The 72,089-nt window shown below is 35.6% G+C and overlaps 1 protein-coding gene across 1 annotated transcript; it reads right to left on the bottom strand.

Annotated features, from left to right (window-relative positions):
* Nucleotides 1–26,696: 26,696 nt before the first annotated feature.
* LOC138323033 (enolase-phosphatase E1-like) lies at nt 26,697–45,344 on the bottom strand. The gene is made up of 7 exons (XM_069267354.1): nt 45,004–45,344; nt 43,051–43,802; nt 33,838–34,733; nt 33,214–33,629; nt 32,620–33,058; nt 29,780–30,470; nt 26,697–28,732 (listed from the first exon to the last, which is right to left on the bottom strand). The coding sequence occupies exons 2-7, from the start codon at nt 43,498–43,500 to the stop codon at nt 28,535–28,537; spliced, it is 3,090 nt and encodes a 1,029-aa protein (XP_069123455.1). The 5' UTR covers nt 43,501–43,802; nt 45,004–45,344; the 3' UTR covers nt 26,697–28,534.
* Between the last annotated feature and the right edge of the window lie 26,745 nt (nt 45,345–72,089).

The raw sequence follows: 72,089 nt of genomic DNA, 5'->3' as shown, positions 1-72,089 counted from the left end.
ACGACATCTCAGTTACAAACTTTATCATGTTTTACTACAGTACGACATCTCAGTTACAAACTTTATCATGTTTTACTACAGTACGACATCTCAGTTACAAACTTTATCATGTTTTACTACAGTACGACATCTCAGTTACAAACTTTATCATGTTTTACTACAGTACGACATCTCAGTTACAAACTTTATCATGTTTTACTACAGTACGACATCTCAGTTACAAACTTTATCATGTTTTACTACAGTACGACATCTCAGTTACAAACTTTATCATGTTTTACTACAGTACGACATCTCAGTTACAAACTTTATCATGTTTTACTACAGTACGACATCTCAGTTACAAACTTTATCATGTTTTACTACTACAGTACGACATCTCAGTTACAAACTTTATCATGTTTTACTACAGTACGACATCACAGTTACAAACTTTATCATGTTTTACTACAGTACGACATCTCAGTTACAAACTTTATCATGTTTTACTACAGTACGACATCACAGTTACAAACTTTATATCATGTTTTACTACAGTACGACATCTCAGTTACAAACTTTATCATGTTTTACTACAGTACGACATCTCAGTTACAAACTTTATCATGTTTTACTACAGTACGACATCTCAGTTACAAACTTTATCATGTTTTACTACAGTACGACATCTCAGTTACAAACTTTATCATGTTTTACTACAGTACGACATCTCAGTTACAAACTTTATCATGTTTTACTACAGTACGACATCTCAGTTACAAACTTTATCATGTTTTTACTACAGTACGACATCTCAGTTACAAACTTTATCATGTTTTACTACAGTACGACATCTCAGTTACAAACTTTATCATGTTTTTACTACAGTACGACATCTCAGTTTACAAACTTTATCATGTTTTACTACAGTACGACATCTCAGTTACAAACTTTATCATGTTTTACTACAGTACGACATCTCAGTTACAAACTTTATCATGTTTTACTACAGTACGACATCTCAGTTACAAACTTTATCATGTTTTACTACAGTACGACATCTCAGTTACAAATTTTATCATGTTTTAACTACAGTACGACATCTCAGTTACAAAAACTTTATTATGTTTTTTACTACAGTACGACATCTCAGTTACACAAACTTTATCATGTTTTACTACAGTACGACATCTCAGTTACAAACTTTATCATGTTTTACTACAGTACGACATCTCAGTTACAAACTTTATATCATGTTTTACTACAGTACGACATCTCAGTTACAAACTTTATATCATGTTTTACTACAGTACGACATCTCAGTTACAAACTTTATCATGTTTTATAACAGTACGACATCTCAGTTACAAACTTTATCATGTTTTACTACAATTGTACGACATCTTCAGTTACAAACTTTATCATGTTTTACTACAGTACGACATCTCAGTTACAAACTTTATCATGTTTTACTACAGTACGACATCTCAGTTACAAACTTTATCATGTTTTACTACAGTACGACATCTCAGTTACAAACTTTATCATGTTTTACTACAGTACGACATCTCAGTTACAAACTTTATCATGTTTTACTACAGTACGACATCACAGTTACAAACTTTATCATGTTTTACTACAGTACGACATCTCAGTTACAAACTTTATCATGTTTTACTACAGTACGACATCTCAGTTACAAACTTTATCATGTTTTACTACACATACGACATCTCAGTTACAAACTTTACAAATTATCATGTTTTACTACAGTACGACATCTCAGTTACAAACTTTATCATGTTTTACTACAGTACGACATCTCAGTTTACAAACTTTATCATGTTTTACTACAGTACGACATCTCAGTTACAAACTTTATCATGTTTTACTACAGTACGACATCTCAGTTACAAACTTTATCATGTTTTACTACAGTACGACATCTCAGTTACAAACTTTATCATGTTTTACTACAGTACGACATCTCAGTTACAAACTTTATCATGTTTTACTACAGTACGACATCTCAGTTACAAACTTTATCATGTTTTACTACAGTACGACATCTCAGTTACAAACTTTATCATGTTTTACTACAGTACGACATCTCAATCACAGTTACAAACTTTATCATGTTTTACTACAGTACGACATCTCAGTTACAAACTTTATCATGTTTTACTACAGTACGACATCACAGTTACAAACTTTATCATGTTTTACTACAGTACGACATCTCAGTTACAAACTTTATCATGTTTTACTACAGTACGACATCACAGTTACAAACTTTATCATGTTTTACTACAGTACGACATCTCAGTTACAAACTTTATCATGTTTTTATTACTACAGTACGACATCTCAGTTACAAACTTTATCATGTTTTACTACAGTACGACATCTCAGTTACAAACTTTATCATGTTTTACTACAGTACGACATCTCAGTTACAAACTTTATCATGTTTTACTACAGTACGACATCTCAGTTACAAACTTTATCATGTTTTACTACAGTACGACATCTCAGTTACAAACTTTATCATGTTTTACTACAGTACGACATCTCAGTTACAAACTTTTATCATGTTTTACTACAGTACGACATCTCAGTTACAAACTTTATCATGTTTTACTACAGTACGACATCTCAGTTACAAACTTTTATCATGTTTTACTACAGTACGACATCTCAGTTACAAACTTTATCATGTTTTACTACAGTACGACATCACAGTTACAAACTTTATCATGTTTTACTACAGTACGACATCTCAGTTACAAACTTTATCATGTTTTACTACAGTACGACATCACAGTTACAAACTTTATCATGTTTTACTACAGTACGACATCTCAGTTACAAACTTTATCATGTTTTACTACAGTACGACATCTCAGTTACAAACTTTATCATGTTTTACTACAGTACGACATCTCAGTTACAAACTTTATCATGTTTTACTACAGTACGACATCTCAGTTACAAACTTTATCATGTTTTACTACAGTACGACATCTCAGTTACAAACTTTATCATGTTTTACTACAGTACGACATCTCAGTTACAAACTTTATCATGTTTTACTACAGTACGACATCACAGTTACAAACTTTATCATGTTTTACTACAGTACGACATCTCAGTTACAAACTTTATCATGTTTTACTACAGTACGACATCTCAGTTACAAACATTATCATGTTTTACTACAGTACGACATCTCAGTTACAAACTTTATCATGTTTTACTACAGTACGACATCTCAGTTACAAACTTTATCATGTTTTACTACAGTACGACATCTCAGTTACAAACTTTATCATGTTTTACTACAGTACGACATCTCAGTTACAAACTTTATCATGTTTTACTACAGTACGACATCTCAGTTACAAACTTTATCATGTTTTACTACAGTACGACATCTCAGTTACAAACTTTATCATGTTTTACTACAGTACGACATCTCAGTTACAAACTTTATCATGTTTTACTACAGTACGACATCTCAGTTACAAACTTTATCATGTTTTACTACAGTACGACATCTCAGTTACAAACTTTATCATGTTTTACTACAGTACGACATCTCAGTTACAAACTTTATCATGTTTTACTACAGTACGACATCTCAGTTACAAACTTTATCATGTTTTACTACAGTACGACATCTCAGTTACAAACTTTATCATGTTTTACTACAGTACGACATCTCAGTTACAAACTTTATCATGTTTTACTACAGTACGACATCACAGTTACAAACTTTATCATGTTTTACTACAGTACGACATCTCAGTTACAAACTTTATCATGTTTTACTACAGTACGACATCACAGTTACAAACTTTATCATGTTTTACTACAGTACGACACCTCAGTTACAAACTTTATCATGTTTTACTACAGTACGACATCTCAGTTACAAACTTTATCATGTTTTACTACAGTACGACATCTCAGTTACAAACTTTATCATGTTTTACTACAGTACGACATCTCAGTTACAAACTTTATCATGTTTTACTACAGTACGACATCTCAGTTACAAACTTTATCATGTTTTACTACAGTACGACATCTCAGTTACAAACTTTATCATGTTTTACTACAGTACGACATCACAGTTACAAACTTTATCATGTTTTACTACAGTACGACATCTCAGTTACAAACTTTATCATGTTTTACTACAGTACGACATCTCAGTTATACAAACTTTATCATGTTTTACTACAGTACGACATCTCAGTTACAAACTTTATCATGTTTTACTACAGTACGACATCTCAGTTACAAACTTTATCATGTTTTACTACAGTACGACATCTCAGTTACAAACTTTATCATGTTTTACTACAGTACGACATCTCAGTTACAAACTTTATATCATGTTTTACTACAGTACGACATCTCAGTTACAAACTTTATCATGTTTTACTACAGTACGACATCTCAGTTACAAACTTTATCATGTTTTACTACAGTACGACATCTCAGTTACAAACTTTATCATGTTTTACTACAGTACGACATCTCAGTTACAAACTTTATCATGTTTTACTACAGTACGACATCTCAGTTACAAACTTTATCATGTTTTACTACAGTACGACATCTCAGTTACAAACTTTATCATGTTTTACTACAGTACGACATCTCAGTTACAAACTTTATCATGTTTTACTACAGTACGACATCTCAGTTACAAACTTTATCATGTTTTACTACAGGACGACATCTCAGTCAAAACCTTATCATGTTTGACTACAGTACGACATCTCAGTTACAAACTTTATCATGATTAATAATTGTACGACATCTCAGTTACAAACTTTATCATGTTTTACTACAGTACGACATCTCAGTTACAAACTTTTTTCATGTTTTACTACAGTACGACATCTCAGTTACAAACTTTATCATGTTTTATTACAGTACGACATCTCAGTTACAAACTTTATCATGTTTTACTACAGTACGACATCTCAGTTACAAACTTTATCATGTTTTACTACAGTACGACATCTCAGTTACAAACTTTATCATGTTTTACTACAGTACGACATCTCAGTTACAAACTTTATCATGTTTTACTACAGTACGACATCACAGTTACAAACTTTATCATGTTTTACTACAGTACGACATCTCAGTTACAAACTTTATCATGTTTTACTACAGTACGACATCTCAGTTACAAACTTTATCATGTTTTACTACAGTACGACATCTCAGTTACAAACTTTATATCATGTTTTACTACAGTACGACATCTCAGTTACAAACTTTATCATGTTTTACTACAGTACGACATCTCAGTTACAAACTTTATCATGTTTTACTACAGTACGACATCTCAGTTACAAACTTTATCATGTTTTACTACAGTACGACATCTCAGTTACAAACTTTATCATGTTTTACTACAGTACGACATCTCAGTTACAAACTTTATCATGTTTTACTACAGTACGACATCTCAGTTACAAACTTTATCATGTTTTACTACAGTACGACATCTCAGTTACAAACTTTATCATGTTTTACTACAGTACGACATCTCAGTTACAAACTTTATATCATGTTTTACTACAGTACGACATCTCAGTTACAAACTTTATCATGTTTTACTACAGTACGACATCTCAGTTACAAACTTTATATCATGTTTTACTACAGTACGACATCTCAGTTACAAACTTTATCATGTTTTACTACAGTACGACATCTCAGTTACAAACTTTATCATGTTTTACTACAGTACGACATCTCAGTTACAAACTTTATCATGTTTTACTACTACAGTACGACATCTCAGTTACAAACTTTATCATGTTTTACTACAGTACGACATCTCAGTTACAAACTTTATCATGTTTTACTACAGTACGACATCTCAGTTACAAACTTTATCATGTTTTACTACAGTACGACATCTCAGTTACAAACTTTATCATGTTTTACTACAGTACGACATCTCAGTTACAAACTTTATCATGTTTTACTACAGTACGACATCTCAGTTACAAACTTTATCATGTTTTACTACAGTACGACATCTCAGTTACAAACTTTATCATGTTTTACTACAGTACGACATCTCAGTTACAAACTTTATCATGTTTTACTACAGTACGACATCTCAGTTACAAACTTTATCATGTTTTACTACAGTACGACATCTCAGTTACAAACTTTATCATGTTTTACTACAGTACGACATCTCAGTTACACACTTTATCATGTTTTACTACAGTACGACATGTCAGTTACAAACTTTATCATGTTTTACTACAGTACGACATGTCAGTTACAAACTTTATCATGTTTTACTACAGTACGACATCTCAGTTACAAACTTTATCATGTTTTACTACAGTACGACATCTCAGTTACAAACTTTATCATGTTTTACTACAGTACGACATCTCAGTTACAAACTTTATCATGTTTTACTACAGTACGACATCTCAGTTACAAACTTTATCATGTTTTACTACAGTACGACATCTCAGTTACAAACTTTATCATGTTTTACTACAGTACGACATCTCAGTTACAAACTTTATCATGTTTTACTACAGTACGACATCTCAGTTACAAACTTTATCATGTTTTACTACAGTACGACATCTCAGTTACAAACTTTATCATGTTTTACTACAGTACGACATCTCAGTTACAAACTTTATCATGTTTTTACTACAGTACGACATCTCAGTTACAAACTTTATCATGTTTTACTACAGTACGACATCTCAGTTACAAACTTTATCATGTTTTTATACAGTACGACATCTCAGTTTACAAACTTTATCATGTTTTACTACAGTACGACATCTCAGTTACAAACTTTATCATGTTTTACTACAGTACGACATCTCAGTTACAAACTTTATCATGTTTTACTACAGTACGACATCACAGTTACAAACTTTATTTTACATGTTTTTACAAACTTATCATACAGACAGTACGACATCTCAGTTACAAACTTTATCATGTTTTACTACAGTACGACATCTCAGTTACAAACTTTATCATGTTTTACTACAGTACGACATCTCAGTTACAAACTTTATCATGTTTTACTACAGTACGACATCTCAGTTACAAACTTTATCATGTTTTACTACAGTACGACATCTCAGTTACAAATTTTATTCAGTTTTACTACAGTACGACATCTCAGTTACAAACTTTATCATGTTTTACTACAGTACGACATCTCAGTTACAAACTTTATCATGTTTTACTACAGTACGACATCTCAGTTACAAACTTTATCATGTTTTAACTACAGTACGACATCTCAGTTACAAACTTTATCATGTTTTACTACAGTACGACATCTCAGTTACAAACTTTATCATGTTTTACTACAGTACGACATCTCAGTTACAAACTTTATCATGTTTTACTACAGTACGACATCTCAGTTACAAACTTTATCATGTTTTACTACAGTACGACATCTCAGTTACAAACTTTATCATGTTTTACTACAGTACGACATCTCAGTTACAAACTTTATCATGTTTTACTACAGTACGACATCTCAGTTACAAACTTTATCATGTTTTACTACAGTACGACATCTCAGTTACAAACTTTATCATGTTTTACTACAGTACGACATCACAGTTACAAACTTTATCATGTTTTACTACAGTACGACATCTCAGTTACAAACTTATCATGTTTTACTACAGTACGACATCTCAGTTACAAACTTTATCATGTTTTACTACAGTACGACATCACAGTTACAAACTTTATCATGTTTTACTACAGTACGACATCTCAGTTACAAACTTTATCATGTTTTACTACAGTACGACATCTCAGTTACAAACTTTATCATGTTTTACTACAGTACGACATCTCAGTTACAAACTTTATCATGTTTTACTACAGTACGACATCTCAGTTACAAACTTTATCATGTTTTACTACAGTACGACATCTCAGTTACAAACTTTATCATGTTTTACTACAGTACGACATCTCAGTTACAAACTTTATCATGTTTTACTACAGTACGACATCTCAGTTACAAACTTTATCATGTTTTACTACAGTACGACATCTCAGTTACAAACTTTATCATGTTTTACTACAGTACGACATCTCAGTTACAAACTTTATCATGTTTTACTACAGTACGACATCTCAGTTACAAACTTTATCATGTTTTACTACAGTACGACATCTCAGTTACAAACTTTATCATGTTTTACTACAGTACGACATCACAGTTACAAACTTTATCATGTTTTACTACAGTACGACATCTCAGTTACAAACTTTATCATGTTTTACTACAGTACGACATCTCAGTTACAAACTTTATCATGTTTTACTACAGTACGACATCTCAGTTACAAACTTTATCATGTTTTACTACAGTACGACATCTCAGTTACAAACTTTATCATGTTTTACTACAGTACGACATCTCAGTTACAAACTTTATCATGTTTTACTACAGTACGACATCTCAGTTACAAACTTTATCATGTTTTACTACAGTACGACATCTCAGTTACAAACTTTATCATCATGTTTTACTACAGTACGACATCTCAGTTACAAACTTTTATCATGTTTTACTACAGTACGACATCTCAGTTACAAACTTTATCATGTTTTACTACAGTACGACATCTCAGTTACAAACTTTATCATGTTTTACTACAGTACGACATCTCAGTTACAAACTTTATCATGTTTTACTACAGTACGACATCACAGTTACAAACTTTATCATGTTTTACTACAGTACGACATCTCAGTTACAAACTTTATCATGTTTTACTACAGTACGACATCTCAGTTACAAACTTTATCATGTTTTACTACAGTACGACATCTCAGTTACAAACTTTATCATGTTTTACTACAGTACGACATCTCAGTTACAAACTTTATCATGTTTTACTACAGTACGACATCTCAGTTACAAACTTTATCATGTTTTACTACAGTACGACATCTCAGTTACAAACTTTATCATGTTTTACTACAGTACGACATCTCAGTTACAAACTTTATCATGTTTTACTACAGTACGACATCTCAGTTACAAACTTTATCATGTTTTACTACAGTACGACATCTCAGTTACAAACTTTATCATGTTTTACTACAGTACGACATCTCAGTTACAAACTTATCATGTTTTACTACAGTACGACATCTCAGTTACAAACTTTATCATGTTTTACTACAGTACGACATCTCAGTTACAAACTTTATCATGTTTTACTACAGTACGACATCTCAGTTACAAACTTTATCATGTTTTACTACAGTACGACATCTCAGTCACAAACTTTATCATGTTTTACTACAGTACGACATCTCAGTTACAAACTTTATCATGTTTTACTACAGTACGACATCTCAGTTACAAAACATGTACGACATCTCATATCATGAACTGTAAAACATGTTGTCGTAAATAAAACATGATAAAGTTTGTAACTGAGATGTCGTACTGTAGTAAAACATTATAAAGTTTGTAACTGTGATGTCGTACTGTAGTAAAACATGATAAAGTTTGTAACTGGGGTGTCGTACTGTAGTAAAACATGATAAAGTTTGTAACTGAGATGTCGTACTGTAGTAAAACATGATATAAAGTTTGTAACTGAGATGTCGTACTGTAGTAAAACATGATAAAGTTTGTAACTGAGATGTCGTACTGTAGTAAAACATGATAAAAAGTTTGTAACTGAGATGTCGTACTGTAGTAAAACATGATAAAGTTTGTAACTGAGATGTCGTACTGTAGTAAAACATGATAAAGTTTGTAACTGAGATGTCGTACTGTAGTAAAACATGATAAAAGTTTGTAACTGAGATGTCGTACTGTAGTAAAACATGATAAAGTTTGTAACTGAGATGTCGTACTGTAGTAAAACATGATAAAGTTTGTAACTGAGATGTCGTACTGTAGTAAAACATGATAAAGTTTGTAACTGAGATGTCGTACTGTAGTAAAAACATGATAAAGTTTGTAACTGAGATGTCGTACTGTAGTAAAACATGATAAAGTTTGTAACTGAGATGTCGTCCATTTAGTAAAACATGATAAAGTTTGTAACTGAGATGTCGTACTGTAGTAAAACATGATTAAAGTTTGTAACTGAGATGTCGTACTGTAGTAAAACATGATGAAGTTTGTAACTGTGATGTCGTACTGTAGTAAAACATGATAAAGTTTGTAACTGAGATGTCGTACTGTAGTAAAACATGATAAAGTTTGTAACTGAGATGTCGTACTGTAGTAAAACATGATAAAGTTTGTAACTGAGATGTCGTACTGTAGTAAAACATGATAAAGTTTGTAACTGAGATGTCGTACTGTAGTAAAACATGATAAAGTTTGTAACTGAGATGTCGTACTGTAGTAAAACATGATAAAGTTTGTAACTGAGATGTCGTACTGTAGTAAAACATGATAAAGTTTGTAACTGAGATGTCGTACTGTAGTAAAACATGATAAAGTTTGTAACTGAGATGTCGTACTGTAGTAAAACATGATAAAGTTTGTAACTGAGATGTCGTACTGTAGTAAAACATAATAAAGTTTGTAACTGAGATGTCGTACTGTAGTAAAACATGATAAAGTTTGTAACTGAGATGTCGTACTGTAGTAAAACATGATAAAGTTTGTAACTGTGATGTCGTACTGTAGTAAAACATGATAAAGTTTGTAACTGAGATGTCGTACTGTAGTAAAACATGATAAAAGTTTGTAACTGAGATGTCGTACTGTAGTAAAACATGATTAAGTTTGTAACTGAGATGTCGTACTGTTATAAATTATGATAAAGTTTGTAACTGAGATGTCGTACTGTAGTAAAACATGATAAAGTTTGTAACTGAGATGTCGTACTGTAGTAAAACATGATAAAGTTTGTAACTGAGATGTCGTACTGTAGTAAAACATGATAAAGTTTGTAACTGAGATGTCGTACTGTAGTAAAACATGATAAAGTTTGTAACTGAGATGTCGTACTGTAGTAAAACATATGATAAAGTTTGTAACTGAGATGTCGTACTGTAGTAAAACATGATAAAGTTTGTAACTGAGATGTCGTACTGTAGTAAAACATGATAAAGTTTGTAACTGAGATGTCGTACTGTAGTAAAACATGATAAAGTTTGTAACTGAGATGTCGTACTGTAGTAAAACATGATAAAGTTTGTAACTGAGATGTCGTACTGTAGTAAAACATGATAAAGTTTGTAACTGAGATGTCGTACTGTAGTAAAACATGATTAAGTTTGTAACTGAGATGTCGTACTGTAGTAAAACATGATAAAGTTTGTAACTGAGATGTCGTACTGTAGTAAAACATGATAAAGTTTGTAACTGAGATGTCGTACTGTAGTAAAACATGATAAAGTTTGTAACTGAGATGTCGTACTGTAGTAAAACATGATAAAGTTTGTAACTGTTTTAGTACATGATCTAAATGTCGTATTGTAGTAAAACATGATAAAGTTTGTAACTGTGATGTCGTACTGTAGTAAAACATGATAAAGTTTGTAACTGAGATGTCGTACTGTAGTAAAACATGATAAAGTTTGTAACTGTGATGTCGTACTGTAGTAAAACATGATAAAAGTTTGTAACTGAGATGTCGTACTGTAGTAAAACATGATAAAGTTTGTAACTGAGATGTCGTACTGTAGTAAAACATGATAAAGTTTGTAACTGAGATGTCGTACTGTAGTAAAACATGATAAAGTTTGTAACTGAGATGTCGTACTGTAGTAAAAATATGATAAAGTTTGTAACTGAGATGTCGTACTGTAGTAAAACATGATAAAGTTTGTAACTGAGATGTCGTACTGTAGTAAAACATGATAAAGTTTGTAACTGAGATGTCGTACTGTAGTAAAACATGATAAAGTTTTTAACTGAGATGTCGTTCTGTAGTAAAACATGATAAAGTTTGTAATTGAGATGTCGTAATGTAGTAAAACATGATAAAGTTTGTAACTGAGATGTCGTACTGTAGTAAAACATGATAAAGTTTGTAACTGAGATGTCGTACAATTATTATAAAACATGATAAAGTTTGTAACTGTGATGTCGTACTGTAGTAAAACATGATAAAGTTTGTAACTGAGATGTCGTACTGTAGTAAAACATGATAAAGTTTGTAACTGAGATGTCGTACTGTAGTAAAACATGATAAAGTTTGTAACTGAGTTGTCGTACTGTAGTAAAACATGATAAAGTTTGTAACTGAGATGTCGTACTGTAGTAAAACATGATAAAGTTTGTAACTGAGATGTCGTACTGTAGTAAAACATGATAAAGTTTGTAACTGAGATGTCGTACTGTAGTAAAACATGATAAAGTTTGTAACTGAGATGTCGTACTGTAGTAAAAACATGATTTATAACGTTTGTGAACTGAGATGTCGTACTGTAGTAAAACATGATAAAGTTTGTAACTGAGATGTCGTACTGTAGTAAAACATGATAAAGTTTGTAACTGAGATGTCGTACTGTAGTAAAACAATGATAAAGTTTTGTAACTGAGATGTCGTACTGTAGTAAAACATGATAAAGTTTGTAACTGAGATGTCGTACTGTAGTAAAACATGATAAAGTTTGTAACTGAGATGTCGTACTGTAGTAAAACATGATAAAATTTGTAACTGAGATGTCGTACTGTAGTAAAACATGATAAAGTTTGTAACTGAGATGTCGTACTGTAGTAAAACATGATAAAGTTTGTAACTGTGATGTCGTACTGTAGTAAAACATGATAAAGTTTGTAACTGAGATGTCGTACTGTAGTAAAACATGATAAAGTTTGTAACTGAGATGTCGTACTGTAGTAAAACATGATAAAGTTTGTAACTGAGATGTCGTACTGTAGTAAAACATGATAAAAATTGTAACTGTGATGTCGTACTGTAGTAAAACATGATAAAGTTTGTAACTGAGATGTCGTACTGTAGTAAAACATGATAAAGTTTGTAACTGAGATGTCGTACTGTAGTAAAACATGATAAAGTTTGTAACTGAGATGTCGTACTGTAGTAAAACATGATAAAGTTTGTAACTGAGATGTCGTACTGTAGTAAAATATGATAAAGTTTGTAACTGAGATGTCGTACTGTAGTAAAACATGATAAAGTTTGTAACTGAGATGTCGTACTGTAGTAAAACATGATAAAGTTTGTAACTGAGATGTCGTAAAATTATAAATCATGATAAAGTTTGTAACTGAGATGTCGTACTGTAGTAAAACATGATATACAGTTTGTAACTGAGATGTCGTACTGTAGTAAAACATGATAAAGTTTGTGACTGAGATGTCGTACTGTAGTAAAACATGATAAAGTTTGTAACTGAGATGTCGTACTGTAGTAAAACATGATAAAGTTTGTAACTGAGATGTCGTACTGTAGTAAAAACATGATAAAGTTTGTAACTGGATGTCGTACTGTAGTAAAACATGATAAAGTTTGTAACTGAGATGTCGTACTGTAGTAAAACATGATAAAGTTTGTAACTGAGATGTCGTACTGTAGTAAAACATGATAAAGTTTGTAACTGAGATGTCGTACTGTAGTAAAACATGATAAAGTTTGTAACTGAGATGTCGTACTGTAGTAAAACATGATAAAGTTTGTAACTGAGATGTCGTACTGTAGTAAAACATGATAAAGTTTGTAACTGAGATGTCGTACTGTAGTAAAACATGATAAAGTTTGTAACTGTGATGTCGTACTGTAGTAAAACATGATAAAGTTTGTAACTGAGATGTCGTACTGTAGTAAAACATGATATAAAGTTTGTAACTGAGATGTCGTACTGTAGTAAAACATGATAAAGTTTGTAACTGTGATGTCGTACTGTAGTAAAACATGATAAAGTTTGTGACTGAGATGTCGTACTGTAGTAAAACATGATAAAGTTTGTAACTGAGATGTCGTACTGTAGTAAAACATGATAAAGTTTGTAACTGAGATGTCGTACTGTAGTAAAACATGATAAAGTTTGTAACTGAGATGTCGTACTGTAGTAAAACATGATAAAGTTTGTAACTGAGATGTCGTACTGTAGTAAAAACATGATAAAGTTTGTAACTGAGATGTCGTACTGTAGTAAAACATGATAAAGTTTGTAACTGGATGTCGTACTGTAGTAAAACATGATAAAGTTTGTAACTGAGATGTCGTACTGTAGTAAAACATGATAAAGTTTGTAACTGAGATGTCGTACTGTAGTAAAACATGATAAAGTTTGTAACTGAGATGTCGTACTGTAGTAAAACATGATAAAGTTTGTAACTGAGATGTCGTTACTGTAGTAAAACACGATAAAGTTTGTAACTGAGATGTCGTACTGTAGTTAAAAAAACATGATAAAGTTTGTAACTGAGATGTCGTACTGTAGTAAAACATGATAAAGTTTGTAACTGAGATGTCGTACTGTAGTAAAACATGATAAAGTTTGTAACTGAGATGTCGTACTGTAGTAAAACATGATAAAGTTTGTAACTGAGATGTCGTACTGTAGTAAAACATGATAAAGTTTGTAACTGAGATGTCGTACTGTAGTAAAACATGATAAAGTTTGTAACTGAGATGTCGTACTGTAGTAAAACATGATAAAGTTTGTAACTGAGATGTCGTACTGTAGTAAAACATGATAAAGTTTGTAACTGAGATGTCGTACTGTAGTAAAACATGATAAAGTTTGTAACTGTGATGTCGTACTGTAGTAAAACATGATAAAGTTTGTAACTGAGATGTCGTACTGTAGTAAAACATGATAAAGTTTGTAACTGTGATGTCGTACTGTAGTAAAACATGATAAAGTTTGTAACTGAGATGTCGTACTGTAGTAAAACATGATAAAGTTTGTAACTGAGATGTCGTACTGTAGTAAAACATGATAAAGTTTGTAACTGAGATGTCGTACTGTAGTAAAACATGATAAAGTTTGTAACTGAGATGTCGTACTGTAGTAAAATATGATAAAGTTTGTAACTGAGATGTCGTATTGTAGTAAAACATGATAAAGTTTGTAACTGAGATGTCGTACTGTAGTAAAACATGATAAAGTTTGTAACTGAGATGTCGTACTGTAGTAAAACATGATAAAGTTTGTAACTGAGATGTCGTACTGTAGTAAAACATGATAAAGTTTGTAACTGAGATGTCGTACTGTAGTAAAACATGATAAAGTTTGTAACTGTGATGTCGTACTGTAGTAAAACATGATAAAGTTTGTAACTGATATGTCGTACTGTAGTAAAACATGATAAAAAGTTTGTAACTGAGATGTCGTACTGTAGTAAAACATGATAAAGTTTGTAACTGAGATGTCGTACTGTAGTAAAACATGATAAAGTTTGTAACTGAGATGTCGTACTGTAGTAAAACATGATAAAGTTTGTAACTGAGATGTCGTACTGTAGTAAAACATGATAAAGTTTGTGACTGAGATGTCGTACTGTAGTAAAACATGATAAAGTTTGTAACTGAGATGTCGTACTGTAGTAAAACATGATAAAGTTTGTAACTGAGATGTCGTACTGTAGTAAAACATGATAAAATTTGTAACTGAGATGTCGTACTGTAGTAAAACATGATAAAGTTTGTAACTGAGATGTCGTACTGTAGTAAAACATGATAAAGTTTGTAACTGTGATGTCGTACTGTAGTAAAACATGATAAAGTTTGTAACTGAGATGTCGTACTGTAGTAAAACATGATAAAGTTTGTAACTGAGATGTCGTACTGTAGTAAAACATGATAAAGTTTGTAACTGAGATGTCGTACTGTAGTAAAACATGATAAAGTTTGTAACTGAGATGTCGTACTGTAGTAAAACATGATAAAGTTTGTAACTGAGATGTCGTACTGTAGTAAAACATGATAAAGTTTGTAACTGAGATGTCGTACTGTAGTAAAACATGATAAAGTTTGTAACTGAGATGTCGTACTGTAGTAAAACATGATAAAGTTTGTAACTGAGATGTCGTACTGTAGTAAAACATGATAAAGTTTGTAACTGAGATGTCGTACTGTAGTAAAACATGATAAAGTTTGTAACTGAGATGTCGTACTGTAGTAAAACATGATAAAGTTTGTAACTGAGATGTCGTACTGTAGTAAAACATGATAAAGTTTGTAACTGAGATGTCGTTCTGTAGTAAAACATGATAAAGTTTGTAACTGTGATGTCGTACTGTAGTAAAACATGATAAAGTTTGTAACTGAGATGTCGTACTGTAGTAAAACATGATAAAGTTTGTAACTGAGATGTCGTACTGTAGTAAAACATGATAAAGTTTGTAACTGAGATGTCGTACTGTAGTAAAACATGATAAAGTTTGTAACTGAGATGTCGTACTGTAGTAAAACATGATAAAGTTTGTGTAACTGAGATGTCGTACTGTAGTAAAACATGATAAAGTTTGTAACTGAGATGTCGTACTGTAGTAAAACATGATAAAGTTTGTAACTGAGATGTCGTACTGTAGTAAAACATGATAAAGTTTGTAACTGAGATGTCGTACTGTAGTAAAACATGATAAAGTTTGTAACTGAGATGTCGTACTGTAGTAAAACATGATAAAGTTTGTAACTGAGATGTCGTACTGTAGTAAAACATGATAAAGTTTGTAACTGTGATGTCGTACTGTAGTAAAACATGATAAAGTTTGTAACTGAGATGTCGTACTGTAGTAAAACATGATAAAGTTTGTAACTGAGATGTCGTACTGTAGTCAAACATGATAAGGTTTTGACTGAGATGTCGTCCTGTAGTAAAACATGATTAAGTTTGTAACTGAGATGTCTTACTGTAGTAAAACATGATAAAGTTTGTAACTGAGATGTCGTACTGTAGTAAAACATGATAAAGTTTGTAACTGTGATGTCGTACTGTAGTAAAACATGATAAAGTTTGTAACTGAGATGTCGTACTGTAGTAAAACATGATAAAGTTTGTAACTGAGATGTCGTACTGTAGTAAAACATGATAAAAGTTTGTAACTGATGATGTCGTACTGTAGTAAAACATGATAAAGTTTGTAACTGAGATGTCGTACTGTAGTAAAACATGATAAAGTTTGTAACTGAGATGTCGTACTGTAGTAAAACATGATAAAGTTTGTAACTGAGATGTCGTACTGTAGTAAAACATGATAAAGTTTGTAACTGAGATGTCGTACTGTAGTAAAACATGATAAAGTTTGTAACTGAGATGTCGTACTGTAGTAAAACATGATAAAGTTTGTAACTGAGATGTCGTACTGTAGTAAAACATGATAAAGTTTGTAACTGAGATGTCGTACTGTAGTAAAACATGATAAAGTTTGTAACTGAGATGTCGTACTGTAGTAAAACATGATAAAGTTTGTAACTGAGATGTCGTACTGTAGTAAAACATGATAAAGTTTGTAACTGAGATGTCGTACTGTAGTAAAACATGATAAAAAGTTTGTAACTGTGATGTCGTACTGTAGTAAAACATGATAAAGTTTGTAACTGAGATGTCGTATTGTAGTAAAACATGATAAAGTTTGTAACTGAGATGTCGTACTGTAGTAAAACATGATAAAGTTTGTAACTGAGATGTCGTACTGTAGTAAAACATGATAAAGTTTGTAACTGAGATGTCGTACTGTAGTAAAACATGATAAAGTTTGTAACTGAGATGTCGTACTGTAGTAAAACATGATAAAAGTTTGTAACTGTGATGTCGTATTGTAGTAAAACATGATAAAGTTTGTAACTGAGATGTCGTACTGTAGTAAAACATGATAAAGTTTGTAACTGAGATGTCGTACTGTAGTAAAACATGATAAAGTTTGTAACTGGATGTCGTACTAGTAGTAAAAATGATAAAGTTTGTAACTGAGGATGTCGTACTGTAGTAAAACATGATAAAGTTTGTAACTGAGATGTCGTACTGTAGTAAAACATGATAAAGTTTGTAACTGAGATGTCGTACTGTAGTAAAACATGATAAAGTTTGTAACTGAGATGTCGTACTGTAGTAAAACATGATAAAGTTTGTAACTGAGATGTCGTACTGTAGTAAAACATGATAAAGTTTGTAACTGAGATGTCGTACTGTAGTAAAACATGATAAAGTTTGTAACTGAGATGTCGTACTGTAGTAAAACATGATAAAGTTTGTAACTGAGATGTCGTACTGTAGTAAAACATGATAAAGTTTGTAACTGAGATGTCGTACTGTAGTAAAACATGATAAAGTTTGTAACTGAGATGTCGTACTGTAGTAAAACATGATAAAGTTTGTAACTGAGATGTCGTACTGTAGTAAAACATGATAAAGTTTGTAACTGAGATGTCGTACTGTAGTAAAACATGATAAAGTTTGTAACTGAGATGTCGTACTGTAGTAAAACATGATAAAGTTTGTAACTGAGATGTCGTACTGTAGTAAAACATGATAAAGTTTGTAACTGAGATGTCGTACTGTAGTAAAACATGATAAAGTTTGTAACTGAGATGTCGTACTGTAGTAAAACATGATAAAGTTTGTAACTGAGATGTCGTACTGTAGTAAAACATGATAAAGTTTGTAACTGAGATGTCGTACTGTAGTAAAACATGATAAAGTTTGTAACTGAGATGTCGTACTGTAGTAAAACATGATAAAGTTTGTAACTGAGATGTCGTACTGTAGTAAAACATGATAAAGTTTGTAACTGAGATGTCGTACTGTAGTAAAACATGATAAAGTTTGTAACTGAGATGTCGTACTGTAGTAAAACATGATAAAGTTTGTAACTGAGATGTCGTATAGTAGTAAAACATGATAAAGTTTGTAACTGAGATGTCGTACTGTAGTAAAACATGATAAAGTTTGTAACTGAGATGTCGTACTGTAGTAAAACATGATAAAGTTTGTAACTGAGATGTCGTACTGTAGTAAAACATGATAAAGTTTGTAACTGAGATGTCGTACTGTAGTAAAACATGATAAAGTTTGTAACTGAGATGTCGTACTGTAGTAAAACATGATAAAGTTTGTGACTGAGATGTCGTACTGTAGTAAAACATGATTAAGTTTGTAACTGAGATGTCGTACTGTAGTAAAACATGATAAAGTTTGTAACTGAGATGTCGTACTGTAGTAAAACATGATAAAGTTTGTAACTGAGATGTCGTACTGTAGTAAAACATGATAAAGTTTGTAACTGAGATGTCGTACTGTAGTAAAACATGATAAAGTTTGTAACTGAGATGTCGTACTGTAGTAAAACATGATAAAGTTTGTAACTGAGATGTCGTACTGTAGTAAAACATGATAAAGTTTGTAACTGAGATGTCGTACTGTAGTAAATTATGATAAAGTTTGTAACTGAGATGTCGTACTGTAGTAAAACATGATAAAGTTTGTAACTGAGATGTCGTACTGTAGTAAAACATGATAAAGTTTGTAACTGAGATGTCGTACTGTAGTAAAACATGATAAAGTTTGTAACTGAGATGTCGTACTGTAGTAAAACATGATAAAGTTTGTAACTGAGATGTCGTACTGTAAAAAACATGATATGTTTGTAACTGAGATGTCGTACTGTAGTAAAACATGATAAAGTTTGTAACTGAGATGTCGTACTGTAGTAAAACATGATAAAGTTTGTAACTGAGATGTCGTACTGTAGTAAAACATGATAAAGTTTGTAACTGAGATGTCGTACTGTAGTAAAAATGATGAAAATTTGTAACTGAGATGTCGTACTGTAATAAAACATGATAAAGTTTGTAACTGAGGTGTCGTACTGTAGTAAAACATGATAAAGTTTGTAACTGAGATGTCGTACTGTAGTAAAACATGATAAAGTTTGTAACTGAGATGTCGTACTGTAGTAAAACATGATAAAGTTTGTAACTGAGATGTCGTACTGTAGTAAAACATGATAAAGTTTGTAACTGAGATGTCGTACTGTAGTAAAACATGATAAAGTTTGTAACTGAGATGTCGTACTGTAGTAAAACATGATAAAGTTTGTAACTGAGATGTCGTACTGTAGTAAAACATGATAAAGTTTGTAACTGAGATGTCGTACTGTAGTAAAACATGATAAAGTTTGTAACTGTGATGTCGTACTGTAGTAAAACATGATAAAGTTTGTAACTGAGATGTCGTACTGTAGTAAAACATGATAAAGTTTGTAACTGAGATGTCGTACTGTAGTAAAACATGATAAAGTTTGTAACTGAGATGTTTTGTAAATAAGATGTCGTACTATAGTAAACATGATAAAGTTTGTAACTGAGATGTCGTACTGTAGTAAAACATGATAAAGTTTGTAACTGAGATGTCGTACTGTAGTAAAACATGATAAGTTTGTAACTGAGATGTCGTACTGTAGTAAAACATGATAAAGTTTGTAACTGAGATGTCGTACTGTAGTAAAACATGATAAAGTTTGTAACTGAGATGTCGTACTGTAGTAAAACATGATAAAGTTTGTAACTGAGATGTCGTACAATTATTAATCATGATAAAGTTTGTAACTGAGATGTCGTACTGTAGTAAAACATGATAAAGTTTGTAACTGAGATGTCGTACTGTAGTAAAACATGATAAAGTTTGTAACTGAGATGTCGTACTGTAGTAAAACATGATAAAGTTTGTAACTGAGATGTCGTACTGTAGTAAAACATGATAAAGTTTGTAACTGAGATGTCGTACTGTAGTAAAACATGATAAAGTTTGTAACTGAGATGTCGTACAATTATAAATCATGATAAAGTTTGTAACTGAGATGTCGTACTGTAGTAAAACATGATAAAGTTTGTAACTGAGATGTCGTACTGTAGTAAAACATGATAAAGTTTGTAACTGAGATGTCGTACTGTAGTAAAACATGATAAAGTTTGTAACTGAGATGTCGTACTGTAGTAAAACATGATAAAGTTTGTAACTGAGATGTCGTACTGTAGTAAAACATGATAAAGTTTGTAACTGAGATGTCGTAATGTAGTAAAACATGATAAAGTTTGTAACTGAGATGTCGTACTGTAGTAAAACATGATAAAGTTTGTAACTGAGATGTCGTACTGTAGTAAAACATGATAAAGTTTGTAACTGAGATGTCGTACTGTAGTAAAACATGATAAAGTTTGTAACTGAGATGTCGTACTGTAGTAAAACATGATAAAGTTTGTAACTGAGATGTCGTACTGTAGTAAAACATGATAAAGTTTGTAACTGAGATGTCGTACTGTAGGTAAACATCGTACATGCTGTACAGGTATGTAGTATTTGTAGATACGCATAAAATGCTGTGATAGATATGTGTGTATTGTAGATAAACATCGTACATGCTGTACTTCAGATGTAGTACTGTAGCAGAAAAAATCGTACATTCTGTAACTGATGTGTCGTATTGTAGATAAATATCGTACATTTTGTAACTGATATATCGTATTGTATATAAACATCGAATATTTTATAACTGGTGTGTCGTATTGTAGATAAATATCGTACACTACATTTCGAAAACTGATGTGTCGTATTGTAGATAAACATCGTACATGTTGTAACTGAGATGTCGTACTGAAGGTAAACATCGCACATTTTGTAACTGATGTGTCGTTCTGCAAACATCGCACATGTTGTTAACTGAGATGTCGTATTGTAAGAAAACGTCGCACATGTTGTAACTGAGATGTGTCGTATTGTAAGAAAACATCGTGATGTTGTAACGGATGTGTCGTACTTTAAGCTAAACATCATTTAGTAGGTTTACAAAAGTCATAATATTTCTTAGTTATTCTGAAGCATCTTTTAATGTGTTCCTAAACGTTAAAACATTCCCGACGAGAGTTTTGTCATTTTTTTTTCAAGATGTTTTACACGTGCGCATGTCTTCATAGAAATGTTTCTGTATGTGTACGTGTTTGCTAAATTACATCAATATCTGAAGATACAAACTGTTCTGTGGTGTATAACACCGTATATCTGCTTTGTTACACACGTGCGTCGGTTCGATTGTGTTTATCGAGTCATCAATCCGGTTTCTTCATTAGGTCGGCAAGTGCTTGTCGATGACGTCATCGCACTACTCGTGCATGTCTTACTCCCGGGAAACGCTGTTGATTGATATGAAATCGTGTTGTATATTTCATCTGATCTGATAGATCATATACAAACCCTATTTATATACTGTAGTAAAACAAATAGAAACCATATCCCCCAGTACTCCCACTCCTACAGCAGGAGGAATGTTTAGTGATGTTTGTTTCAATAGTATATAAGTACTAACAACGAAAGCGTTTCAGTCACGGATTTTTACGAGTAATAAAATGATTATATAAACACGAGGCGACAAACAATTAATCATGGTAGAATATGATATCAAAATCGATACTTTACGACATAGATCAAAACAAAAAAGGATAGGCGTCACAGCGACCAGGAATCCTCCAGCAATTTTATAAAACCAATATTTGCTTTCAACATAAGCAAATGAATGTTTTATTTTGTAAACTATTGTTTCCAAAAATAGTAAACAAAATACCGGGTATTGTTTCCAGAATCGATAAATCTATGAGGACATAGATATGACGTCAAGATAGTATATTGAACCATTCTATTCGAGCTCTCTTTTGTTATAATACTACAGTACAGCTTTAAATTGTTAAATCGTGAAATTGAATCGTCGTGAAAAAGTCAATTTGCATAAAAACGCGAAATTAGATTGCCGAGGAAATAAGTCGCCTTTCAGTTTATAATTTGCGGCTGCATTCTACGGCTGGTAGTATTTTTAAGAGTTTATTTCGAGAAGCTGGTTTTAGAGAATTCTGTAGTGCATGTTACATGAAAGCTTTTCATGATACTTTATTGTATTTTGCGACATGCTCTTACGATATCCGTCTGAATTTCAGAGACTTTTTACGATATTTAGTTGTGTTTTGAGGGATGGTTTTACGACATTTGAAATGAAATTGTATATCGAGAAACAGTTTTACAATATCTGATTGTATTTTGATAAAAGGTTTAACGATTATTTATTCGTATTTTGATGTACCTTTACGGCTTTTAGTTATTGATGAACGGCTCCACGCTTTGCTTGTATTTCGTGACATGCTTTGACATCAATTTTGTATTTAGAGGAACTATTCTACGGTAATTATTTTAATTGTGAAAGATGGACTAACGATAATTGTTCGTATTTAGAGGAATTAATATACGATATAGGCTTTGCGTAAATGTCAACGTTTCCCCCGCGTTATCATATACATGAACCTTTTCCATAATGGTTCTACCGCGAGACAGTTTGATAAGTATGGAATTACATTTTACTGGCTCCTATGAGGTTTAACGAGACAGTTCGTATCCATGCCTATTCCGCCAAGGCCAAGCGTAAACGTACGCCATTCTCCTTTCAGTGTACAAATAAAACATTAACTCTTGCCAATCGACATTGGAAATCGATCACATTTTCTCTGTCGTCGCGTTTCGGGCACGTTCGCCACCAAGCGAATATATTACTAGCAATGAAAACGGTTTATACCTAATCGAAAATGTAACATGGTTAATCCGAAGCTCGCTAGAGCAGTCCCTAACGTCAATAACAGCAATATTAACGGCACACTGGAGGACCCGCAATACTGCATTTACAGCTATTTGTAAAAGAATCAAAAGTATTTAAAGACATATTGACGCATATGGTACTGTGTCGTTTGTTGTATATTGCCACAGCATAATCATGACGTCTTCAACTCCAATGTTTGCTAGTCGATACAGCGGATACCGTGCTGACGGCTACGCCAATTAGCGCGAAATAGGATCTGTTAAACGACTCCAATAGTCTTCTCTATACTAACGCTAAGGTCATCGTGTTTTACTTTTACGTAAGCACGGAAATAAATAATTGAATAGCTCCATTTATGTAAAAGTAACTTTCATTTCATTAACGCGAAATAAAATAGATATGTTCATGGAAACAACCTTTTATCATTATAGATACCTCAAAATAATTTTAGAATAATTCACCGACAACTTCGCATATCATGGCTTTATCTACCAAAGTATCGTCGATTTTAGCCCAATCAATATATAACATCAAATTCGAGTTACAGCAATATACTTGTGTCCACGCGACGTACGGCGCGAGACCTCATTGTAATCAATAGATTGCGATCTGACCCCTATACGGAGCCGTCGAGTTACATCCGGTTACGCTGGGTAGCAGATTGATCCGTCAGACATGACCTATTGTGTGTAATTGGTTGTAACAGGACAGATTTATTTATATCCAAAGTTTCCGTGCTCACATCGCAGAGTTTTACCAAGTTTAATAAACACATGTACTTCACTGACGTGATTGTTGGTGTGTAGTACAATGAAGTAGATACTTGTACCCGAGTATAATATTGTTATACTTGTACCCGAGTATAATATTGTTAGTGTGTAGTACAAAGAAGTAGATACTTGTACCCGAGTATAATATTGTTGGAATGTAGTACAATGTAGTAGATACTTGTACCCGAGTATAATATTGTTAGTTTGTAGTAAAATGTAGTAGATACTTGTACCCGAGTATAATATTGTTAGTTTGTAGTAAAATGTAGTAGATACTTGTACCCGAGTATAATATTGTTGGTGTGTAGTACAATGAAGTAGATACTTGTACCCGAGTATAATATTGTTATACTTGTACCCGAGTATAATATTGTTAGTTTGTAGTACAATGTAGTAGATACTTGTACCCGAGTATAATATTGTTGGTGTGTAGTACAATGAAGTAGATACTTGTACCCGAGTATAATATTGTTAGTGTGTAGTACAATGAAGTAGACACTTGTACCCGAGTATAATATTGTTAGTGTGTAGTACAATGAAGAAGATACTTGTACCCGAGTATAATATTGTTATACTTGTACCCGAGTATAATATTGTTAGTTTGTAGTACAATGAAGTAGATACTTGTACCCGAGTATAATATTGTTGGTGTGTAGTACAATGAAGTAGATACTTGTACCCGAGTATAATATTGTTAGTGTGTAGTACAATGAAGTAGACACTTGTACCCGAGTATAATATTGTTAGTTTGTAGTACAATGAAGTAGATACTTGTACCCGAGTATTATATTGTTATACTTGTACCCGAGTATAATATTGTTGGTGTGTAGTACAATGAAGTAGATACTTGTACCCGAGTATAATATTGTTAGTTTGTAGTACAATGAAGTAGATACTTGTACCCGAGTATAATATTGTTATACTTGTACCCGAGTATAATATTGTTGGTGTGTAGTACAATGAAGTAGATACTTGTACCCGAGTATAATATTGTTGGTGTGTAGTACAATGAAGTAGATACTTGTACCCGAGTATATATTGTTGGTGTGTAGTACAATGAAGTAGATACTTGTACCCGAGTATAATATTGTTATACTTGTACCCGAGTATAATATTGTTGGTGTGTAGTACAATGTAGTAGATACTTGTACCCGAGTATAATATTGTTATACTTGTACCCGAGTATATATTGTTATACTTGTACCCGAGTATAATATTGTTGGTGTGTAGTACAACGAAGTAGATACTTGTACCCGAGTATAATATTGTTTATTTGTAGTACAATAATAGATACTTGTACCCGAGTATAATATTGTTATACTTGTACCCGAGTATAATATTGTTAGTTTGTAGTACAACGAAGTAGATACGTGTAACCGAGTATAATATTGTTGGTGTGTAGTACAACGAAGTAGATACTTGTACCCAAGTATAATATTGTTATACTTGTACACGAGTATAATATTGTTAGTTTGTAGTACAACGAAGTAGATACTTGTAACCGAGTATAATATTGTTGGTGTGTAGTACAATGTAGTAGATACTTGTACCCGAGTATAATATTGTTATACTTGTACCCGAGTATAATATTGTTAGTTTGTAGTACAATGTAGTAGATACTTGTAACCGAGTATAATATTGTTGGTGTTGGTGTGTAGTACAACGAAGTAGATACTTGTACCCGAGTATAATATTGTTGGTGTGTAGTACAATGAAGTAGACACTTGTACCCGAGTATAATATTGTTAGTGTGTAGTACAATGAAGAAGATACTTGTAACCGAGTATAATATTGTTATACTTGTACCCGAGTATAATATTGTTAGTTTGTAGTACAATGAAGTAGATACTTGTACCCGAGTATAATATTGTTGGTGTGTAGTACAATGTAGTAGATACTTGTACCCGAGTATAATATTGTTAGTTTGTAGTACAATGTAGTAGATACTTGTACCCGAGTATAATATTGTTAGTTTGTAGTACAATGTAGTAGATACTTGTACCCGAGTAATATTGTTAGTTTGTAGTACAATGTAGTAGATACTTGTACCCGAGTATAATATTGTTAGTTTGTAGTACAATGAAGTAGATACTTGTACCCGAGTATTATATTGTTAGTTTGTAGTACAATGAAGTAGATACTTGTACCCGAGTATAATATTGTTAGTTTGTAGTACAACGAAGTAGATACTTGTACCCAAGTTTTTTTCATATTTGTGTTCCAGCTCCATATTCTGTTTGTCGTACTTTGATGGCGAAATGCTTGCGTGAGGTAAGTCTGCCTACGCCACATTCACGGGAAATGGAACTTTTTGAATTGCTGCAATTAACTTGAATCGATCGAAAGACAACTAACAGACACGCAAGTATATTTAATATTTCTTTAATCGATAGACGTACACCAAAAATTGGTACACAAACATCATATATACAGCTCCAATACCTTTGTCCAGGTGAAACCGTGCTTGCGTGGAGCACGCGAAACATCAAAATTGGATTTCCTTCCACTGTTAATAGGATTTCTACATACATTGTAAGCCAGAACGTAGTTCTGTAGTATCACGATGTTATATAATGTCGTCAACGAGTGACATTTCTGTTAACGCCATTTGACACAACATAAGATCCAGTAATACTATCTAAAATCCATCAGAAATCAGTCCCTTAAAAGGCTATTTTCTATGGTCGTTAGCGACATTATAGACAAAGGACACGTGATACGAGACCGTTTTGTCGCCAATGGTATACATGTACATAACCAAAGTCCCGTCTTTTCGTTAGCGACATTAATAATTATCTCGTCCTTCTAATGACATTACATACACCAATGAGATGTGACATCACAAGATCTCGTTCTGTCGTTAGCAACATTACAGATACCCAATGTCACGTGGTACAAGATGGCGTCTTGTCGTTGGCGACATTGTCGTGACAGTATTACAATGTTCTAGCCAACCAACATTAGCCATGAATACTATTTCCGGTACAATAAAAACATAGACAAAATTTATTCACTAAGTCTACCAGCTGCTTTCTTCATTACAAAAAAAAATCTCCTAATTTGTTTGACATTTTCAAATTTCGACACTTGAAAATTGCATAATCCTACGCTAGGATTTCTACAGCACAAAAATTCTGCATAGTAAGACAACACTTGACGTATAATATGTATCACACAAAACATTTGATTTAGTTTGCGTCTACGAACATGTTAACACTGGCGGTATTCATACTAAAACTGTTCTCAAGACAATTGAAACATGAGTGATATTGCAAAAAACGACATCCCGTGTAGACTAGCTGAGGAATGTAGAGATGACGTCACGAAGTAGTCACGTGATATCAGTATTTCGTTCTAAATGGCCGAAGTCCTCATCACCCACTCACAAGTTCCGCAGGCACTGCGTGACATGCCAAGTACAAACAATGGCCGTCGTTCAATAGTCACACGACTTTATTGCAATTAATTTCTGACACATTTAATGCGCAGATGAAGTACTATTCCGCTAAGTTAAAAGATTACAGGAGATACATTTATTCTGTAATACATTGATCACAGATATCACGAATCTTCCTGTCAATGTCAGAAATTAATCAAATAACCGACTTCTACATAGCATTGTCCAATATTCATCATTAAGTGTCAAGATTTGGCGTGACGACATGGCCGTAATCAGAACGAGGCTTTTCAGCCTCAATACCGGGGAAAGTGACTAGTGTCACCTCATCGATGAGGTGAATGTTCAGGCGACCAAGTTCCGACATAGCTGTCACATATTTTACAATCAACGTATTTTAAAACATGCGCACATTAAACTGACGTAGCACCAATCAACATAATTACATTTTACATTGTTTGCCAGTTTCGACATTACATTTCAAACAAACATTTCACCACAACCTACATTTTCTATCGGTGTATTTGTACAACGTCACCAAAAGATGTGTTGTACGTCACATAGAAAAGTTAACATTAATAAAAATGAAAGTAGGATTTCCCTGATTTTACACCGTAGATGCTGTGTAAGCTATAGTGATTGGTCATTGTCTGTCACCTCGTACAACACAAAGAGGTGCGGGACTACTATCGTGGATAGCCAGCAAGCCAACTTCCCGAGCTGCGTGAAATATATAGTCACAAATAAATAACAGTATTTCATGTAATAAAAGATAATGGAAACATATTGGCGCGTGCGATGACGTCATCACGCGGATAGGCGCTGCGACGTCTTTAATTTGCAGTAACTACATGGGTGAAAGAATCGGCTCATGTCCTGCACGTGCCTCGTAACAGCCTCGCTGAGAATAATGGCGGGCCCAACCTTCATCCCTAGGTTCCGGATAAGTGCGTCTGTTGTTAGAAGAGGCAGGAGTTTCCCTTCTATTCTGTGGGCCAGGAAAGTCTGCAAACAAAGACGATAATTAATACTCACAGTTAATGACGTTCGCCCATTAGGTTTTAAAATATATGGCCAGGCCAGCAATGGGTTCCAGCGTGCTGTTCTTTACAAATTTCGTATGCAATATTTGGTCATAAAATGTGTGTATTATTTCAGTATGCGAATTTTAATTATATACATTTTATGCACTATATATATATATTCCTGTTCGAGATGATAATGAAGAAACCAATACAATAACGAAGCGTGTATGCGTAAACGCCTTGGAGACATAAATAGTTATAGATGTATATTAAATGACGGTATATAGCTAGCGACCCACGTGAGCATCCTTATACAGTATGTACACTATATACAAAAAAAGCTTTTAGACACGGGGGATAAAATACATAAAAATTCACAATCCGGAACGACTTTACGTCTAGTCAGTCCGGAAACCACTCTACACGACTGGTTCCGCAATTATAAGTCACTGGCTGGGAGGAAATCATGCGGAAAGATATGAATATTTAAAACTGATGGTTAATATTTATTCTTGTGAACCAGCATTGCATTTGCAAATACATACACGTAACGTTATAAAACACCTATCATTAGGCATCCGGCGAAATCTATAGCAATAACTATCTATTGCTGATATAGCGAACACTGTATAGGTAAAGGGCACTGGCCCGTGTTTATATTTGTATCTATCGCTACTTATCTGTGACTGTATCCTGAATAAATACGGACAGTAATAACATTTAAATCGATTTATGACCGATGATCACTTTACCCGCTTTGATAAGGTCTAGCCCCAGGAACATGTACAAGTACTAACATTGCCCTTCGGATATATGTAGCGGCGTCGGGCTTCCGGTTTTACTAATCAACATTACACTTTTATTTACATATGTGTCATAATTCTTAACTAAACATGAAGATGATTCTATCTTGTTTTCTTCAGACACTTAAATTAACTCGGAGACGGTCCTTCTTAACTACCCTTTCCGCTCTAAATTAAGATGGAGACGACCCCTTAAGAGGAAATACGGTGTCATAGATGCTTACCTTTGCGTACGAACTGCAGCCCTCTAATTTGGAGACGAAGTCAAACACTTTCTCTGCTGACCAGTTCATGATATTTTCCGGGTTGTCCGCACCACATTTACATTGTAACTTTTGACCTTTGATCTCCTTCTCCAACCATATGGAATGATGATTGCTCTTCTTGTGACGATGGCTGCTATGTGTTTTATGAATATTTGATTTGTTGTCGCCTTCTGTAACTTTGTCATTTGACAAATTTAATATTGAATTTTTCTTACAATTGTCAACTGATTCTGATGATCGTGATAACGGTGTGGTTAGGTAGTCATTTTTACTACACTCAAGTTTGGTACGTTTTGTAGAGAGATCAAGTGCGCATGCGGTATCAGCTTCCGCAGGTCCGCGCTTCCGGGAGTTATTCTGACAGGAATGAGGTAATGATGGAGACTCCTTCGGACTTGAGTGTGGCACGTAGGAGTCGAGAATTGGATACGACATGCTGTTATGAGGAGGGCGGGGCGGGGTCATGAATCCCGGAAGTCCAGAACTTGGCATCGAACATAATGAAGACATGGAAGTGGTGGTAGGGACATCGCCGCGCTGACCGTTCGGACCGAGGAACATGGAGTAGGGGTTGAAGAGCCCGGGTGGGAAAAGCAAATCCGGAGTCCACATGGAAAAGTATGGATCGTGTACAGGCGGAGACAGGAAGCTGAAACACAAATGAATGGTTTTATTATCGATATATAAAATAGAGAATTGGCGCCATGTCAGCAGGGACACGGCGACAGAATGTAGTTTGAAGCTGATAACGGGATCTGTATAAGGCTTGGGTGATACCGTTCGCATAATAAAACGTTACAACTTTATGCATGTTACAGAATTACGTTACAGAATGAAAGGGTTGCAGAGAACATATTCATGTTATTGATAACGTGTCGGTGTGGGTTTTATTACAAACTAATGTATCACACTATCGATTCCTTAATAATCGATCATCAATGCTAAATGCTACGACATACATATGTATGAGGCAGCGTAATAGAACAAGAACAGGACGACAACTATCATCCGAACTGCCGTTACTACCCCTCATCATTTAGTTTGCTACCATTTTCTATCGACACGACAAAGCGATGTTAATTATGTGCGAGCCTGGTGACAGAATGGCTCGACTCGACCGTGCCGCCTCTCCAACCCTGATCCCTGGTATGGTATCACGCAACTATGCAGATAGGATTCCTCGCGGATTTTCCTAGGGAATTATTTACGTTCAAAGTAATGCGATTTTTTGACATGACTATCCATTCTGGATTAATTCTCGAGAGATCGGTCTTCGCCGAATCACTTTAACACCAACGGAATCGTGACCTTTCGTGATCGTGTGCCTACCCGTACAATTAAATCGCCAGCCCATGTTCGACACGACAGGCCCTCGGAGAGTGAGGTGTGCCCTGGTAGATATGTACATAGCACATCCTTACGTCTATCCGTACCAGGAAAGCCTGCTACAAATTACAGACACAGTATAATACAATAGATCGCCGGAAGGATACATATACCGTTAACGTTAAACGCCAAGTTTGGGGATTTTAGACACGATTTCCTTGTATCACAAAGGAAATAAATTATTGTTTTATATCACAATCACACAGCACTTAAGCCTTCGACATTTTTCTCGTTTTATCTGAGGAATCGCAACTGAGAGAATATTTTATGACACGATGACGCTCTTTACATCTACACACACATCAATTCCTGATGCGCATCGCCGAGATCTATATCACAACGCCGTATTGATTACTGTCTTACTTAGCTTAATATGTACACTGTACATAAATGTGTTTATAATAACATACAGAGCCTTCTGTCGACAGAGCTTGATACGGGTTCGCGATGACGCATCTCACAGTTACATAAATGTTGGATCAATGCTATATCAGTACTGTTATGGTTTCACGGACCTGCGCGCGCTATTAACCAGATCTGCAGTCATACTACGATATTAGACAAAGCGTAAAAGCGCCAAGAAACAGCTGTGACTGAAGTGATTAAGGCATAATTACATTGGATTTTTAAACAATTTACTACTTGCGTCAGTCGCTAGACGTCTCGCAATCGAACGCGCTGCTGCTGGCCGCGTGGTGCTTGGGGAGCGATTTGCTGCCGCGAGAGACGGACAGTCGGAAACGTTCAGCTCAAGTCGAGATGACAAGATTGCTCCTTAATTCATACTTTCTGTTTCGATATAGAACGTACTTTGTTAAATACAATTGTCGTTAAGAGTACATACGCAAACATGACGCCATCCCCAACCTATTTCTTCGCCGTCCCTCGGTAATATTCTCCATTATCGGTATAGTCTGGCCTGTCTTTTCTGCGATCTGAACTATTACAAGCAGCTTATCCGTTACGACTTTGTAACGTCTATTTGTGCTCGTTATCGTATCTGCATATATACTTGAGTATAAGCAATCTCAAAATGGTTCGCAATTAAACCTACAATTTCTGAGATTCCATTGCATCTTAAGGCAATAAATTATATTTAAATAAATTGGTAGAAAGACGTATCTAGCATCTACGTAATGTATATGATGTTGTTATTCGTTTATATCTAAACACTATCGTACCTTTGGTATTTCTAATACTAGTAGCAATGCTGCAGTGTCTTGTGGTGTCTACAGCATCTACAATTCGGTGCCTTCATATCGTTACAGTGCTAATCGCCTCTAGTATCGATATTATATAGTTTTGTGTTGTCTTATTATTCTAAGTCTGTGGCCGGGGTCTTATATTTTCTTCATCAAGACATCTATGGCAATTCTAGGTTGTGACATACTAGACACATTAGTGATACTTACAATGGGTTTCTCTCCTGCTTGGCGGCTAGAACCCTCATGTAGTCGTTATAGTCCTTCTCAGACGACGGCTCTTTCTTGTCTCGCGAGGAGTTGGACGATTTCTTCGCCTTATCTACCGGTGTCAGACGTGCAGACGGACAAGACGTCTGGGACTTGCTTGTCCTGTCTGTGAAGATATCGTCCGATTCCTTCTTCATCCACGGATACAGTAGTCCGGCTGACGGGAAAGAATGGCGCTCATTGGTGGGAGTACCCGAAGATTTTTTGTTGAAAAAGCCCATGATGTCGCTTGGCGCTGACGGAGACCGTTCGGGATGTTTCCTATGGTGAAGGTTGGCAGATAGAGGATGGCTTTTTGAAAGCTTCTTTTCTTCCGCAGATGAACCATGTCTTCTGGAATCCTTCCTTTGTTCATCAATTATCTTTGCGATTTTCATTTCTGTAATCATAAAAAAAAACAACAATATTTTTAAGTAACAGTCTTTTTCATTTTGATTATTTATTGTACACGAAAGCAGACAAAGCTAGACATATCCACTCATTTTTATATCACTCATTACCATATACACTGTACAAATGTTTATAAACATTTACCTGTCGCCAGTGGGCTTCTAGATGGTTGTGCTGGTATTTGCCATGACGAATTGGTGTTTTTCGCTGCGTCGAGCATTTGTTCCCGTTTCTCTTTAGATGAATCTTTCCTTTCCTCAGACTTGCCTACAGATAAGTTGGGCTTGGTTTCTCGTGGCACCTTGGACAAGTCCTCAGGACCCTTCAGCGTCTCCTTAGTAAAGTCAAGAACTCCTTGTCTGTTTTCTTTCGTCAGATCATTAGGAATATCTTGTTTCTTGCTTGTTGTGTCTGTGGTCAAATCCTTCTTTGACAAGTCGTTCGGACAGTCTCTGTTCTTAATGAGTTCGGCTGCAGTTTCCCTCCGTTCCTTAGTTACCTTCTCCCTGTTGACTCGCAACTGGTCTATGATGCTTCCAAGCTTTGATTCTCTGGCAGGACTTAAAATTGAAAATAAAAAATAATAATTACGACTGCCGACTATTACTAATTGGATTAATTCCGAGGAAGCGAGAATTGTTGGTTTGATTCCACAACTGAATTGTAATTTTTAATATTACAATTTATTTACTCTATCAGATTAAGCAAGTTCTGTCCACAATATTAATTGTAGATTCGGCTGATTTTCTTATCTTTTCGAACACTTACCTCGGACGTTTAGATGGCACTTTTTCTTCTTCTTCCTCTTCTTTCCGCTCAGCGTCATTCATTTCTTCCTCCGTGGCCATGTTGTTTTCGTCTTGTTTATCATCCGTTACCGTATCGCTTTGGATCACCTCTTCCTCTTCCATAATTACACTAGTATCGTTCTTATTTTCCTCGATGTTTTCTACTCCCACCGTTTCCTTCGTCTCGCTGTGATCCCTCGGTGGATCTTCCTCTGTCTGATGTTCTGTCTTCTCGTCTTCCTCTGTTTTGTCTTCCGCCTGGTCAGATTTGTAGTCATCCGACACCTTTTCTACACATTGTTCGCTTTCCTCATCAACTTCATCCACATCATCATTAACTTTTGTTTCACACACTGGCGTAACCGTCTTTTCTTGAACGAAGTCATTGTCTGCTGTATTTTTCCCACCTGAATTTTCAGTTTTCAAACTAGAATTGCTATCGTCGCTGGCTTCAAATGAGAACACATCCATGTTTTTCTTGGCCTGTTCCGGTGTTTGTGCCGGCGGTTTGGATGAAAGAGGTTCTGACGCTGGTGCCGGCGGTTTGGTGACAGGGACATTTGTCTTATCGTTATTTTCGGGGACCACTTTGTCTGGCTCTGTTACAGAGTCCATAAAATCAACATCATAATTTTCTGTGGAATCACTATTAGCGTCGGACAGGTCTTCCTCACCATTGCCTTGTTCCTTATCCGTGGAACTTCTCCTACCCTCTGAATCATCCTCCACTGTCTGTTCCTCGCCACACTGTCCTTCTGTTTCCCTATTTTCACCATTTTCCTCGCCGGCCGAGTCCAAGTTAACATTGTTGGATTTCCGTCTACCCCTCCGACCGGACAATGAACGTTTCCCACCCTTCTTTGGTCGTTTAGAACCCTGAAAATAAAACAATATTTAAGATTGAAGTAGGATTTTTTAATGACTGCACGCTCAATATGAAATGTGTTTCTTTGTCAATGAATTTATCTCGGGCCATGGTAGTGGTTTCAACATTCACATTTTCTATTTTATTCCATGTTTTCATTTATCCATCAAATGAGTTAACGACTTGTTCGTTTTGTTTATTTCAATCTAGCCGAATCTATTATTTGATTTTTTTTTATTATTCATTTCGGGAAATCATGCATGTGTTTATGTATTCGTTTGTTTGTATTTATTTTTTTTATCTGTAGAGTTGCCAACTACTGGTCTGCTGTTTAACACCGATAAGGAAAAAACCCGCGCGATCGTAACATTATAAGCGATCGTCTCATTACTGTAGCACCGCCCCAGTCGGATTGGCGGTGTGAGGCACTGTTAGATTTTAATGTAAATACGTATCAAAAGTAAATACGTTTCTGATGTAAAACTGGAAATAAAGCAGACTGGAACTCGTTTATAAACCTACAGTGTAACATGTCTATATGGCGCGGCTTGCCCTAGTATCGTATTAGTGAGATAGAGTATAACGTCTTTAATCTGCGATTTGATCAAACCGAGTCACGGAACTGCCGAGTAGAGTAAATGAAGCGTTTTAGCTAAATACCCGTAATATCGCCATAACGTGGGCTTTCATTTGTAAATGTGTTAAAAACACATGCGAGCTATCTGCGAGGTAAACGTGCCTGATATGTTGTCCGTATGTGCGTCATTCACCGAGAAATATTATCTCGGTCTACGACAATGCGTCTACACGTGTGGGGAGGGGGGTCGTGCATCATGCTGCGCATGATTTCGCTAAGTCGTACCAACCCTTTCTATGTGTGTTTTATCAAAGACTTTAATCTACCTGGCCGTTTTTTGTTTAGACACGGCGTTCGATTTATACATGCCACACATCGTCAACTAAAGCACACGGCAAATTGTAACATATGTAGACGATTACTAGTTAAATACGCCAACAAAGGGCTCGGTCGTATGTGGAGCATGTCAGTTATATCACAGCAAGTTTAAATAGACACGCCCGTAACAAAGACTTGCCCGTTACTCCGTCCGCGACAGCTAAGTACGGTCACTTTAATAATGTATCGGCAGTTTTGCGTGTCGGACATGTGTCTTCGTGCCATGCTTCCCCCGTTTCTTTGTGTTGGGCACGTTTTTACTCTCGTCAAGCATTGATCAGCCATCGATCTGAGAACAGGGTTTGGGCTATCGAAGGCCTTATTGACTTAGAGTGATACATGTACAACTTCAGACAGCTCCGAACACACAGTAACCCGAAGCGCTCTTACAATCCGATCGAAAATAATGAACGTTGAAATTGGTGACAAGCGCGAGCTACGAAATGAAAAATACTGGCGAGGTAATAACACAAGCGGTCGATGGCACTAAGCGGTTATTGGAAATGATAGCGATAATTGGATTGTGCCGGCATTTCGCAGTAGTGCGTGGTTGGGTCTTTTATGTAAAAATAAATATTTATTTTTCTAAACTTTTAAACTCCCGCCGCTAAGAAATTACATTTATGCCAGACGGCACATCTCGCATTAATTTTAGATAAGTGAGTGTGTTCGGAACCTGGTTTAGGACGACTGTCACGAATTTGACATCGCCTGACCAGAAATCGCAGACAATTTATCGTCGCTAGGGTTATCGATTAGCGTAGAGCGTGTTTTGTTATTGATTTACCAATATCTTGGTGCTATCGCAACAAAATCGATCATTTGATTAAAACAGTAAGCTCATTATACGCTAAGCTCGCCCCTCCAACATAATCATATCGGCGGTATTTTGTGTGTAGCGCCCTGTAGTTTTGTGGACGGTGGAGCGGCCGCTTAAGATAGGAGTTATTCCGTCGCCAGAGTACATGCTGTAAATCTGCTCTATCGCCGGTATATACCTACGTGAATCGCATATTGATTTCACGGACGTAGTAACATGCGTCAATAGTGATCGCTCTTGTGTTTCACGCCGGAGAGGGTATCTATCTACGAGCGTTTTATCATCACAACATATCTATTTTAGTTACCGCTAAGACGAAATCTGTCTAAAACCATTCGCTTCGTATTCACAAAGGTTATTTATTTGCCGTAAACTATTTACACTTATAGGGGCTACGCAGGTATATACCGCGTATGTATAGAGCTACTATAACTGTGCAGTCGTCACACACACAATCGTGATGTAGGGATGTTCAGCATATGATCAAGGCGCCGAATGTTCCCGCGGGACTGAAATCCACTTCCTGCTGTAAACGAAGTAAAGACATTTGGAGCCATTCGCGCAGAATCTCTAGACAGAATCGCCAATGATCGCATGAACGAAATTCCCCTGCTAATGTTTATGTAGCACGACGTCATGGTACTGGGGCGGGAAGGCTGCTGTCGCCAGTCTTCCAGCTGTTCAGGCACATTAAACTACCGTAACGATTGTCTACGGGTACAGCTTGGCGGGCCGCTCAACTTCATACGGGTATCAGCAACATTTATCTAACGAACAATCGTACATATATCTAATATCACCGACGGAAAAGTATTCAGTAAATGTTAAATTGTTAGCACGCTTCATTGTAAATGTGTTTCATTCCCTCGCCTATGGCGATATTACTTAATCAATAAGATTCGGCGATAAAAATGTGCGAAAAACGAACGGGACATTTACGAGATGGAGAGAAGGGGCCGCTGCTGTTTTTACTCGAACTATAGTTTCCATACCCGCATTTCCTGTCGAATGCGCCGACAATTACGTGTATAGCGGCGATTATTCATATTTCACGGCTCGACTATGTGGGTGTGTCGGATACCTACACAAATATAAAACATTCTTCTGTGTATGTGTACAGCCTGGTATAACAAACAAACCTGTTAATATTGCTAACAGTGCTAGATAAGGTATCGAAATGTAACACACGCCACAAAAAGTTAACCAGACATGTTCTGGGCTTTGGCATTTTTATGAATTTAACACAGCAGATATTACCACAAATGAAACATTATAAACATGTGTCATACAACTAAGTCGCTATAACAACGCCTACTCATTTAACTTGTTCGTGTAGGACTTATAGAAACAATAGGGAAAACAATCAATGTAGGATCTTCAGAAACAATCAAGAATTATGGTGTGTTTTTTAAATTAACGGAAATAATTGATAAAATTCCCTATCATATTATGATTAACGGTAACAGTAGAGAAAATTTTAACTAATGATTTATAGAAACAACAAAGAGCAATGGAATGTTTTAATTTAGGATTTACAACAAAGAACATTGTTACGGAAATGGCGAAGGGTATTGTTAATTTGATATTTACGGACAAAGGAACATTTTTTTCGTTCATTTAGGATTTACGGACGTGACAAAAACTTTGATTTAGGAGTTACAGAAACAGAACAATGTTAATAAGGGTTTGGAAACAGCAGAGTACGTTTAGGATTTGTGGAAAAGAACATACTTGATTTAAGAATTAAGGACACAGCAAACGCCTAGTTACGGAAGTAAGAAACGTCTTTGATCAAAGTATTTACGGATACAGATATTTTAAGGAATGACTTACGGAAAAATTAACGAACATTGTTAGAGCAGAACGTTCAGTTTGCTTTAAGGAAAATCGAGAACGCTCTGAATTAATTACGAATTAATGTTAACAATTCGGTCGTTAATTCAGTTTTAGGGAAATAAACAAATATTGTCAAGCTGGTGGTTTTCGGCGAAATAAAGTTAAGCTAGGATTAACGGAAACGACTTTTAATCTTGTTGGATTATGTGATAATTCACGGAATCAACTAAAACTCTGTTAGGCATTATAATTCACGGAAACAACAAGCGAATTCCGGTAAGCTAGGTTTTACGGAAGCAATTAGCAAATAGTGAGAATTAAGGATTATACGGAAACAACTTGGAGAGGTCTTTACTAAAACAACATTATAACTCTGTGAATTTAGATTACACAGAAATGTTGTAACTATTGGAATTACTAAATAATTACAGAAAGATGAAAAAAAATCTTAAAACAATTACGCAATCAAAAATAATAAACAATTTGATTTTAGAATTTACGAAAAATAGTTTGTAGGCCTCGTGAAGTTAGGATTTACCGAAAATAGCTTTAAAGACCCCGTGAAGTGATTTACGGAAAGGTTTAAAAGTTGAACGTAATTTTTTCCTCAAGATTTACGGAAACAACTAGTCAAATTAGGATCTGCGGCAACAACTATCAACTATATTAGGATTTACAGAAACAAGTTAGGGTTTACGGAAACATCTAACAACCCTCATTAAATTAGGGTTTACGGAAACATCTAACAAACCTCATTAAGTTAGGGTTTACGGAAACATAAACCTCATTAAGTTAGGGTTTACGAAAACATAAGCCTCATTAAGTTAGGGTTTACGGAAATATCTAACAACCCTCATTAAGTTAGGGTTTACGGAAACATCTAACAAACCTCATTAAGTTGGGGTTTACGGAAACATAAACCTCATTAAGTTAGGGTTTACGAAAACATAAACCTCATTAAGTTAGGGTTTACGGAAACATCTAACAAACCTCATTAAGTTAGGGTTTACGGAAACATAAACCTCATTAAGTTAGGGTTTACGAAAACATAAACCTCATTAAGTTAGGGTTTACGGAAACATAAACCTCATTAAGTTAGGGTTTACGAAAACATAAACCTCATTAAGTTAGGGTTTACGGAAACATAAACCTCATTAAGTTAGGGTTTACGGAAACAAACCTCATTAAGTTAGGGTTTACGGAAACATAAACCTCATTAAGTTAGGGTTTACGGAAACATCTAACAAACCTCATTAAGTTAGGGTTTACGGAAACATAAACCTCATTAAGTTAGGGTTTACGGAAACATCTTACAAACCTCATTAAGTTAGGGTTTACGGAAACATAAACCTCATTAAGTTAGGGTTTACGGAAACATCTAACAAACCTCATTAAGTTAGGGTTTACGGAAACATAAACCTCATTAAGTTAGGGTTTACGAAACATACAAAACCTCATTAAGTTAGGGTTTACGGAAACATAAACCTCATTAAGTTAGGGTTTACGGAAACATCTAACAAACCTCATTAAGTTAGGGTTTACGGAAACATAAACCTCATTAAGTTAGGGTTTACGAAAACACAAACCTCATTAAGTTAGGGTTTACGGAAACATAAACCTCATTAAGTTTGGGTTTACGGAAACATAAACCTCATTAAGTTAGGGTTTACGGAAACATAAACCTCATTAAGTTAGGGTTTACGGAAACATCTTACAAACCTCATTAAGTTAGGGTTTACGGAAACATAAACCTCATTAAGTTAGGGTTTACGGAAACATCTAACAAACCTCATTAAGTTAGGATTTACGGAATTAGTTTAATGTTTTACAGAATCGACTTATTTGCCTCTTAATTTTTAATTTACAGAAATATCGTATCAGGAAATTCGGAACCATTTACTTGGGTTTTTTTCCTCGATAAATCTTAAATAGAAACATTTTCTTGAATAGATTGGATTTACAAAAATCGAAACTAATATAATTTACATATGTCAAAAGTTACGGAAGAATGAAAATACTTCTTCAACAATCACACAGTTAATACTTACGGAAATAGAAAATAGTAAAGTGAAAAACTCAAGGATCAATAATCGTTTTATTGTTAAACACGAGAGCAGACGTAATGACGCAGACAATAGTTGTGGACTTATCTGTGCTATCCTGACGGGGAAATGTTGGCTGTTTACTTGGCCGATAGGGTTCTTATTTAATACGGAATTTTAAAGGCTATTGTAGGTCAGACTTAGCGCGATATCCGTGCACGCGTGTCTGTCGCTGGTGAGTTATAGGACGGTCAGAGCGTTGTGTGTGACATTATCTCGGGTTGGCCGATATCCAGTAAAAACAGACAATACTCGCGGCACGATCAATATCCAATTGGTTGACTTTCGTCAATTTAATACGGCATTATTAACACGACATTCTGTCGATGTTTAATGACGCCAGGCGAAGCGCTTTTAAGGCAATGTCTATTTCCGAACAAAAATAAAACCGTCGTAAATACAGTGTTTATTGTGTTACACTCCCAGCAACTACGGCAAACGTTTGCAAAGCGCGTGCACAGTTGACCCCAGATAAGACAGTACTGCGTGTCCTACCAATAACGACGGACGCAGTTGCGTGCGAAGTTTTACCGCGTCGCGTCGAGTGAGACGAGCTATCGGATATAGCCCCGTGGATTCTACTTCAGCGATCATTACTTTTCATTTGCATAATGAGGCTCAGTGCGGGTTCTTTGGAATAGTTTTCTGTCCGTGTCGTGTTTAGCACATTAGTCATGTTCATGGGTCGCATAATATTCGTGCCGTATTCATGACAACCTCTTTCAAAATTTCGTAACCAAATACCCCGTGCTGTGTGGATCCGCCTAACGAACTTTAAATATACAAAATTTACGGAACGGCAAAATGATTACCAGTAAAATTCGTCGCTAGATAGATCACGTAGCCGGAGACGGATATATTACACGAAATTCAAACTTTAAACGAGTTTGATAGCGAGATAAATAAATGAGGCACGAACATAAAGAATTTAGTGTTTTTTACGATTTAGTATTTTATGAGTAGCGTGCGTGGTTAGAAGTCTGATGAGATCGATCGGCTGGGAACACGTGTTAGGGTATTACGTGGTTATCAGACCTGGGCGCGATATCGTATCACGCTTTGGCCTATCACTCTGTACCATCGTATTTATTTTGTGTACGAGTTCCACTAGTCGTACCCAGCGCGGTACACTGCCCTACCAACCAACGATCGTGCGTCAATCAAACACGAGCATGCGGTCCCAGCACTTTCACACGTACCGCCGAGCTTGTTGGCATATATATTTTTACGCGTCGCTGAATACGACGATTTTGTAAACTCATCTAGCCTGAAAAGCGGAAAATCATTGATCTTTTACCGTCCAACATATTATTACACAGATCTGTTGTATCGCTAATCAGGACAAGCACTTCCCGCCGTGTACAGACCGTGTGACGTACATCGGCTAACTCGTGTTAATAATTAAATAAAACCGTTCATCGTATTAGATAGAGCTTCGCTAACACGACGAGAAGTCTCGATCACTTATAAATTCGACCGTTTCCTCTTGTATATGCTTGAAAAATAACTGACGGCAAAACTCACAAACACAAAATATTTTATTTCGGAAAATTAATAAACAAATATATCTCGTATTGTATCCAATAAAAAAATAGGCACTGTAGGTTTCTACTGAAATACCGGTCGTGAACGGCTGATTAAACATGCGAGACATTAAATACTCATCATTTTAATTTATAGCCCGTATAAAACTGGGAAATATATTACACACGTAACACCCAAGTGTGGCGAACAGTCAATAGGACCCGAGGTAACGATTTCCTGTAGAACAAACTAAAGGCCCCGGAGAAAATCATACATCGCTTTTATCGCCTTTGGACAAAGGATCCAGGAAAATGGCAGCGAATGCCTAGTGCCGACACTGGCCGGAAGGCGGCGGGCGGCGAGATTACACTCTAGTTTACTTCAACAATGAAAAGAATATTTATCTGATAATGACCGAACGCATTACGACAGAACTTTAGTAGAATCCGGCTCAATGGCGGGGGACTTAGGGCCTATTGTAAGTTGAACATGACACTTGGTTAATCAAACAGGCTTATAGTCACGTAGGTATGACGTGGGTACAGTCTGTTACGACCAGCGTTACACGCAATATGTCTATATGTAATACTAGATACAAACAACATGGCCAAGCTATGCACAACAAAAAAACTATCAGTTTTAATCGACAGCGTTTATACACACATATATATATACACCTAAATGAACAGCGTATCGCTCTATGGTCTGACTTCGATAAACAGTCGATAGAATATCCTAACAAAATTACAGATTTACACCCCGAACGAAAATTAATAGCCCGCGTCATATATTCCGCACATAAATTAAAAAGTATTTGCGTAATAAAGTAAGAATCGTAACTTTCATTACAATTTTCTATTGCAGTGGGCGTTTCGCTTTTATATCTATTTAATCGATGAGATATATTATACACGTGGTTTTTTCTCCCGACAAATGACTGTACAGGGACACTAAATAGCACATTCAGAAATGACGCAATATGGATACTAAAGGTCGTTAAAATGGTCCTATCTGAACACTAAACGTTACAAAAAACGATACTACAGGGACACATAATGTCGTCAAAATGACACTTCTAAAAGGACACTCACCTTAGTTCCCCCGCCGACGGATAGGATCCCTTTAGAAAATAAAAGTTTGATGCTCTTTCCCTGGTGCCGTATGGAACGCTTCCAATCTTTGGCTGTTTCTCTTCCGCTAACATACTGGAACTCATTAGGGGTCAACCACGACCCCTGAAATGATAGACACGATCCTTTACTTCCCTGGTAAAGTTTGGATAAGTACATCAAAGCCTTGTTTGGCCCACACTCCACTTCCAGTACCGTATCCCCCTCCTTTTCTATGGGACACAAATATTCCGTAGCTCCGTCAGCTTCCAAGTCCAACACCTTATTTACGGAAAGTTTCTCCGTAACATTCTCTGATTTATTTTCCGTGTCCATCTCGACTGGTTTCTCGTTTGTAGATTTTAGTTTAGCCTTTTTACCACGTTTTTGTGATTGTTTCGAGCCGTCCGTAAGTACTCTCTTGCCTGGCATGTTGACTTGTGGTTAAATAAAATCGTACACACACACTAACCACGTCGTTCTCCTCCAAGCTATATAATTATAAATTGGTCATGAATACTTCAAGTGCGGATATCGTAAGCAGAGCCGGTACACGGCAACACACAACAGCGCGATAGTTCATTATCTGTAATTACTTATCGCGTTTTTGCGTAAGTATATATCCACAAAGTACTAATCTATCAAACATCCCGTCAGATTGTCGTGGCCTCGTACACACGTGTGTGACGGATTTACAGCGTGGTCCTGCCGGCGTCAAAGTCCCCGTAACTTCTCTGTACAAGTAAAGAAAGAGAAATAATCAAACAACATTTCCGTAAAGCTACACCTCAGTTAGTGTACATGTAACAATATACTAGCGTAGCATCGCTGACTCCTTTGTATACACAAGTCACGGGTTTTTAAATTCGTCAGTCGATCGTTATACCACAACTTTGGACTACGGTTATAGTAACGCGCGTTTACGAACTAATGTAAGTGTTTATAAAGTACGAAATGTGATGAGAAGACGAGAAAAGAAAGAAGACAATCTCCGTAGCAAGTCTACTTCTTTCTGCAGGGGGCAGCCGGCGAGCGACCAACAATCAATAACAATTCTTCTCGTGTAGACTGCTTATCTGTCACGTCCACGAAACTTAGTGGGCTTTAGCCACGCACCAGCACGGAAACCGTAAATCCCTACCGCTTCACTCTAACTCGTGTTAACGAATGACGATAAACAAAGAAAACATTCCAAAGCCCGCGCGGCGTGACAGATCCTAGGTTTGTAAATTAGAGTGAAATTTGAAGCGAGGCGTAATAATTTTGTTAGTGTAGAACCCCGTATCCGTTATGCGTCGCCAGTTATTGAGTCGGATATCACGAAAGATCTGAAAGCAAACTAGTGGAAATCTAATCCATAGCAAACTTAGGGTCAATACATATTGGCGAGCTAGTCTACATCGCAGAATATACTTACGCGCTACTCGTTTAGAAGCAATAAAATCATGGGACCAGAGTTTGTCAAAAGCATTCCGTCGTAGCTCGCGGCTTTAATATTATCCGTCTCTGAACATCATGCCTCGCGATTGGCACTTTTATTGATAATCGGCGGGGAGATTACTTAACTAGTCGCGATCACTTTCTTCAATGACGTTTCTTTGTTGTTAGAGCTATTTTCCGCTCATAGAAGATCAATACCGCCCCAGGTCTTTATCGAATCATCCTCGCGTCGCCCAACACTTATTGAAAGACATGCCGACGGAAATCTCCGCACAAAAATCCATCGTAACCAAAGTAAAATGTTCGATTTAAATTGTATCCATTTACGTGCTATGTTGTTACATCCGCGGTAATACAGAAAAGTGTCTATGTGTAGCGTGAATTCTAATATCGTACAGACTGCATGAATAAATATGTCGATAAACTCCGTCAGGTATTTACTACCAACCCTATCACACACATGTGGTCTGTTCTGAACAATCGTGGAAAAATTACCTGCTCCGTATTTTTTGCTATAAAACCCGCATCAGCTCAGTAAAACACGTCCACAGTTGTCGTCTGCCAAGCGCGCACAGAGCGAGTTCAGTTCACTCCCAACGCTGGCACAGACCCGGAACCAAATGTCACGAAGTGCGATCTACGGAAACGCTATGATATCCGTCCTGTTGTGGGCAGTGCCGCGCGTCGAGTGGCCCGCCGGCCAGCGATACAGTGGGTTACGTACAACAGCACAATGGCTCCAACATTCACTCCATTTAGCCCGTTACTACAGTCGTGTACAAACAATCAATTTAAGCTGTTTCCATACGTCTCGTAATTGGTCACCTGTGAAACCGATCGCTGTGTTAGTCGACGACAATTAAACAACACACCGCGTGCTGTTTGTGCGGGATATAAATAATATATCAAAGGATCTTTTATATGCAAGCTCTATTATTTCCAATGACGTAAAAGCGATTTAATACCAAGGCTCGTCTGGCACGCTGAAATCATATTTCCGCAGGAAATGATATGTGTGACGAATATCCAAGCGTATCTTTTAAATCTCTCAACTGTCGGATGCTGAAACACAGACCGACAGTTTAAATCGGCGGGGCTATTTTATAATTATACTGACCGTTAATTCCCGTCGCTGAAAATTGCACAGAGACGGCGGAAATTATCACACCGAATGTTTAGTGGAGGTGATAGGCTGGACTGAGACGAAGAGAAATTGTTCTATCTAACAATGAACTCGATTGATTACGTTTTTATTTGCTTGCCGTACGATGTGTTATCTTGCCCATGGTATCGGCTAATTTGATAAAACGTAAAATCGATATCCACCCCTTCCCTAAACGTGTTGACAACATAAACACACATTCCGTGTATATATTATTCACAGCTATAGTCGGGTCGTCAGTAATACAATATACAATATTAATCGAAACAGCCGTTTGACATAACCAAACACGACGAGAATAATTTAAGTGACGATCCGGTTATTTTCTTTGTTGTGTAAAACCAGCATGCGATCTCTAAATAGGCAAACAACCGAAACATTTCCTTTGATAATCTTGCGGATTTATTGCCGGTCAACAGCGGACGGCGGTACTTGTGACGAGAGCCTCAAACATCCGTCCGTGTACCATTATCTTAAATTACCAGCGACTACCCGAGTCACGTAGCTACACGTACATATAATCGGCAAAAATGACACGGCGTCATAAATTTTCTACCAGCACATTATCTACCGGCATAGGGACTCAAGTCGATAACATCTCAACCCACTCAAATATACACGTGGGCAATTATAAATGTGTTAATGCATACACACGTCCGCGCTCGCACCATTTAAATATACACACATATACATCGCTATCAATGTGTAGATATTCGATATACAAACGACAGATGTTATGAATTACACCGTTACATAATACAGTACGGCACAATCACCGAAACATCGCTTCAAGTTCGCCGCCATCGACTGCAATATATTTTACGGAAAGTAGAATCGATGAAAAAAAATAAACAATTCATTTTGTGTAAAGAGTTTTAAGAGTGCGATCAGTGACTGGATGTATCCTGCCTAGCTAAAGTAGCTCGTGTTTTCATTGTTTCAGTCGTTGTCGTATATTCCCCCCGCGGTGTAGTTGTTGCCGTAGCGAGCGCGCCACCACAGAGATATGCGCTACTTCATTTGATCTTAACACATTACACAAACGTGTTCGAGAAAAAACTAGGATGTGTTTTGTCATGAATTCGGCCTTTCGAGTTCCGGTTTATGTGTTTCTTGCATGCGCGAAACAGAATTGATAAGAAATACTCATTTCTGTCTCGGGGCTGGAAATTGATACATAAAATACAGTATTAGTATCACGGCAGTTTGACGCTAGCGGTAGACAGAATTTCTGGATACGCAGCCGAGCGGAATGAGAAAAATCTAGTTGATTCATCTGAATACACAATACTGGTGTTTTAGCCGACATAAGTGTACATAAAAGTCGTACCCAACAAAAAGGACGGCGGTTGTTAGGTATAACAACACGGACCGTTAAAAATCTACCACATTTAAAGTCAGTGGGACGTAGTCAGGTTAAACGAACACGAAAACTGTCATGTATCAGCTGGATACACGGCGTGAGATAGCGAATTACCATAAGACAGGGGTGATAAAACAATGGCCGCGATCCCAGGGGTACACGTGGGTATATGGACTATGTACTTGGGGATGATTAATGCCGAGTAAAGCTGGAGAACCAACGGCGACATGTTTTACCGGTAAACAAACAATTATATCGGGTAATATTTCCCTAGTGTTAAAACTAGTTTACATTCCGGTAGCGAAACTAAGAATCTAGATTCTATTCCGAATCATTTGAGAAACATTTTTATAGTAATACAGTTAAATTGTAAGCAACACTAAAATTTCCGTAACGTAAGAACTATAACATTTCCGTAACGTTTACACTGTAACATTTCCGTAACATTAAAACTGTACCATTTCTGTTACGTTAGAACTAGTGCATTTCCGTAACGTTAAAAAATAACATTTCCGTTACATTAAAACTGTACCATTTCCGTTACGTTAGAACTATTGCATTTCCGTAACGTTAAAAATATAACATTTCCGTAACGTAAAAAACTGTAGAATTTCCGTAACGTTAAAACTATAACATTTTCGCAACGTTAGAAATATAACATTTTCGTAACGTTATGAAGATAAAATTTCCGTAACGTTAGAACTATAGTATTTCCGTAACGTTTAAAATGTAACATTTCCGTAACATTTAATCTATTACATTTCGTAACTTTTAAACTGTACGATTTCGTAACGTTAAAAGAACTACATTTCCGTAGGGTTAAAACAGTAACAATTCCGTAGCGTTAAAAGTGTAACATTTCCGTAGTTTTTTTTAATTTAAATTTTCCATAACATTTAAATCTGAAACATTTCCGTAGCGTTAAAAATGTAACACTTCCGTAACGTTTAAACTGTAACATTTCCGTAACGTTTAAACTGTAAAATTTCCGTAACGTTAGAACTATAACATTTTCGTAACGTTTAAACTGTAACATTTCCGTAAAGTTACAACTATAGCATTTCCGTAACGTTTAAACTGTAACATTTCCGTAACGCCAAAACTGGAACATTTCCGTGACATTTAATCTGTAACATTTCGTTGCGTTTAAACTGTCAAAAGTATTACATTTCTATAACTTTACACAGTAACATTACCGCAACGTCCAAACTTAAACATTTACGTATAGTTTGGTTTGTAACATTTCCGTAACGTTTAAACTGTAACGTTTTCGAAACATTAAAAGTATTACATTTCTGTAGCCTTAAAACTGTAAAATTTCCGTAGCGTTTAAACAGTAACACATATTTTCGTGGCGTTTAAAAAGTAACATTTTCGTTAACTTTAAAAATTGTAATGCTTCCGTAGCATTTATGTTGTAAAATTTATGTAAAGTTCAACTCTGTCGATTCCTAAACAATTGTCGTAGCGCAAATTTCAGTTTTAAAGTTACGGAAATGTTAGTTTTAACACTACGAAAATATATAACGATTTATAAAGTTGGAGGAAAGTGACGGGAAAAATGTAAAGTTAATACGAAAAGTTTCGACTGCAGAGTTACGGATATGCTACAGTTTTATATGAAAACTATATGCAATGTTAAAAAAGTAGGATTGAAACTAGTACTTTTATGGAGTTGACAAACTACAACATTTCTGTAGCACATAATTACTATTTTCATAGGTTGAAATATTAAATAATTCGAAAAGTTTCATACTATTAAATTTGGTAGTGGTTAACATGTACTATTTCCGTAACACTTAATCTTTATTATTTTTATACAGTAAACCTGGAACAAATTAAATCTAGTATATTTTTGTAGTGGCCATACTGATAAAAGTTCTGCAGTGTTTTATATTTCGCGGATTTTAAACTTTGAACATTCCTATAGCGAGAGAAGCATTCGCGAATTTATTTGGATCGCGAAATTTGCGATTATATTATATTAAAGTGTACGCGAAAGAAATTTGTTTGTACGTGTTGTTAAGACTCGATCATTTCCGTAGTTTTCAAAACAGAGATATAAACAGCCAAGTGGCACGTGTAGTTTCTATTTTCGTCGACATCTGGGAACTATGAAACTTTGAATTATCTTAATGCGTTGTAAATGTTACGTTTGACTTCGAAAATAGTTAACTTTCAATGATAGGAAAATACCATTTTTTCTATTCGAAAAGTAATATATTATACTACTACATTATGATTATAATAACATTATGGAAAATAAATTTGGAACTACACGAATGTTTTTAAATTGGAATTTAAGAAATGTCATTAAAACCAAAGAATCTAAAAAAAAATACTGAACAGGAACACAGTAACTACATGTATGTAACTAACAGTTTAGACATGTCAGTTTCAATGATATGGAAGTATATTAGTATTCACAACGGTAAGAGAATACAACAGTGTTTCAACGCAAATGTTACAATTTCAACGTTACGAAAATGCTTCAGGAATTATTATAGTTTAAACGCTGTTACAGTTTGAATGTTACTGGAAAGTTATAGGTAAAACGCTACAGAAATGATACTGTTCTAACGACACGGAAATACTTCAGGTTTAACGTTACGGAAATGTTACAGTTTTAACGTGACCAAAATGTTACAGATTAAATGTTCCGGAAATGTTCCAATTTTGATGTTACGGAAACGTTTCAGTTTAACGTTACGGAAATGTTACATTATAAACGTTTCGTAAATGTTACAGTTTAAACGTTACGGAAATGTTACATGTTTAACGCCATGGAAATGTAACCGTTTTAACTTTACATAAATGCTCCAGTTTTATTGTTACGGAAATGTTACAGCTTGAATGTTACAAAAATCCTACAGTTCTAACATTACGGAAATGCTACACTTTTAACGTTACGTAGCTTTAGAATTACGGAACTGTAACTTTTTTATCACTACGGCGATGACACGTTCTAAACGTTACGGAAATAACACAGTTATAACGTTACGGAAATGTTTATTTTAATGTTACGGAAATGTTACTGTTTTAAGTTTACAGACAAGCTACAGTTTAAATGTAACTTAATGATACAGCTTCAACGGTACGCAAATGCTGTAATTTAAACGTTACGAAAATGTTACAGTTTGAATGTTACAAAAATCCTACAGTTCTAGCATTACGGAAATGCTACACTTTTAACGTTACGTAGTTTTAAGATTACGGGAATGTTACTTTTTATAACTACGGCGATGGCACGTTCTAATGTTTCGGAAATGTTACAGTTTAAACGTTACGGAAATGCTATATTTCTAACATTACGGAAATGTAACAGTTGAAACGTTACGGGAATGATATACTTCCAACGTTACGGAAATGTAAAAGCGAAAACGTTACGGAAATGCTACACTTCTAACGTTACGAAAATGTAACAGTTTGAACGTTACGGAAATGCTTTACTTCTAACGTTTCGGAAATGACACAGTTTAAACGTTTTAGAAATGCTTTAGTTCTAATGTTACGGAAATATTGCAGTTTAAACGTTACGGAATTGCTTTATTTCTAACTTTAAGGAAATGTTAGCTTAAACGTTACGGAAATGTTTACAGTTTAAACGTTACGGAAATGTTGCAATTTAAACGTTTCGGAAAGGACACAGTTTAAACGTTTCGAAAATGCTATAGTTCAAGTTTTACGGTAATGTTACAGTGAAAACGTTACGGAAATTCTATATTTCTAACGTTACGGAAACGTAACAGTTTAAACGTTACGGAAATGCTATACTTCAAACGTTACGGAAATGTAACTGTGAAAACGTTACGGAAATGCTATACTTCTAACGTTACGGAAATGTAACAGTTTAAACGTTTAGGAAATGACACAGTTTAAACGTTTCGGAAATGCTATAGTTCTAACGTTACGGAAATGGAGCAGTTTAAACGTTACGGAAATGCTATACTTCAAACGTTACGGAAATGTAACAGTGAAAACGTTACGGAAATGCTATACTTCTAACGTTACGGAAATGTAACAGTTTAAACGTTTAGGAAATGACACAGTTTAAACGTTTCGGAAATGCTATAGTTCTAACGTTACGGAAATGGAGCAGTTTAAACGTTACGGAAATGCTATACTTCAAACGTTACGGAAATGTAACAGTGAAAACGTTACGGAAATGCTATACTTCTAACGTTACGGAAATGTAACAGTTTAAACGTTTCGGAAATGCTATAGTTCTAACGTTACGGAAATACTGCAGTTTAAACGTTACGGAAATGCAATACTTCTAACGTTACGGAAATGTTCGTTTAAACGTTACGGAAATACTTTAGTTCAAGCGTTACGGTAATGTTACAGTTTTAAAAGCGGAAATACTTTAGTTCTAATGTTACGGAAATGTTACAGTTTAAACGCTGCGAAAATGCTATACTTCTAATGTTACGGAAATAATACAGTTCAAACGTTACGGAAATGATTTACTTCTAATGTTATGGAAATGTTGAAGTCTAAACGTTACGGAAATGCTATAGTTCTAACGTTAAGGACATATCACAGTTTAAATGTTACGGAAATATTATAGTTCTAACGTTTCGGAAATGCTAAAGTTCAAGCGTTACGGTAATGTTATAGTTGAAACGTTACGGAAATGCTATACTTCTAACGTTACGGAAATGTAACAGTTGAAACGTTACGGAAATGCTATAGTTCTAACGTTACAGAAATATTACAGTTTAAACGTTACGGAAATGCAATACTTCTAACGTTACGGAAATGTTCGTTTAAACGTTACCGAAATACTATAGTTCAAGCGTTACGGTAATGTTACAGTTTAAACGTTGCGAAAATGCTATACTTCTAATGTTACGGAAATGTTACAATTTAAACGGCATGGAAATGCTATACTTCTAACGTTATGGAAATAATACAGTTCAAACGTTACGGAAATGCTATACTTCTAACTTTAAGGACACATCACAGTTTAAATGTAACGGAAATTCTATAGTTCTAACGTTAAGGACATATCACGGTTTAAATGTTACGGAAATTCTATAGTTCTAACGTTACGGAAATGTTACAGTTTAAACGTTACGGAAATGTTGAAGTCTAAACGTTACGGAAATGCCATAGTTCTAACGTTAATGACATATCACAGCTTAAATGTTACAGAAATCTATAGTTCAAACGCTAGAAATTGACAAGGAAAATTGTTTGTTTAAAGGCTGTTTGAATTCATCATATTTCAGTGTAAATACTTTCTTTTTTTCAAATGTCTAACAAAGGTGACATTTTTATAATGTCCGTGAAGCTGAAAATGTCTGCATCGCGAAAGAAGTTTCAGTATTTTTGTAATGTTGAAAATATTTTGGTATCTCTTTGTTGTAAGAATGCTACGCAACTGTGTCTCTAGAATCACTGAACCGTACCACTTCCATATGCCGCTACTGTTGGATGTGTTAACCCCGAACACTTACTATAACCTGCTACTCACGATGCAAAACATTCAAACACTGACTGATCTTAATGCACACACCAAATTCCATTTCGACACCGAAAGATTGTCACCGAAATCGCTTAACTTCAATTAATCATTTTCCGAACTTTGAGTAGGTATGTGGCTTTCGCAATATTAGTCCATTTATAAATCTATTCCTAGTTTCAAATCTTAATCACCATTAACACTACACCCTTAACGTCACTGAAAAGAGTTCGTTAAACGGAAGCCAGTGCGATATATTAGAACCTGTATCGATTTTATTTTTTATTTCTTATTTTATAATCTCTTCTTTCAATCTTTATAATCGATTATATGATGGATATAGTGTGATACTAAATAACAACACCATAACATATTTTCAATATAATTGAAAATGAGATTCGATTGAGAGTCGTTACAAATGTACAAATAACAGGAACCAGACGTTTCTAGAGAGTAAGTATACGATTACGACAACGCTAGGTTTTAGTCTGGTATCTTGTATAGGATTCTTGAGTTCCGAGGAGTTTTCTTGATGAAACCTGACACACTGTATGCCAAAATGTAGGTCCTCATCTTTCAAAAATATATAGATATTAATTTGACCATGTAGTGAAGTGAAAGGTCACATGATCAAATATGTAACAATACGACTTTGATAACCGGAAATTTAATTTTAAAAGAAAAGCACACATATGCTATCAATATATAAGAGATTGGTGCAGAATACTGTTTATACAGATATTTTGTCAAAAAATGCTAAAAGGATAAATTTTGGTCAAGGAAGATTGTGGTGTAGGTAAGATACAAAAAACACTGTAAACCAACCATGGTTTGGATGCGATTTACTTTCGCGAAATTCAGGATCAAAGTATATTCTTGAACTTTTATAAAAATATATCTTAATTCATTCAATAGAAAACGTTTATCTCCGCGGACTTGTTTTGTAATCAAAATCGCGATATTTAAGTAGCCAAGATAATTGGTTTACAGTAGTACAAAAAGTAATCTTGATATGAATCGCTTGTTTGCTCGAGAAATGATGAGCTGTGCTTTTTATATGGATGCGAAACTGTTAGTTGGCTTCGTCTAGAACTGGTAGTGATGGTATTCTGTATATGGAAGCGAAAAACCAAGTGTAAAAAATAGAATATTCATTGTTTCTTGATGAATACCAGTAATATTTCATCGAGCAACTTTGATATTTTCCACTCGTGTTTCGCAATGTAACTGGTACTCATCAATAAACAAGAAATATCTTCTATATAAATACAACAAGAGATCCCAGAGGGATCTTGGCGCCCACCAAAGAATGATCTATATCTGACAAAGGAAAGATGGATCTTTTCTCTAATTTTTAAACTTTTTCAAACATTCTACATATAAAATTTGAGACAGATCGCTTCAGTACCTTTTGAGAAATAGCGGTAACAAACTTCAACTATCAAAATCCAAGATGACTCCTTGGCGGCCATCTTGTTGATCAATCGGTCCCAAATCACAATATGCACAACTAGGGCCCTAGGGGAACCTACATGTGAAATTTGAGAAAGATCCATTCAATACTTTCTGAGAAATAGCGATAACAAACTTTGAATATAAAAATCCAAGATGGCTGCCTGGCAGCAATTTTGTTGACCGATCGGTCCCAAATCACAATATGCACAACTAGGGCCCTAGGGGAACCTACATATGAATTTTGAGACAGATCCCTTCAGTACTTTCTGAGAAATAGCGATAACAAACTTTGAATAACAAAGTCCAAGATGGCTGCCTGGCGGCCATCTTGTTAACCGATCGGTCCCAAAATGCAATATGCACAACTAGGTCCCTAGGGGAACCTACATATGAAATTTGAGACAGATCCCTTCAGTACTATCTGAGAAATAGCCATAACAAACTTTAACTATCGAAATCCAAGATGGCGGCCTGGCGGCCATCTTGTTCACCGATTGGTCCAAAAATGCAATATGCACAACAAGGGCCCTAGGGGAACCTACATATTAAATTTGAGAAAGATCCCTTCAACACTTTTTGAGAAATGGGGATATCAAACCTTACCTATCAAAATCCAAGATGGCCGCCTGGCGGCCATCTTGTTTTCCTATCAGCCTCAAAATCTGTATGGCACAACTAGGGACCAAGGGTGACCTCCATGTGAAGTGTGAACAAAATCCCTTCAGTGTAGTTCTCAAGAAATATCGATAACAAACTTCAACTGCCAAAATCAAAGATGACTGCCTGGCGGCCATCTTGTTTTTCCGATCAGCCTCAAAATCTGTATGGCACAACTAGGGACCAAGGGTAACCTCCATGTGAAGTTTGAACAAAATTCCTTCAGTAGTTCTCAAGAAATATCGATAACAAACTTCAACTGCCAAAATCAAAGATGGCTGCCTGGCGGCCATCTTGTTTTTCCGATCAGCCTCAAAATCTGTATGGCACAACTAGGGACCAAGGGTACCCTCCATGTGAAGTTTGAACAAAATTCCTTCAGTAGTTCTCAAGAAATATCGATAACAAACTTCAACTGCCAAAATCAAAGATGGCTGCCTGGTGGCCATCTTGTTTTTCCGATCAGCCTCAAAATCTGTATGGCACAACTAGGGACCAAGGGTAACCTTCATGTGAAGTGTGAACAAAATCCCTTCAGTAGTTCTCAAGAAATATTGATAACAAACTTCAACTGCCAAAATCAAAGATGGCTGCCTGGTGGCCATCTTGTTTTTCCGATCAGCCTCAAAATCTGTATGGCACAACTAGGGACCAAGGGTACCCTCCATGTGAAGTTTGAACAAAATCCCTTCAGTAGTTCCCAAGAAATATCGATAACAAACTTCAACTGTCAAAATCAAAGATGGCTGCCTGGCGGCCATCTTGTTTTTCCGATCAGCCTCAAAATCTGTATGGCACAATTATGGACCAAGGGGACATTCCATGTGAAGTTTGAACAAAATCCCTGCAGCAGTTTTTAAGAAATAGTGATAACAAGCATTGTTTACGGACGGACGACGGACGAAGGACCACGGACGCAGGGCGATTTGAATCCAGATGGTGGGCTAAAAATACAACAGTTTTGTTTTTATTATAATAATTGTAACTTGCATGTTTGGAAATGAAAAAAAAGTGCATCATTGCTTTAAAAAGCAGCAAGATTATCAAAACACTCCTAATATAAGTCTATTGAGGTATAACGTTATATGTACAGAACTGTCTGACATTTATCGGTTAAAATGATCTAAACACTACGACAACGGATACATATTAAACCCCAAGCCGGAAATGTTTAAGATTAATTTTACAGAAATATTTCTTTTAATATTTAGTACCAGTATCAATGGAGTTTACCTTTCGAAAAGAAATCAATATAACGCTAGATAGATTGGGTTTGGTCAGAAAACAGGGGCTCACGACACATTGGGAATAAAATAATCATGATAAAACATACATGTTCTGTATTGTTATTTTTAATTCTATGAAAAAGTAAGTAGATCTACATTGTGTTACGGAAATGCCATGACTTGGAACTTCATTATTTCAAACCTTCTAAAATATAATCCTTCCAAAGCGTGAAAGTTTATTGACATAGTATTGTGATCATGACTTAATTTTAAATAATTGACCCGAGTACAATACAAAATAGAATGAAGGGTCTTACAAAGAGGATAAATATCCGCCGGCACCCTTCACACAGATAAAGGATCTTATCAAACCGGTATCCGAAACGGAAGACAGATGTTTATCAGATAGCGTGTCGTTATTGTACCCATGGAAGTGTTAAACCAAAATATTTCGGTAGCATTAAAAAATTTCCGTAGTATTTAGCGGTAACAATGCCATAACGTTTAAATAGCGACATTTTCGTAGTGATAACTAAAATCCTCTAGCTTCGAAATTATTGCTAAAAAGTGTTACATCTCTATAGCTATATAAAATCATCTGGATAACGATAAAATATGAATATATTTCTGTGGTGCATAACTGTAACATTTCTCAAACATTTAGGTAGTGAATGCATTAAAATTATAGTATCTCCCTTGCGTTATGACTATCATATATTGAATTTACATTTCTCTCGTATTAAATTTCTCGGGTTTGATAATGTTAAAGCTATTTCTGTCGCCTAAAGGGAAAACTTCCATGGAGTTTTGGCTCTAACATTTTAACAGCGTGTTAGTTAGTCTTAACCTATCTGTAGTATCTTAAATGAGACATTTCTTACGATTTGATCACAAACGGAAATGCGATTATATCATTCTATCAAATTGGAATGGATGATGACGTCGACCCAAAAACGTTCCATTGACATGCATTTTCATATAGCTCTCGGACCCATGTTCTATTTTTCTCTGCATTTAAGTTACAAATGTCATGGATATGTTGATAAAATTGCATGACTAATATCGAGCTGCGATTTTCAAGATTTTGATGCTATACTAGTATTGGTATATCACATGGAAATATGTTTTTGCAACGTTTTACGCGATAATTTCTTTCAAAATATTTTTGATCGAGAGGAAATTAATTTTGGCCCGTTTATTTGTATTTACATTCACTGTTTTCTTTAGTTAAATAGCAGCCTGGAATTAATACAGGAAAGTTGAAGTCTCTAGGATTTGTAACATCAATGACAAGACAACTGTAAACAGATAAGAAGTTAATCCCTGTGCGCATTAGGTTCTTATGTCTTTTATTGTTACGACTGCTTTGATTAATAAAGATTTCTTTCACGCAGATATTGAAGTATTTTTTATAATTCATGCCATATACGTAATTGATGATCATTTTAGAATGACACAAGTAGGTAATAGAAATGAAAGTAAGACGGCGCAGTGATCAGACAAATAATTAACCCACGGAATATAAATCGATGGAACATTACTATTGAGAGGAAGCGTAAACAAAGTGAGTTTTTTCAAGCCTTTAACATTTCGATAAATGTAACGTTATTGTTTGAATATTTTTTAATGTTACGGAAATATTGTATTTTAAACAGTATGGAAATTTTACAATTTTAAAGTTCTTACGGAAAACGTTTTTGCAATGCCTCACACGTTCTGCAATGATGAGTTTGAAATAAGTACAGACAACATTACGCAACTGTATCTCAAATTTAGATTAGATAAATATGATATAGATGGGTACATACTATTCCCTAGTGCAATATGTTGTCGTTCCTGATCAATGAGTTTAGTGTATATCCAGTTCCACTATTCGTACCATATAAGAAATATATTATTGATTCTTAAATTGAAACTTCCTATCTTCTTCAAGTGAAATGTTATATCAGAAGATAATGGTTTGTTCTATTAAATTTCTAGGAATTAATTTAAGCAAATAAACTTATATTTATTATATTTTATCTCCAGTATCATATTGTACGATCCACAATGTTTTTTATACATGGAAGTTTGTTTTGACCAAATATAAAATTATCAAAGCAATATAGTATATTCTAGACAAGAACATATCATTTATAATAAATTGAAAAACATAATATTTATGAGAAAAATAGTGTTCAAAATAGCCTGAATTATGACCTAGTTATGTCCCCGTTGTGTTATATGGTCAGACGAATTTAAATACCTTACATCTTCCCTCGGCCCTTGTTATCACATTTTAGGATGCTAAGACTCAGAAATGCTGCGTATGTTTCTTAGCTTTGAACTCTATCTTGAATGCGAGACAAATGTTGAAAGTCGATCCTCTATTTTTACGACGGATGCCTTCTATGAATCAGAGATCATCAAGCTTTTAAAATTTGTGTCCTGATTGTCGTTATTTTATATACCCTGTGTTTGGATAACGGATTTTGACATTATGTGAGTACATGTTGCAAACAAGGCCGCAACTCTTTTTGCTGGGTCCAGTTTCACGAACATTCCCTAACTTAAATTTCCCATTTGAAAAAATTACAGAAGTTAAGGAAACAGTGAACTTATAGTAAGTCTATGAGGAGTTTTAAGGTAAAGCTAGTCCCAGATATAGTACCCCCAGAAATACTACTAATCTAGGCTTGGTCACTATTTGTATCCACTAGTACCATTAAATGGCATTATTTGTTCTGAACTGGGTAACAATGACTCCCAAAGCCATTGTTCCTGCTATAGCGTTGGTCCTACAGGATGTTCTATGGTAAGAATACTTCCTCTACAACGACTTTGTTCTTTTCGCACATTTACCGCCGCAGTTTTTCAGGAGTAGTTAATCATGTAGAGCACATATTGTGTTTCATGGTGAGCACGAACCGGTCCCGAATATTTATTTCCTGTGAATGTTTGTTTAAAACTCGCCTCTCTCGTGTCGAAAGACAAGGGTACACTCAGTAACAGAATTGATTCCATAGTTGTTTGTATAATTATGGGAATTACGTAATGTTGGCGCCTGGATGCTTTGGATCCCCGGCGGTGAAGCGTGCTGTCCACACCTCCGCGTTACATACTCCTTAGAGAGCGCAGAAAGACAAATTATGGATTTATGTGGAAAACATTCAATTACAAAACCCAATATCAATTTAGGTTTTTTCGCAAAGTAGAATATCCTTTCATTATATGAGAACCATGATTAACTCAATCATACTGTTTTCCCCGAGGAAATGACATTTAAGTCCATTTGCATTTATGAGCGTCGAAATACGATGTTCAGTAATAAACGCTCGCCGAGCGGTCAACGTGCGCAAAGGCCTAATAGGTAGCTGTCACATATATACATATATATGTAACCGTCACGTATACCCTGTATCGATCCTGTCCGTTACGCATCGCTGAATACAGAATATCCGGTTTCCGGAACTCGATTGTGGAGCGGCATGGACAAAGTCTAGTGCAGGCCATTAAACTGAAAAGAGAATTGATAATCTTGTCGAGGCTCTAATCGTATACACATTGTAGACTGTTGGTTTACGTAGATGAGTCTACTATCTACCCTAATTCTGACCACAGTATACTCCCGGAAGGTATTACACGGTTCACTGAACAGTGGCCATTACATTTGAATTTTATGAATATTAACGGTCTGTCCCCGTGCCTTGACTAGCTAGAAAAACCGTGACAGATCGGTCAATCTCACGATATCCGCCTTTGGGGATCGCTGTTACACATGTAAGGCGAGGAAAATGGCGGAGTATTTCGATGTTATCCGCGACATGAAAAGAGTATGCTGTAATGAGTGTAACATATCCACAGTAATGTTATCTGACAGATTTTATTGCTACACACATTTTTACTATGAATCATTTTTTTAAGATTATAAATCATTCGTTTGGTATTGTGTGAAATGAGGAATCCTATATTATTAACAACATGATCATATTAGTGAGTCTAACTCTAATTACGTGTATATTCTACCAAAAAAACGAGCATTCATTAAAGCAAAATGCAAACGCATTCAAATATAAACATTCCATTTAATTATCACAACTAAAGTTGAATTCAGAGACACATGCAACACTCTTTCAGCAGTCCTCATTACACATTAACATTCAAATGTTCCAAGAGGCATGGACAATTCAATGAGATCTAAACACACAAAATTGAAGCAAACTAAAACTCTCTTTATACAAAATCTATATAGGCACTTACAGTAAACACGCAGGAGACCCACGAAACACGCCAGAAAAAACGAAATAATACAAAAATTCACTAAGCATCAAGAACACTTCAGAAACCATAACCCCCCCCCAAAAAAAAAAACCCAAGAAACCATACACCCAAAAAACCAGAAACCATATATATACCCCAAAACCAGAAACCATACACACCAAAACCAGAAACCATATACTCCAAAACCAGAAACCATACACACCAAAACCAGAAACCATATACCCCAAAACCAGAAACCATTCACACCAAAACCAGATACCATATACCCCAAAATCTGCAACCATACACACCAAAATCAGAAACCATTCACCCCAAAAACCAGAAACCATACACACCAAAACCAGAAACTGTATACCCCAAAATCAGAAACCATACACACCAAAATCAGAAATCATTCTTCACCAAACCAGAAACCATACACACCAAAACCAGAAACCGAACACTCCAAAAACCAGAAACCATACACCCCAAAAACCTCAAAACAAACAACCAGTACAACCATTTAAACCATACACCCCAAAAACATCAAAACAAACGGCCATTTCAACCCTTCACAGAAAACAAATCATATAACACATGTCTACCAGATGACATAGACCGATGATTGTTTTTTTTCCAATTGCATATAAAACGACAATGTTTTACTAGAACATTCATTCCGGAGGAAGCTGATGACTTAAGCCTGCGCATCTTTGCTCAGTGTAACGCGTACAATACATTAAAGCGTCATCTTCGAACAAAGGATTATTAATTACACGGCCGTTATTCACCGTCACATTTCAGTTTATTGCGACTAAATTCGTTTTAGAAAATCAGCAATTGGCGCACGCGTCTAAAAGTGGTCCCTTTGAGCACGAGAAGCCGATAATTGAGAAATGTTAGGAGATGTATCGCTAAACCGACTAGTCTGTCACACCGCCATATTGCATGCTAATCAATAAAAAACGAGATGACAAATCTAACCAAAGAAGATGCGCGGATAAGTGTTGTACATTGATATAAGCTAAATGAACTTTAGGTCGTCGTCAGCAAAAGCGATTCGTAGGTAATTATTTATTTCTAATACATTGCTATGATATTATATGTTGACGATTGGTTGATATTTTATTACTCTGTCATTCCATGCTAATTAAATGCAATGAGTGTAAATGTATAGACGTTATTACCAATGATGTACACTCCGCATGCATCCCCCGCGACGTATATGGTTAGTATGATTAATTAGAATATTAAAAGAGGTTAATTTCACATGGGGGATTTTATCTATTACTTATTTTTGCTACTTTGACGAACAAAAGTAGTAACTTCGAGATGAGTTTTATGAAATCGCATTTGAATTGAACAAAAATTCAAAATATTTTTTTTTTCAGATTACTACAATATCCTTTTTAAAGTTTACTGCAAAAATCCAGATTAAGTAACCATACTGCCACGTCATCCTGGAATCCTGACGTCATATCATTGTTTTCTTACGTCACTTCATTGTTATGCCATGATTTCAAAATTACCTTCTTGTCCGACGCAGCCATCGAAAAACACTATTCCTGAATGAAAATAAAAATACATGGGCGTTACTTCCTAACCAGCGGATTATGTGATTGGAAACAAAATGTTTGTAAAATAAAATCTCCAAATGAACTTATTCTAAACCAAAATGTTTTTTTCGGTCGGGTTGCTTGTTTACGTTATCGTGTCTACACAATATGTTTACGACTGTCTACCGTAAATAGGGGCAGACCACGGAGTCGTTATATTGATATTTCACGGAAATGTCAGATCTGTAAGCATCACGTTTCCCGGTGTACCACATGGTCTCAAATAGCATTTTATTTGGATCTCATGACAACGAATATATTTTTCTCAGCAAAATATCATTCCGAAAGTGCAAACGTACTTCTGTAAATCTGATTCATAGTTATACATCATTTCATTTTGTAAAACGTTTATCGTTTAGGATTACCCAGAAGGTCGCGGTCTATCGATATGGCTCTCCATTGATGAGTGAGAGTTCTAGTGAACACACTATTTATCACGGGAGCTCACAGGCAAGATTTAAAGAGTTAAGGACATATATGGTATACATAGAAATAGACATGATATGATTTGATATACAAAGTTCATAATTGTGCATGGCATAAAATAAGTATACAACGTTACAATTTTCCTATAAATCAACAACATTACATTTCATAGAAATAAGGTATTAAATTAGACATAACTTGAATATTGTCAATATTCAACAGACATTCTACTTTGAAAAAAGTAGGATCTATGATATAATACTAAGAAGAATGTTTCCCCCTGAGATATTTAATTAGCCATCGTTCGCAACAATAAATGACAATATGAAAATTCACCTTCTCGCTAGTTTTGCAATTGACAAAATATTTTTGATATTTTATACACCGCTGCCAATAAAAAGGATCACCTTCAACACGGAAGCTTACAAAAGCGCTATCTTTAAATAATACATAATTTAAAGATCTTGCGGATTGGATATATTTTGGGAAGATTGAAGGACATCACAGACGCTTTGGTATCTATCACCTGCTTACCTAGAAACCAACGAAGCAAATTAGAATTAACTACATGGTAATGATAATATTTTAGTAACGCAATTGCTTTAATCGTAACATCCCTTGCACAAATTTGTTTTACACAATATCTTGTGAGACATCCAATACAAATTCAAAATTGTCGCGAATAATTATATGAAAATGTAATTACAAAACGTAAAATACTTGACAACCCTTGATCACGAATATGTTGACATTGACGAAGAAGAGAAATATGATATATGCAAAAATAAAGTATGCTGTGTATTGCTGTCAGCATATTTCGGAAAATCCTATATTCTAGGTTCTCACCATCACTTTCTCCTTAAGATTTTTTTGTATGGGCAATTTTCATTTTAGTACGATCTTCACATTGTAAAACAAAGGGTTTATCGGCAACACGAACTCAATAAAACAGATCGCCTAACGTAGGGAAACATTGCGGACTATTTTTACTGACTTGGTGAATTCTTTTGCTTGAGTTATTTATTTGATTATTTCTGCGAGTTTAAAGAAAAAATCTCTGTTCTTTGCGGTTCTTTGCAAAGTATTTGTAAAACAACCTGAATACAAAAGTACTATGGTACTGTATGTCGGGTAAGATAGATTTGTTACGTGAGTACAACATTTGATATATGGGCTTAAAGGTCAACATATATCGGAATATTGCGTATTCATTACTATTACAGAACACATGTATATCGCAGCACTGATAATGAATGAGCTAGAATTCTGTTCTGGTGGCCATATTGAGAGCCTGGGACAGAATGGTTTTAAAGCGTGCGCGCGTGATTCCCACGAACAAGGCGCCCCGATCGTAATGTAGCCGTTATCGCGCGCTGCCGTTACAGTTTACAGCTCGCGACATTAGGAATGCTGGAAAATAAAACTGTTGAGTAAGATAATTATGTGTCGGGCTGGCGATAGCCAAGCAAATCTAGACAAAATCCAGTGTCACTATACACGGGGACAGAGGCTGATCGCGGCCAAACCACTTTTAATTGCCCCGTAATACCGCACCGATAGACACTCACCACTGACGATATCGATCACTGTTTATTGATTTAGTACAACTGTATATTCAAACATATCACAATCACAGGCCGATTCGTTCTGTCCGTAAGTTTACCAGGCGGTACAGATCATTACCGAGAAATCAATGTAGCAGTTCCATGTCTGTAAAACGTTTACACAGAGAATATGTTACATTTCCTTAAATCACTAACAAATAATACAAACATGGAGCACGGCGTTTTCTATCGTGTTCTTAAACTGATTCCATTTTACATCAATTATCTGATAGTCGCGTGCGATTGTCGTATTTCACGTCTCACGTGTAATCGTCGTAGCGCTATTCCCGTAATGGTGACCAAATCTTTCCATATTACCATGGTAACCATACGTTTCCCGTCGTTGACCGGTTTTGGTTTTATTCTCGTACAAAGCTATCAATGTGTTAAATACCTCGACAGAATTGGCTATATAGACATTGGAAAGTCCTTCAAATCAATGAAAAATGTTTCAACATATTTAATTGTCATAAAGTACTAAATGATTAGACACAACTGATCATAACTTACAATTAGCGATGCCGTCTCCATAACACATGATACAATATTGATTACAGCAATACGAAAAGAACAATTCATATTGGGAAATAATTCTCTTTATTTTCCTCCGAATCAAACATAGCATTAATAGTATATCATTCAACATAAAAACAATAATTATAAAATTAGATGATAAATGTACACAGTAAGTTTCTCACGAAAATCAAAGTATTATTATTCTTTATTTGGCCAGCAATGAATGCATTGTAACAAGTAATATTCTTCTTTTAAAAGTCGATACAAAAATTCACATTTCATAATCTTAAATCCTCAAGATGAAAAATATAATGTCAATTATTTTACCAACAAAATACTACTTAGAAAGACTGTAGAATATTGAATTAATGATTCAGTTTATTCTGCCGTTTAGAACCAGCCACTTATCTCGATCTTTATTTACAATGCGGTAAGCGATGGTAGCTTAATTACAACTACGGTGAAGGATACTCAATATCCAAATTGTTAACATTACATTCAGGGCAGTATCATCGATCTATCTATTTAAGTTAATCCTTATAATTGAGTTGAATTCCAAATTTCTTGAGGGACTATTTTCTCCAAGAACTCGACATTCCGTTTTATCAGCCAATAAGAGCGACGTTACAAATGGCGACTTTATTTTTTACGTTATTAGCTTTAAGCCAATGAAAACGTTCGTTACATGCAATATTGAAATTATTTTCACGTAACACATGGGAAAAAACTAATGAAATTATAAGATCATTGATTTGCTGTATTTCTGTATGAATATATACTTATACCGGTACATATCATCACATATTGATTATGATTGATAATTTTATTTTATTTTAATATTTTTATGTATTCTGAAAACTCTTAACACATACATTTGTTCACTGGGTATGATTGCCACATTAATGGAAAAAAATACCGAAGGTTGTAACTAGCCGTTTTTTTTGTTGTTTTCTTTTTTATCTCTAACCCAGTCTCTATCTCTTGTATCTCTCTTCTCTTCCTTTCTCTATTAATTTTTTGTTTGCTACTTTATTTTTCCTTCGCTCGTTTCTTCTAATGTGTATATGTGTAAAGAGGAGTATGTAAGTGAGGACTTCTGACTATTCAGGTATGTGAGCATCCCAGAATATATGTATGTGTGAGTACATGTATGTGCGAGTAATGTGTGTGTATGTGGTGTAAGTGGTATGAATATGCTGCGTGTATGTGGTGTAAGTGTATGAATATGCTGCGTGTATGTGGTGTAAGTGTATGAATGCCTTTATTTATTATGTTCAATTCATTAATTATCATTATTACTAGGAAGATTTGATTGAAGCTGATGAGGGTTTTGATAATGAGGATAAATGCATATGTTGGTAATGATGAGTGATTATGAAAATGAGGACAAGTTATTATAATGTTGGTGAATAATGATGAATGATAATGATGATGATGATGATAATGATGATGATGATGATGATGATAATGATGATGATGATGATGATGATGAGAGATTATAGCATTAATGATAGGTGGCCATATTGAGTGATCAAAACGATGAATAACAGGGTAAAAATTATGAGTAAATGCAAATGATGAAAGGATTTGGTTGGTGAAAATGACGATGAACGGCTATGACCGATGAGAATAATAATTTTGAGTGTGTTGATGAGAATCAATTATGACTGATGAGGATGAACTTTTAAGTGTGAATGACAATCATGGTGAGAAGGATGACGAGGATAAGAAATAATGTGCATGATTAGAAGGAATATGATAATCTATAAAATTATTTAAACATAATTAATTAACTGTTTTGTCTGTATATATTGCTGCTGTTGGAAAAAATAAAACAATTACAAGATTCAATGACTTGTTCCATCTAACCTGCATACATGATGTCAATTAACCGACATTGCATCAACGAAACAAGAAGATTGATGAAGGTTAAATTCATTCATGTTTTCATTTCCTCTTTTTAGATGAGGAGTACAATTTAAAAAAAGTGAAAATGACTATACAAAGAAAAATATTACATACTTTATCAATCACCTCAAAGCTACATACAAAACTTTATTAAAGACAAGGCATTGTAATTAAATCAAATACATCTTTCTCATAATGAAATATATTGATTGAAATGTCATAAAATTAACATTTTCAGAAAAATAACACAATTCTTAGGTGACAATTGAGACACACAGCGAGTTAGTTATCAGTTTGATGAACGAAATTATGAGTCTAATGTGGTTATGGTATCATCATCCGCCTCATTTGATATTGTGTTATGACCAGGGATTGATTTAGATTTGTGTGTGGGCGTCGGAAATGAAGAATAGAGCTATTAATACTTATCCACAGTACTTCTGTACCTATTTTCTCGATACTTGGCTTCGTCATGCGGATGATATATTCGGTATATATTTGCCATATTGATGTGTTATGACGAAATGAAAGGATGGTTTATTTAAGGATTTTTAAAAATTATTTCTCAGAGACCCTATATCGTAAGAATGATGTCACAGTTGACATTCGAAATTCGCTTATTTTGGATCCTTACATTGCGTGATATAATACTAGGATGGTCCGACCACGATCTCCAGGAGGATAAGCGTCTACTGCTTTATTGATCTCAACCGCCATACATACTTATGTTTGATTTGCAATCTAAAACGGTAAGGTGGCGACCAAGGATACATCGGGAATGTCATTTAAGGTAACAGTCGAGTGGTGATTTAACCGTAAGTAAACAGAATTTCTAATCATGTCGTACACTACATGGTGTGTGTCATACCAATCTTGTTATGATGTTTCTAATGTTTAACCCCCAACCCCCCAACCCCCCAACCCCCGCCCTCTTTAATTCTAATGTTTAACTTTTTCCCTGTTAACATTAAATGTGTAAGGTGTTCGCAATTCTAAGACTCATCGGTTTGTGTTTTGATATTGTTTTAACGCATCATTTACGGATAAACATAATCGTTAGTCATTGTGTGGGTATTTTGAGGTGGCGTTCTGGTTGTTTGTTAGCATGACTATCTTTTTATTATAACTGTGTCGTAGGCGTTAAGTGCCCATTACAGAGGAAAATATGTTATGTCATTTTACGACCATTGTTACCGACAAACTCATGGTACAGAAGATTACCTAATTATTGTTTTCAAATCGGAGTAACACTTCAACTCAATTTGAATGGCTAATAGCGGAAACGAAATAAGAGCCTGGCATCGGTATTTTTTAATCAGAAATGTCTATTTGTATTAAATAATTAGAGTCAATAAAGTGCGTTTGTTTTAAGTAACAAGAACCAGAGAAGTAGTATCAGTTTTGTTTGACAGTCCTCGATGCTAAGCTTGTCTGAGCTGGAAAAAAGTTAAAGCTAATGTCAATAATTATATAAGTCGACAATCGCCGTGCATTTGCTATGTCCCACGTGACGAATCAGCTTTAACCGATACGGGAACAAATTCACTAATCGATTTTTCGAGGTCTTTTTATCCAAACTCAACATTTCAATTTAGCGGAAAGCATGTTCCGAGGAATTTGTCACTGTAAAAAACAAAGCCTCAGAAAACTCACGCGAGGATATATCTAAACCGGAATGTTGTAAACTGTCACTCGTTATTATCACCCGATGCCGTTGTGGTTGTCGTTTTACGGCGCGAGGTGCGAGGTGCGTTGGTGAGAGCTGACGAGGAAGTATACGGAAATAATCGTGCCTCCAAATATGGTCTCTGTGGTAACGACCGGCCGCTCGCGGGCACGCTCAGCAGGAAGCATGACAGGTAAACCAGGTATCTACCTGGAAGACATAAAAATTCAAATCGCCATTTCGCGTCTGTTACGTCACAGCGTTAATCGATCTCGTGTAAGGGATTAACGTTCTGTTTTCCGACCTGAGATTTGTGACGTACGAGTCTTTAATCGGACTAAGAACTGCGGGTGGTAAGCGCGAAATATCACATGGTGATTTTATTTTCATAAGATTTACGTGGCTGTCTGCTTTTATAAATCCAATGCGCTGGCGCGTAACAAAATAAAATCACCCGATATTCTCCTGGAGGACAATATTATCAGACACTAAGTATCCCTGCTCGATTCAATCTCTCGTCAGTTTGTTTCGGAGATTGATGCGACAGGAAGCTGGTGCTATTAAGCATGTTGGCGCAGCATGAAACGCCACGCTCCTCTCTCCGAGTGGTCAATCTATACGGGGCCCGTTGTCTCCAGTGCCTGACCCGGCCTGCAAGTCTCATTAATACGACGTCATATCAAACTGAACCAACACCGGGACTCGCGTCCCCTCGAGACCGACATTCCACAACGCCTTAACTGTGATAACGAATATTCCGTAATCTAATTCGGTCCGTTTATAATGAAGTCTCCAAGACTGTAATATTATTTTCCATAAAACAATATATCACAGATATATGAATTTCATAAATAAATGTTTTCGTTTATTTGAATTCTGTGTGTTGCGGTAATTTCCATAATTATCTATATATGACAAGGGGTGTGTTTGTTCCGCACAGCAGGCACGCGTTGCCAAGGTTCCTAAGAAGTAACCAGACAACCCCCCTAACGACGGGACGACGTGCTCCGAATCGTATACCGGACTAAACATATGCTGTTTGTTTCCACTTCGAGGATTTGTCGATCCCTTGCGAGTATTCACTACATTGAACTGTCTTAACGAAAATTCAATAAATCGTGCACGGTGTCGCCCGTAAACCTAAAACAACAATAATGTAAGCGGCGCCACAAAACAAAACGACAAGTCTGAATTATATTTAAATTTTCCGTGTTTTCTACACAACAGATATACCTAAAGGCGCTATCGATAATTGAGAGTTACGCTGTCTTTTAAAGTGTTTCACCTACACGGCACTTAGTTACCTCTAAAACTTTGCCCGGACTGATAAAGGGCATGGTGGCGGATCACGCTCGGATGCCTTCAGAGCGAGGCTTATCGGGACTGCTTTGATCTGTCTTTAAGATGGATGTTTTGGGAGATGTGAACGATTAAATACGTTAAGTATACGATATGGCGGTGTCCATGCCGACATTTCCATAGCATTGTTATGTTCCGACGATTGCTTGTTTCGTGGTAATCGACCGATCTCTTGCACCGAATCGTACGGGAGACAAATGAGCAATAAAAACCAAGATGTGTTGCGTAGCTGCGTGGAGTCGTGTGGCTATGTTCGTTTTCCCGGCAATAAAGTTACCGAGCTTTGTATAATTATTACTTATCGTTGTGTACTGGTGTTGCGTGGTTACAGAGGGAATTGTACTTGGAAATGAAATCGTACCATGTGACTATGTTTCCAGAGAGACGAGAAAGGAGAGTAGAAAACCAGAATTGATTGATATGCGTGAACGAGCCCCGCCTCTCTGTCCCGGCGACCCCCTCTTCTACCCCTGCAATCGTGCGAGATTCGTAACTATTATAGCAGGGCAGTGTTGGACTTCCTCCTACCGCCGAAGCTATGCCAACATGAAGTTGACTGCTAAATTAATTCTGTAAATGTATATGTACAATCGATTTTTGAAGACAAACTGTTCCCAAATGTCAAACCTCTACGTGCTTTCCGGGCGGAATGGCTCACCGCGGAAGAATTGTAAGATAAAACGACTTAATAGTGTGACTGTGTTACATATGTCGTCATTAGTCCCCCCATCACGACGGCGCGTTCGAGCTGACGGCCCCTTATATAGTATTCCTATTGCCTTTCGTACTAAGTAGTTATAATAACGGTAAGGTGATGTGCAGTCACGTCCAGAGAGACCTAGATAATCTCTCTAATGCTGACACACCTTTATCTCCATGGTCTAGTCACGGACATACTACATATATTAGTGAGTCCATGTAAGGGTGTGAAAAGTCAAAAGAATAAATGTGACCAGCATATATACTTTTGGCATTTCGTTTTCAGTAAATGTCTTCCATACCATAAATGAAAGCCGTGCCGATCGAGTCCACCTATGCAGAAAAGCGGAAGATAACGACTATATAAAATTGCCAATAACTTGGAGTTGATCACGAAGTAATGCCGCTCGGGGAATCGCAACCAAGTTCGATTAATACGTTTACGGAATTAGGATGTTTTCCTCCCCGTGAAATGTTACATGTTAACACGCACGTGCTTACCGACGTCGGCTGCGGACTTTAATCATCATCTCGCTTTACCTAAAACCGTACTTAGTTATCTTTCGTTCATAAGGCCACACAACCATACGAAATTTCCATTCGTTGAATATTTCACTACCGTATTATCTAAATATATCTCCATGTTTCACTATCCCTATTGTTCTATTCACGTGGATTTAACGATAGTGTTAGTAATCCCTTGTATATCGAGGACGACTATCGACGTGGAGAACTATTGATGATGTGCTTTTAAAATAATACTTATCTAGCATATTATTGGTGAAAATAAGCATACCCCGTGCTTAACCATTTTGGTATACAACACCAATATTACTTCCAAATTTATCATTTATTCATAAAACCACACCACCAAACAAAATCCTCACTTGTTTCTTTTTAGTGTATGTTCAAGATAAAAGTTTACTATCTCTGAGTTTTCCAACAATAGGAAAATGACACGATAACCGAACCGTAATCAACACTTTAACACAAATATTTTAAACACAGATTAGTACGAGTATACCATGAACAGGGTACGTGGAAGAGGCGATGAGAATAGGTTTAAGCGTTATCCTGATTATTTTATCGGCAACTATTCCAACACAATTTCAATGAAGAAATGTGTAAAATACTTCAAACTTGATTAGCTAAAACCGAGTAGTGTAGACTCGGCGCGACGTTCGCGGACAAAGTTAGGGTTGTCTGCGCAATCTATGACGTTAAACTACAAATGGATAGGTAGAGCCGAAGTAAAGAGCTACTGATCCAGGACCATGACAAAAATTCTAACTTGATATAAAAAAAAAAAATAAAAAAAAAATCAGTGACATAATAGCGTTGACCATAAAATTTAAACAAAGCGTCATCATTATCTATCTGATGCACTTAACGATCAAACCATCGTATATCGATAAGACAGAAGCAATTCGTCAGGGAAGCAAGTGACATTTGTTCATCAAGATTTTGTAAAGGTAAATAATAAAAGTAAAAAATTGCACCTGATAGCTATCAGGACAGATAAAATAATAAAATTTATGCCTTGTTAAAGTGTTATTCGACTGATCTTCGACCACAGCGGACTTCACCGTGTGTATTCGACCAAATTATACTGTACGGTGTTAAAGTCAATCATACCATACCTGACGCAGTAGGCCACATCAAAAGCTCATTTTTAGGGTTTTATACATGTAGGCTGCTCACGCGAGGATACCGGAAGTAGCACAGTGAAACGAGGCTTGGCAGAGTCGGGTATTGATTGACGCGCGTGTTTGTGGAGTCGTTCCCATGGACACGTCTTATAACGAATATATATCCAAAATTATGGAGTACGTTAGGTCTTCACTTAAACTATACTCGAAATGTCAATAGAGTTTGTTCTGCGACTGAATGCGGCGAGTTTTCCTTTGCAATCTATTAGATAACGTTCTACATTACATTAAGTTCTTTCCGCTTGTCGGGATCTAAGTAGTCCCAATAGGAGCTCACATTGCACTAACGGATCGAACACCAGCGGCGACACCGACAAGTGTGCGATGGCGGAAACAAACATCAATCTTGTACGAGATTGTTAGATTTTGGTACGAATGAAAAAATACCCGAAAATTGCATTGAATTCCCATGTTGAACTCGCCGTGTTTTATGTAATATATTATAATTGTAAACACGCCGTGTTTTATGTAATATATTATAATTGTAAGTTGAATACAGGTAAATCCGC

The sequence above is a fragment of the Argopecten irradians genome, chromosome 5, assembly GCF_041381155.1.
Source record: "Argopecten irradians isolate NY chromosome 5, Ai_NY, whole genome shotgun sequence".
NCBI lineage: Eukaryota > Metazoa > Mollusca > Bivalvia > Pectinida > Pectinidae > Argopecten > Argopecten irradians.
The sequence above is the reverse complement of the archived record's forward strand: the minus strand, read 5'-3'. Positions and strand labels throughout refer to the sequence as shown.

Bases quoted from the DNA above. Each gene is read 5' to 3' on its own strand.
- LOC138323033 (XM_069267354.1), bottom strand. From the start codon at position 43,500: ATGCCAGGCAAGAGAGTACTTACGGACGGCTCGAAACAATCACAAAAA. The intron at 34,734-43,050 runs GTGAGTGTCCTT...TTTTATTTTCAG, and splicing joins CCGTCGGCGGGGGAACTAAG to GGTTCTAAACGACCAAAGAA. The intron at 33,059-33,213 runs GTAAATGTTTAT...TTATGATTACAG, and splicing joins TAGAAGCCCACTGGCGACAG to AAATGAAAATCGCAAAGATA.